Source organism: Oncorhynchus tshawytscha, linkage group LG24, assembly GCF_018296145.1.
Source record: "Oncorhynchus tshawytscha isolate Ot180627B linkage group LG24, Otsh_v2.0, whole genome shotgun sequence".
NCBI lineage: Eukaryota > Metazoa > Chordata > Actinopteri > Salmoniformes > Salmonidae > Oncorhynchus > Oncorhynchus tshawytscha.
Genome location: NC_056452.1, coordinates 16506648 through 16578736, shown reverse-complemented (window position 1 = coordinate 16578736; position 72089 = coordinate 16506648). Strand labels below are relative to the sequence as shown.

Sequence of the window (72089 nt, the reverse complement as noted above, 5' to 3'; positions counted from 1 at the left end):
CATTGATAAGAAACATTATTGTGCAGCTGTATTCATTGATCTGGCCAAGGCTTTCGACGCTGTCAATCACCACATCCTCATCGGCAGACTCGACAGCCTTGGTTTCTCAAATGATTGCCTCGCCTGGTTCACCAACAACTTCTCTGATAGAGTTCAGTGTGTCAAATCGGAGGGTCTGTTGTCCGGACCTCTGGCAGTCTCTATGGGGGTGCCACAGGGTTCAATTCTTGGACTGACTCTCTTCTCTGTATACATCAATGATGTCTCTCTTGCTGCTGGTGAGTCTCTGATCCACCTCTACGCAGACGACACCATTCTGTATACTTCTGGTGTCACACCCTGACCATAGTTTGCTTTGTATGTTTCTATGCCCTGGGCACAGCCTGGAGAATATCGCCGCCCCAAAGAAGAGCTGGAGGCGGCGAAGGTGGAGAGGCGCTGGTATGAGGAAGCAACACCGCGGCGTGGATGGAAGCCCGAGAGTCAGCCCCAAAAATGTATTGGGGGAGGGCACACAGGAAGTGTGGTAGGAGACCTGCGTCAACTTCCTGTGCTTACCGGGGGGCTAGAGAGACCGGGCAGGCACCGTGTTATGCTGTGAAGCACACGGTGTCCCCAGTGCGGGTGCATAGCCCGGTGCGGTACATACCAGCTCCGCGTATCGGCCGGGCTAGAGTGGGCATCGAGCCAAGTGCCATGAAGCCGGCTCTAAGCATCTGGTCTCCAGTGCGTCTCCTTGGGCCGGCTTACATGGCACCAGCCTTACGCATGGTGTCCCCGGTTCGCCTGCATAGCCCAGTGCGGGCTATTCCACCTCGCCGCACTGGCAGGTCGACCGGGAGCATTCAACCAGGTAAGGTTGGACAGGCTCGGTGCTCAAGAGCTCCAGTGCGCCTGCACGGTCCGGTCTATCCGATACCACCTCCACACACCAGCCCTCTGGTGGCAGCCCCCCGCACCAGGCTGTCTCTCCGTCTCATCCCTACAGGTGCTCCCACCTGTCCAGTGCTGCCGGAGCCTTCCTCCTCGCCAGCGCTGCTGGAGTCTCCCGCCTGTTCAGCGCTGCCGGAGTCTCCCGCCTGTCCAGGGCTGCCAGAGCTGCCAGTCTGCAAGGAGCTGCCAGTCGGAGCAGCCAGAGCTGCCAGGAGATGCATGGAGCAGCCAGAGCCGCCAGTCTGCATGGAGCAGCCAGAGCCACCAGTCAGCATGGAGCAGCCAGTGCTGCCAGTCAGCCAGGATCTGCCAGAGCCGCCAGTCAGCCAGGATCTGCCAGAGTCGTCAGCCAGTACGGAGCTACCCCTCTGTCCCGAGCTGCCCCTCTGTCCCGAGCTGCCCCTCTGTCCCGAGCTGCCCCTCTGTCCCGAGCTGCCCCTCTGTCCAGTGGGGTCATTTAGAAGGGTCGCCGTGGTTAGGAGGCCACGGAAGAGGACAATGTGGCGGACTAAGACTATGGTGAAGTGGGGGCCACGTCCAGCACCAGAGCCGCCACCGCGGACAGATGCCCACCCAGACCCTCTCCCAATAGGTTCAGGTTTTGCGGCCGGAGTCCGCACCTTGGGGGTACTGTCACACCCTGACCATAGTTTGCTTTGTATGTTTCTATGTTTTGTTTGGTCAGGGTGTGATCTGAGTGGGCATTCTATGTTGTGTGTCTAGTTTGTCTGTTTCTGTGTTTGGCCTGATATGGTTCTCAATCAGAGGCAGGTGTTAGTCATTGTCTCTGATTGGGAACCATATTTAGGTAGCCTGTTTGGTGTTGGGTTTTATGGGTGATTGTCTCCTGTGTCAGTGTTTGTTCCACACGGGACTGTTTCGGGTTTACACGTTTGTTGTTCATTCATGTATAGTTTTCTTATTAAAAACAAACATGAATTTCAACCACGCTGAATTTTGGTCCTCCTCTCCTTCGACGGAAGAATCCCGTTACATCTGGCCCTTCTTTGGACACTGTGTTAACAACCCTCTGGGCAAGCTTTAATGCCATACACTCTCCTTCCATGGCCTCTAATTGCTCTTAAATGCAAGTAAAACTAAATGCATGCTCTTCAACCGATCGCTGCCTGCACCTGCCCGCCCGTCCAACATCACTACTCTGGACGGCTCTGACTTAGAATACGTGGACAACTACAAATACCTAGGTGTCTGGTTAGACTGTAAACTCTCCTTCCAGACCCACATCAAACATCTCCAATCCAAAGTTAAATCTAGAATTGGCTTCCTATTTCACAACAAAGCATCCTTCACTCATGCTGCCAAACATACCCTTGTAAAACTGACCATCCTACCAATCCTCGACTTCGGCGATGTCATTTACAAAATAGCCTCTAATACCCTACTCAACAAATTGGATGCAGTCTATCACAGTGCCATCCGTTTTGTCACCAAAGCCCCGTATACTACCCACCATTGCGACCTGTACGCTCTCGTTGGCTGGCCCTCGCTTCATACTCGTCGCCAAACCCACTGGCTCCATGTCCTCTACAAGACCCTGCTAGGTAAAGTCCCCCCTTATCTCAGCTCGCTGGTCACCATAGCATCATAGTCATCATAGCACGCGCTCCAGCAGGTATATCTCTCTGGTCACCCCCAAAACCAATTGTTTCTTTGGCCGCCTCTCCTTCCAGTTCTCTGCTGCCAATGACTGGAACGAACTACAAAAATCTCTGAAACTGGAAACACATCTCCCTCACTAGCTTTAAGCACCAGCTGTCAGAGCAGCTCACAGATTACTGCACCTGTACATAGCCCATCTATAATTTAGCCCAAACAACTACCTCTTTCCCTACTGTATTTATTTTATTTATTTATTTATTTATTTTGCACCCCATTATTTTTATTTCTACTTTGCACATTCTTCCACAGCAAATCTACCATTCCAGTGTTTTACTTGCTATATTGTATTTACTTTGCCACCATGGCCTTTTTTTGCCTTTACCTCCCGTAATCTCACCTCATTTGCTCACATCGTACATAGACTTGTTTCTACTGTATTATTGACTGTATGTTTGTTTTACTCCACGTGTAACTCTGTGTTGTTGTATGTGTCGAACTGCTTTGCTTTATCTTGGCCAGGTCGCAATTGTAAATGAGAACTTGTTCTCAACTTGCCTACCTGGTTAAATAAAGGTGAAATAAAAAATCCATTGCGATGGCTGACAATGGAGCTGTCAGCGGGGTATGACCCCTTTCTAGACAGAGCTGCAATGGAGCATTCAGGGTCCTGGATACAATCCCACAACACCCAGAAACAACACCACAGCACAGGCTCAAAGTAAACCCTGCCTCTCCGTCTTCCAGAGCTCCTACCCTTCCTTCCCTCCCTCCTGCTACAGAGCGGTACAGATGAGCCATCCAGCATGGAGCAACAAGGGAGCCTCCAAACCACCTGGCCCATTAGAAAGCTCTCATCCTGGACCAAGCCAGAGACAGAGCCTGGCCTTGACCGACACGGACTGGACTGGAGGAGGTGTGGGTATCACGCAATACAGTCCTGCCTCGTGCAACAATGATGTGCACAATACTCAAGGAGCGGTCCAATCTTATGACACACTATCTGTTAAAACTGTTTGGTTGGTTGAGATCCAAGAGGGTAATGTCCAATGGATGCCCAAGAGGAAATGAGGTCAGAGTTGTAGAGGATGTGCAGTAGTTATAGAGGATGGAGGCCTTGTTCATCCAATAGTCTACATTGTTCTTGGACTAGTCTTCCCATCCATCCATCCTTCAGAACATGATCTAGAATTTTAACAGTCGGATGACTCATCCAATCACCTCGACTTTGAACACCCACCTCCAACGTGCCCCGATCCCACCAGCCAAAGATCTCACGCTCGGAGGAGAAGGACCCGAGGACCTCCACATCTGTCCCGTTAAAGACTTTGCCGTGGTTCAGCTAGCCCAGAGCGCTCCGCTCCGACTCACTAGTCTGTCCAGCGTCCAGGGAACATGTTCAGAGAGGAGAGGGGAGGAATGATGAGGAAGTTAAAGACTTCATCCCAAATGGCCCCCTATTTCCAATCTAGTGTGGTACTTTTGACCAGGGCCCACAGGGAAACCCATAGGGCTCTGGTCAAAAGTAGTGCACTATAGTATATAGGGAATAGAGTGCCATTTGGAATGCAACCAGAGAGGGGCTGAGGTGGATGAAAGGAGAATGCGTGGTTCCTCTCCAAACTATGACGTATTTTTTTCCTTCTCTTCCCCCAGCCTCCACCAACTAAACCCTGGGCCCAGGCAAGGCAACACATGGCCTGGGGGGGAGGAAGACAATGGAAGTAGATTATGTTTGTTTCATCATAACCACAGAGATGGGAACTGGCTCCAAATGACATGGGGATGGGTGCCGTTATCAGATCGAAACAGTGATATAAAAAAAAAAACACATGCGCATTTCCTGTTGTTGTAATTTATGAGTGCTGCTTTTCCAAATCACGTCAACAGATATTATACGTTTGGGTACGTCTAACTATTTTGGCGACAGTACAGTAGTGATTGTAAAATGAGTAAGATTGAATTATGATAATTGCTGTGAAATCGTATTTAATCTTTTAGCATCTTTTAGCCAGACAATACACTGTACTACACAGTTAAGTTTATGGGTGAGCGTCTATAACGTGGAGTGAAATTAAAGTACTTCTTGGATGCAGATTCTTCGCTGAAATGGGATAGGATCAGATTCCTCTTATGGCCAAAGTTAAACATGACAATGAAGTACTGTAGACCTCAGCCATAACATAATAACAATCTCTGGTGGCATTTAAATGGTGAAGCATTTAGTCTTAAATGAAGGGGGAAAAGGGTAACCTAACGCATTTTAATAATGCACAATAGTACAATTCAGAGACAGAATTGTACAGATCCCATATCTTATCTTGATCATCCTGTTGTTGCAGGAATATTCCTGCACGACAGGAAATGCAAACTTGTAGTGTATTCAAGGTTTAAAAAGGCTTCTAAAGTTTGTCATTTCCACTTTAACATTTTAGACTTGATTTTCCCTAACAAAAGATGTATCAACCACTACACAAAATGTCCTTTAATTATAATCCACATAATAATTCAACTTTCCTGTTGCTGCAGGATTATTTTCCTGCTGTAGCAAACTGGCTCAAATTGAGTTCCTACATCTGTATGATATTGAATTCCACATTGGCAAAAGAGCCACAGGTTCAACCAATAAGATGATGCAGTGGTGAAGATGGTGCCCTTTGTCACAAATGTTGTGCAGATTGTGCCTCATTGACCCTAGGAAAACAACCCAGCAAAACGAGTATTGACAGAGTATAGGGTCCACACTTGGAGTGTGTGCTCAACGCTGACCGTATCAAACAAATATGTCTGCTCATAGTTTCTGGGCGGTATGGCAACAATATCCTTTAGTTAAGAAGAGAGTGCAACTGCTAAAGATCAAATGTATAAGTCTTGTCAACTTGATGACTCAAGTAAACCACAGAAAGACTATATGCAGCATAATGTCTACCTGGTTGACCTTAAGTTGAAATTCAGATCTTCTGTGTTGCTAGAGCAGCTTTGGGGAAAATATAACTCTACGACCTCAGCACGGCCAGTTCAAATGAACCTCAGGTACATATAATTTCCTTTGACAGTGTTCACACTGTGCGTGTAGGAATTGTATGAAAGGGCATACATGAACTTCTTTATTTAAGTGTACAAGCGCAAAGCAAACACTTTATAAATATATAGTGTATGTCATTGAGCGGTAGGCCCCACCCAAACCTTACCTGAATCCCCATTCAAAGAGCGACTGCAAAACAGGATATCATTACCATTAAAAAGGAAACAAGGCCTAACAAATCCTAACAACCATCTATTAAAAATATGAATACTTTATTGTGTTGGTGGCCTGAGTAGAGATCTTTAAATGACAAGTTACACATGCCACCAATTCCCCAAAACAAGCGCTATAGCTGCACTTGACTTTGAAAGATTTTCACTTTCAGCACGCATCGACGCCCTCTCTCGCACTCAAAAGAGAAATGTTAAAAATACTTTTGAAAAAAGATGCCCTCTTACCCCTCAATTAGCATTCTATGAGTCAGACAAACGCAGGATGAATCGTTTTGGACACTTTCGACTTCCTTTCCAAAAACCTATTTGATTGTATGGAGAGGTTCACGGGGGTGATGATTAAAAAGTACAAAACTTAAAGGCATACTGACGGTGCAGCTCCCCAGAGCGCGTTCTTCATTAGTATCACTGTCTAGTCTAGTGAGATACCATATGTCATAATCTAGCGTTTCTGCTCCCGTTGGGAGTAGTGCACATTACTGCCCAAATTACAAGGTATTTATCACCTCTAACTGTAACTCAAGACGATGAGTTGCAAGAAAAAATCAGAGTAGACGGCCAAAACAAATCAATGAGATTATGTATCACGGTGAGTTTCTCTCCAAGCCGTCTGATTGTATGATTACGGTATAAACCTGGTGGCCTGTGATTTCAGTGAGATATTACAATTTGGCAACGTAGAATTGGGAGTTGATCAGAAGGAACTACGGCAAAGACTCACTAAACAGATGACTCATTTCACCCTTAAATAATAACATGATACAGATGTATCAGAAAACATTGCATTGCCTCACTGTCGTAAAGGCCATTGGTCCTTGCATAATCCAACATCTGTACTACTCATTTGCACTACTACATTTCCAAATTCCCTTTTGCTTAAATTAAGTTCATGAAAATGGGTTGAATAAAGTTTGGTTGAACTTCATCTGTGTTTGCAATAGAGATGCTGTACTGTGGGCCAATGTTGAAGGCAATACCACAGCTGGATGCAGTGAGTCTGTGCATTGGCTGGCTTGCCACCCTGCCTGCCTTCCCTCCATGTTTCTGTTCAGCTGTCAAATCAGACAGTCCCAAACCTCAAGAATACAAACTCCACATCCAGGTTTGGGATCTCCTCTCCCCTCACCTCTCATTCCCTCTTCTTGCCTCTCTTGTCCTCCACTACCTGCCAATTCCTTCTTCTCCCCTCTCCTCTCTTCCCCCTACTCTCCTTCTCTCCTGTCCCCTCTCCTCCCCCCTCCCATCCTCTCCTCTCCTCACAGTACTTACAGGCGGTGGAGTGGTTTGTCACATCCTCCTTCCTCTGCTAGTCAACCGTATGTAAACACTGCTTTCTCTCAGCCGGTCAACGAGCCCTGAGACAAACCGGGCCACACATAAACAGGAAAGCCAATGAATGGGGACAACCTCCATCTCCCTACATGCCAACCGCCCTGTAGCTTGTCAATTGAGATGCATCTAGCTGAAGCTCCCGCAGCAGCCTGTGACTTAAACAAGCCTGTCACTAAAACTAGCCTGCCACTACAGCCAATTCTATCACCATCTACTGGCTGTGGTTAATCCCTACCACATAGTACCAGTCAAAAGTTTGGATACACCTACTCATTCAAGGGTTTTTCTCTATTTTTACTATTTTCTACATTGTAGAATAATAGTGAAGAAATCAACACTATTAAATAACACATATGGAAACATGTAGTAACCCAAAAAAGTGTTAAATATATCAAAATATATTTATAATTTAGATTCTTCAAAGTAGCCAACCTTTGCCTTGATGACAGCTTTGCACACTCTTGGCATTCTCTCAACCAGCTTCACCTGGAATGTTTTTCCAATAATCTTGAAGTAGTTCCCACATATGCTGAGCACTTGTTGGCTGCTTTTCTTTCACTCTGTGGTCCAACTCATCCCAAACCATCTCAATTGGGTTGAGGTGATTGTGGAGGCCAGGTCATCTGATGCAGCACTCCATCACTCGCTTTCTTGGTCAAATAGCCCTTACACAGCCTGAAGGTGTGTTGGGTCATTGTCCTGTTGAAAAACAAATGATAGTCCCACTAAGCGCAAACCAGATAGGATGGCGTATAGCTGCAGAATGCTGTTGTCACGTCGTGACCTTAGTTCCCTTTTTATGTCTCTGTTTTAGTTTGGTCAGGGCGTGAGTTGGGGTGGGCATTTTATGTTGCGATTTCTATGTTTGTCTTTCTGTGTTTGGCCTGGTATGGTTCCCAATCAGAGGCAGCTGTCGATCGTTGTCTCTGATTGAGAACCATACTTAGGTAGCCTGTTTTTCCAATTTTGAGTTGTGGGAGATTTTTTTCTGTTGTGTGTCTGCACCAGCCAGAACTGTTTCGGTCGTTCTCTTTGTTATTTTTGTTATTCCCGTGTTCATTTAATAAATATGGACACATACCACGCTGCACCTTGGTCCTCTCCTTCCAACAGCCGTTACAGCTGTGGTAGCCATGCTGGTTAAGTGTGCCTTGAATTCTAATTCAATCACAGACAGTGTCACCAGTAAAGCACCCCCACACCTCCTCCTACATGCTTCACGGTGGGAACCACACACACAATCAACTACTCTGCGTCTCACAACGACACAGCGGTTGGAACCCAAAAAATTGCAAATCTGGACTCTTCAGATCAAAGGACTGATTTCCACGGGTCTAATGTCCATTGTTCGTGTTTCTTGGCCCAAGCAAGCCTCTTCTTATTATTGGTGTCCTTTAGTAGTGGTTTCTTTGCAGCAATTCGAACATCAAGGCCTGATTAATGTAGTCTCCTCTGAACAGTTGATGTTGAGATGTGTCTGTTACATGAACTCTGTGAAGTATTTATTTGGGCTGCAATTTCTGAGGGTTCCTTTTCTTCCTCTTTTCTTATTTGAGCTGTTCTTGCCATAATATGGACTTGGTATTTTACCAAACAGGGCTATCTTATGTACACCACCCCTACCTTGTCACAACACAACTGATTTGTTTAACACATTTTTGGTTACTACTATACATGGTTCCGTATGTTATTTCACAGTTTTGATGTCTTCACTATTATTCTACATTGTAGAAAATAGTAAAACAAAGAAAAACCCTTGAATGAGTAGGTGTGTCCAAACTTTCACTGGTACTACAATGCGTACGGTCACTGTGGGGACGATGTCGTAGATGCATTAATTAACGAAGCCGGTGACTAATGTGGTAAACTCCTCAATGCCATCGGATGAATCCCGGATCATTTCCCAGTCTGTGCTAGCAAAACAGTCCTGTAGCTTAGCATCCTCTTCATCGTACCACTTCCGTACAGAGCGTTTCACTGGTACTTCCTGTTTGAGTTTCTGCATGTAAGCAGGATTCAGGAGGATCGAGTTATGCATATGTATGCCCAGATGGATTTTTAATAACAAATCAGCCTAGATTCTTTCTTCGTAAGGTATGTTAGAGATTAGAGAACACGGCTGCCTCTGTCCTACCCAAAGACCTATGGAGACACATATGATACACAAACTTGAGCTTGGAAATAAAAAGGGTTTGCAGACGGATCTTTATCAAGTCCACCGCATAAAGTCATTTGACGGCTTGTTTGCTATTTTTGTTCATGATTAGTCATTTTTGGTGGAGGGAAATGGATTATTATTATTTGGGCCAAATATTTAATATTCCCATTATTTGAGTGAGCGCATAAACAAATGCGTCATGAGTATTGCACGTACAATAACACAGAGACATTTTCCCACACTGAGGTCTGGCAGCGAGGACTGAACCTCGGAGCTCCAGACATCAAGGGAATTCAGACCACCACAGTACAGAACACCATAGTGCATACAGCACATGCTAGCATGGATCAGCAGACTACAGTAGATCACAAAGCAGATACTGCTTGTAGTAGGGCCTATGCAATATACAGTTGAAGTCGGAAGTTTACATACACCTGAGCCAAATACATTTAAACTCAGTTTTTCACAATTCTTGACATTTAATCCTAGTTAAAAGTACCTGCCTTAGGTCAGTTTGGATGACCACTTTATTTTAAGAATGTGAAATGTCAGAATAATAGTAGAGAGTGATTTATTTTAGCTTAAATTTCTTTCCTCACATTCCCAGTGGGTCAGAAGTTTACATACACTCAATTAGTATTTGGTAGCATTGCCTTTAAATTGTTTAACCTGGGTCAAACATTTCAGGTAGCCTTCCACAAGCTTCCCACGATAAATTGGGTGAATTTTGGCCCATTCCTCCTGACAGAACTGGTGTAACTGAGTCAAGTTTAGTGGCTTCCTTGCTCGCACACACTTTTACAGTTCTGCCCACAAGATTTCTATAGGATTGAGGTCAGTGCTTTGTTATGGCCACTCCAATACCTTGACTTTGTTGTCCTTAAGATATTTTGCCACAACTTATTTTGTGAAGTGCACCAGTCTCTCCTGCAGCAAAGCACCCCCAGAACATGATGCTGCCACCCCTTTGCTTCACAGTTGGGATGGTGTTCTTCAGCTTGCAAGCCTCCCCCTTTTTCCTCATAACATAACGATAGTCATTATGGCCAAACAGTTCTATTTTTGATTCATCAGACAAGAGGACATTTATCCAAGAAGTTGGCGCAAGTCTCCTATCTGGCTTCACCACACTCCCCATGTGCCCCCCCCAAGAAATGTTTGGGGCTGCCTCTCGGGCTTCCAGCCGCGCTGCCGTGCTGCCGTGCTGCCTCCTCATTCCTCTCCAGCAACTGAGTTAGGAAGGACGCCTGTATCTTTGTAGTGACTGGATTGATACACCATCCAGTGTAATTAATAACTTCATCATGCTCAAAGGGCTATTCAGCATATGCTTTTTTTTTTTTTTTTTTTTTTTTTTTTACACATCTACCAATCAGTGCCCTTCTTTGCGAGGCATTGAAAAACCTCCCTGATATGTTTGAAATGTACAGATAATTGTATGTCTGGGGTACAGATATGAGGTAGTCATTCAAAATCCTACTAACCACTATTATTGAACACTGAATGAGTCCATTCAACTTACTAAGCAATTTGTTAAGCAAATTTTAACTTATTTAGACTTGCCATAACAAAGGGGTTGAATACTTCTTGACTCAAGACACTACTAAGGTATATGGAATTGTTTTAAGAAAGTCATACCAAGGATCACTTGGTATTTGAATTGGAAGACTCCTTGAAGTATAAAAGAAGTATCAAAAAAATGATTTGATGAAAATGTATTTTTGGCCTTTATTATTATTATTCAAATGATTATTGGCCAATGCAAACACATTGAATAACAGATTCACTACATGAAACAACAGATAGTCACTCCAAAAAAATACAAAGGAAGTTTGTTCTGAAGTATCTGCCCTACTGTGTAGCTGAGAGATATAAGAAAGATCAGGAAACATTTGTTATTTCTTTGTTATTTAACCCCTTATTTTGTCACTAAACAGTCTCCATATATACACTACATGATAAAAAGTATGCTCGTCGAACATCTGATAATTGTCTGGGGCTGTTTTTCATGGTTCGGTCTAGACCCCTCAGTTCCAGTGCAGGTAAATCTTAACGCTACAGCATACAATGACATTCTAGACAATTCTGTGCTTCCAACTTTGCGGCAACAGTTTGGGGAAGGCCCTTTCCTGTTTCGTCTTGACAATGCCCCAGTGCACAAATCGAGGTCCATACAGAAATTGTTTTATTCGAGATCGGTGTGGAAGAACTTGACTGGCCTGCACAGAGCCTTGACCTCAACCCAATCGAACATCTTTGGGATGAATTGGAACGCCGACTGCAACCAGGCCTAATCGCCCAACAACTTACTAATGCTCTTGTGGCTGAATGGAAGCATGTCCACACAGCAATGTTCCAACATCTAGTGGAACGCCTTCCCAAAAGAGTGGAGGCTGTTATAGCAGCAAAGGGGGGGGATCAACTCAATATTAATGTCCGTGATACTGGAATGAGATGTTCGACGATCTGGCTGTAACACAAAATGTGGAAAAAGTAAAGGGTCGTGAACACTTTCTGAAGGCACTGTAGATCACAATGACCACAGTGTAGATTTCCTTGAAAATGTATTTTACAACTGGAAAAAAATATATAACAGGTAATCACAAATCACATTAACAGATATATTTAATTACTTCAAGATTCTGAATAGTGAGGACAAAACTTTGCATCGGTATCTGACCACAATCACATTGTGACTCCACACATAGCTACTAAAGCAAAAAAATCTAACAAAACAGATGACACACCACTACAATGCAGGAGTCACAGAGAGGTCATTATGCCAAATAGTTGCTGTGTCACTTTTGGGATTAGGGGAAGTAACATTGATCTGGAGAATCGCAATGTTATAGCCAAGTCCTGGGGGTCTTACAAAGTACAGAGGGCACACTGAATCCAACCCCTCTGATAGAATCTTAATTCTTACCCCCTTACATTCACTCCAATAGAGCAGGAAACTGTAACATAGTCAGAACACCAAACCCACTCGGGATTGGCTGAGCCACAGCCATGAACCTAGGGTCACCAGTTAGACGTGAATCATTGGTGTAAAGAGAATTTGTCAACAGAACCACTGCAATTCCACTTAATAGGAATTGAAGCACATGGAAATGGTGTTTGATGCGAAAACATGACATTAGTACCTTGTTATGATAGAACCGCATATGTTCTGGTGCTTCCTCATATCTGAGGGCCTTGGATCGCGAGCGGAAAAAGCAATGGGATCATGAAAAACATGATCTGTGTGGTGTTTTAGGAAGCCATTAGTGAAACTACTGATGTAGATGATTGGAGAAGGGCTGTTTCCTTTTACTGGCGCAGCGTGGGTTGCTATTTACAGAGCTCTGATAATGTCTGTGAGGGCAAACGTACACCAGTCTAGAGTACCAACACTCACACACACATATGCAACAGACAATCAAAATCTTGTACAAAGATACACACAATCGCGCACTGCATAGACATACACTCTCTCTTTCTCTCTCTCTCTCTCTCTCTCACACACAAACTTCAAAGACAGACACAATCTCTCTCTCTCTCTCTCTCTCGTTCATACACACACACTCACATGTTCACACTAATGCTCATCAATCACCCTTTCTCCATGGGGGTACCCAGGACAAAGCCTAACGTCCATTATGCAACCGCCCCTGTGTTGTGGTCCAATATTGGTTTACAGTCCCAGGCCTGCCTGGTTTGGTACTCTGCCCAAGCACTCCTCAAAATCAAAGCCATTTATAATGAAGTGGTGCACAGACGTTTGCTTTCCCTTCATGAGGAGAATGAGGAGTCTCTGTGCAGATGGGACTACTTTTTCACATGAGTGGCCCCCCTCTGCTAGCCTCGGGCCCCGGGGACCAAGACTCCAATCCATCAGCCTCAGAGACAGAAATGTGTGGCAGGGAAGTGGAGAGCAGAGGCAAGAAAGGGGGCTCCGTTGGGGGCTGGGGTGGGAGGGGTTCAAGTCCAAGAGTCTGACAGCAGACATTTCCATCAGATTTACATGAAGATGGAGGTCTGTGTCGTTAGCATAATATATGTTGTCCAGCAGCTGTCTCTCTAAATACACAAAGCCAAGAGTAAGGAATGATGTGATAAGCTTGCAGGAGACATTATCCCATGTGGTCACAGAGATCCCTGGGCATGTCTTATGTTTCTATGATTGGTGGGTTTTCAAGTGTGCGTGTGTGTGTCTATACATCTGTATCCATGTGTATGAGCTGCGTGTACTTTCACCCCACACAGATAGTATCACTCTAGCTGAACTCCTGTGGGCCCTTACTCTTCCTCTGGGCATCTTTAAAACGCTCCATCCCTGACTCTATAGAGGATAGGTTCGGCTTTAAGAGCACAAGGATTGACTCGGATCAAATGCTACGCAGTGTGACATCTGCAAACCATAACACCCCCTTGAAAAAAATAATACAAAACAAAGAACGAGTACGGTATAAAACAAAGAACGTGGCTTCAGCTTTTTCTTCTTTGTGAAATAACGAGGCCACAGGGTAAGCATCTTCAGAGAAACTGGTGGGGCGAGAGAGCGAGAGGTGCCTTGAAGTTCATTGCGATTTTGTCGGTTTTGACTGTGCTAGACTTCTAAAGACACTGCACTCTTACATCGTTGTTAAATATTCACTTGACTCTATGTTTGTAGTTATATTTATGACATAACATATGCCACTCCACACATCTTTATGACTTGCAGTATGTTTAGAAGTCCTGGAAGTTTCACTTCAGGGCTTTTGAACACTTTAGCATCCTTATTGTTAAACTAATGTTGTATATAAATAGTTGCGAGGTCAGATCCATTCATGGTGTTGTGTTAATTGTGCTTGTATCATATGTTTTAATTGTATAATTGTGTACTTGCGGCTGCATTACTGTCCAGGTATCCCTTTGGCAAAATAGGCCTAGTGGTAAAAGCTGTTTCACCTACAGTAGTACAACATGTAACAGTGACTAACAGGAAGTACAGCTCAGTTCCTGGATGGTATTGGATAGTATGACCCCCTGTAATTTCTGTGCTCCTTCCCCCAGTAATTATTTCAAATGGGCCTGTGCTTCTAATGGAGGCAGTTGGGACTCGGCTGCAGTAGTCTGGCTCCTTCAAGGATGAACTGCTGCAGTCCGTAGCCTAACAGGGATGGACTGGGAGCAGAAATCGGCCTGGGTATTTCTAACACACCGGACCATTTTTTCCATGAGGCCCCCACACCAGACCCTCATTTTTAAGCCTGGTCTCATAGACTAGATGTAACATAGTAAATGTAAATCCAGCACACTCAAATTAGTGTGATATGTTAATTCTATCAACCCAAAGGTTGCGAAATCTAATCTCATCACAGAGAACTTTAAAAATATATATATTAGCAACTATGTTTTTGCTACTTTTCAGCTACATAGCATGTTAGCTAACCCTTCCCTCACCTTAACCCTTTTAGCTAACCCGTCACCTAACCTTTATAGTAATTAATACACATTTTGATCCGATTGCACAGTTTGCACAAACAGATCCTCAAGGAAGATGGATTCTTTTAAATATGCTTTTGGACCAAAAACAGAGCTAATTCATCTATATCGGCCAAATGATGATTCACACTTTGAAAATATATATAATAATCTTGTTACGATAAACTAGGAGAGGTGGGTGGAATCAGGCGCAGAGAGCAGGGTTCAGTCGTTTATCAAATTTATTCACCAGCGCAACAAAAACGGTCACGCCAACACACAGGGCGTATACAAGTTGCCAGTCCAAACAACAGGACAAAAATAGTCCGGAGAATAGAGACAAGAACAAATCACACCATCAAACACAGAGTAACAAGAAACAAGCCCGCACAAATACCCAGCGGGCCTAGTGCCCTTAAATACCCTACAAACAAACCCTAATACAAAACAGGTGTACCCAATAACCAAAACAAACGGAATCGATGGCAGCTAATAGGCCGGCGACGACGACCGCCGAGCACCGCCCGAACAGGAAGAGGCACCATCTTCGGCGAGGTTCGTGACAAATCTATTGAGCTCACAAGCAATAAATTAATCTTTTATTATGGTAGGAGATTATAATATGGTTTTAAGTATCTCAATAGATCGTAAAGGTAATCACACTACAAATTATCACCCTCAAGCACTCAAGAAGATTACAAATATCATGGATACATTAGAACTAGTGGATATACAGAGGCTGAAAAACCCTGACCTCGTGAGATATACATGGAGGAGGCTTAATCAAGCTAGCCGTCTTGATTACTTCCTCGTCTCGTTTTTGCTGCCATCAAAAGTACAAAAAGTATTAATAGGAGACAGAATGTGATCGGACCACCATCTAATTGGCCTCCATATAACTCTTACAGAATTGCCACGTGGACGAGGAATCATTGGTTCAAATAACTCATCATGAAATACCATAGGAACGTTTATTTAGTTCACCCACACACAAGATACCAATAGTTTCACGGTGTAGTTTTTCATACAGTCATTAAATATTGTAATACAAAATATGTACATGTTTCATTATGTTACTACACATAAATACATCACCATAAAAGGACTAGTAGAGAGAATACTACAGACATTGGAATCATTGAACAAAATCTGAAATCCATTGATTAAATACAATAAAATCACAATATAGTTTTTTTTTTAATCAAAGCTAAAGTAATTAGCTACAAAATAGAAAAAAACTACAGTAAAACGTCAACTGTAGTGTTCCTCACCTGGCTTACTGTTGAAAGCAAAACAAAAGATGGATTACTGTACTTCTATATTTCCATCAACCCTGTCTTGTGGATTTGGCCCCAGGTTCTCATCCACATCACAATGGATGTTTTCATTAGCCAAACATCTTGGGAAGAATCTTCGGGCATGGCGAATCCAGGCCTGACCCTGGCCTGCTGTGATGTCATTGCATGCGTCATCCATGGCCTGGAGAAGGGTGGCTTGTTTGTGAGGGCACCTATCATATACCTTCCACCTTTATGTGGAGAAAAATCCTCAATCGGGTTCAGGAAAGGAGAGTATGGGGGTAAGTACAGGGTGATAAATTGTGGATGGGCCTGAAACCATGCTTGCACCATTTGTGCATGGTGGAACCTGACATTATCCCACACAATGACATAGGTCACACCATCAGCTCTACAGACCTGATTTAACTCATCAAGGAAGGTTACAAGGAAAGCTGCATTATATGATCCAATATGAGGTCTGCGTCCCACCTCACCATCTTCCGATATAGCCACACACATGGTGACGTTGGCAGCGTTGTCCAGGTACTTGGATGGTTGCCCGCTGGCCAATGAAATTCCGACCTCTCCTCCTCGTCTTGGCCAGGTTAAAGACTGACTCATCCAAAAAGAGGAATTTGTGATGGTTTCTGTCAGCATCCAGCTCCATCACCCTCTAAAAATACATTTTGGAAAGAGAATTACTGATTATAATGATTTATAATCATTTTTCACATCAGGCATCTTAAAACTGAACATAGCTGAACATGCTCCGTCCTCAGTTGCTTCACTCTGTCTGCATTTCTTTCCAAATTATGTTAAGTCCCTCTTCTGGTCAGTGATTCTGTCTGTCTTTCTTTGTATGGATGGGGATGTAAAACGAACATGGGAGAGACAGCAGTCAAAGTTCCTTTCCATATTGAGGGAGATTTTTCAGTATAGCTGTTTTAGAGACACCTGATGCCTTTTCAGCATCCGTGCAATAGTCAGCAAACTTATGGCCTCCACATTGTAGAACATGTCATCATTGTCCAAGATGTGCTGCCGAATTTCTGTAAGCCAAAAATCATTTCTTGCCCGAACCAAATTGACCACAGCCCACTCTTGTTGGTCAATCAGAACTTTGCCTCTGCATCCCCTATTTGGCCTAGTCTCAATTCTGCAGGGAAAATTACAGTAAGAACACATTTAGTCACATCACCTACTCTGTGGTACACATTGTCATGCAGTATACAGTCATTTGACAATTGAGAGTAGCCTAATGTTTAGTGCATGCTGAAGACTTACCGGTTCTCATTGCGGAAAGTTCTGATGATTGAGGCCACAGTTGACCTTCTGAGGTTTGGTTGAATCATTGTAGCGGCCTCAGACATTGTCATGCCATGATTTACGACATGGTCTACAAGTATTGCTCGGATTTCATTGGACACTTTGCTGTTGCTGCCGCTGTCTTGGTCCGTGGCCTTGTCCTCTATCACGTTCCCCCACAACTCTCAAACGAGGCTCACGACCACCTCTCAGAAGGGGTGCTCGTCTCCTACCATTACTTTGACCACCACGTCTTCCTCCTCCCACTGCTTGACTTCTATTGTGACCTGGATCACCTGCTGGCTCCATGTTATCGCTATGTTGTTGTAGGTGGTTACCGCTCATTTCACTATATACTCATACCACAATGTGAAATCAAATCATTAGTAACGAGTTGGCAGTTACTGTGGGCAAAAATATCTTAATGAGAGGTCAGAGAAGAATGTCCAGACTCATTCAAGCTGACAGAAAGGCCACAAATGCTCAAATAACAGTCGTTTAAAACAGTGGTGTGCCGAAGGGCATCTCTTAACATACAACACTGTGAATAATTCAGACTGTTGTGGAGGCAAAAGGGGGCCCTACCCAGTACTAGATAGGTCTACCTAATAAAGTGGCCAGTGAGTGTACAGTAATGTCAAATCTGAAAACATGGTCTGGAATAGTGGTACATGGGACCATAGAAACAGTGTTTGATAAAGAATGATGAAATTTTGCATACATACATAATGTAGTCCAATTGGTTCATGTTCCACGGTAATTGGTGTCAATGGGTCTTGTTATCCTGAAACTTTCAGGATCTAAACATGGAATATTGTTAGTCAGTTTCCATAAAACTAAAAGAGTAATGCAACAGTTATTATTTTGAGCAGTTGTATCAATTGATAGTTAGATCATTGTAATGAAATTAATACACATTTTGCATTCTGAAATAGCAATACTTTGATGTTAAGTTGTGTCATTTTGAACAGGTGATTTTAGTTCTATGAACAAATGATCTTACCTTTAAGTGTATTGTATCAAAGCAATTGGAAAAGTGTTAGTTTTGAAAAATTTGCAATTTGATCGTCGGTTGTGAGTTATGTCTAGAGTTTTGAAAAATGACATCCAAGGTTCTGAAATTAGTGCCAAAGTGACTGTAAAAAACTGTAACTAAGATAAAATAATTCAGAATGGACTTTTTTTTCTGCACAACATAGGTACAACAGATCCCCTTATTGTATGGGACACTTTTAAATGTACTTTTACAGGCCATTCAATACAATACTCATCAAAACAAAAGCGGTTTAGGTCAAGAGATTAGACTAATAAAAGAAATAGAGGAAGTAACGGTGCAGGTAGATGGTAATGGAAACTGTACTAGAGAGGCACAAAATAGGTTAGAGGAAGAACAAAAATAATTGGAGGTACTTATTCAAGAATGATCAAGTGCAATGTATTACATAAATAAAGCGAATTGGATGGAAAATGTTGAAGAATGCACAAAATGTTTCTTGAATCTTCAACATAGAAATGCTACCAAAAATAGTTTACAGAAACTCATTACAAATAAGGCAATCATGATTCACCAAATTATATTTTGCTAAATATTTTAAGCATGTTTTCTTTTCAGTCTCTTCTATTTCCACTGAATGATGTTAACTATAATGTTTATTTCTTAATAGTAATAATGTAAAATTAACAAATTTGTGTGAAGGCCCACTTACAGGAGAATAACTTTGAGGCAATAACATCTTTTCAGTCTGGAAAAACACCAGGGCTTGATGGTATACCAGTAGAGGGTTATCAGACATGTTTTGATGTACTCAAAGATCCATTATTAGCAGTGGTGGAAAAAGTACCCAATTGTCATACTTGAGTAAAAGTATAGATACCTTAATAGAAAGTTACTCAAGTAAAAGTGAAAGTCAGCCAATAATACTACTTGAGTAAAAGTCTAAAAGCATTTGGTTTTTAGATATACTTAAGTATATTTGAGCAATTACATTCACTTTTGATACTCAACTATCAAAAATAAAAGTAAAAGTATAAATCACTTAAAAATCCTTATATTAAGCAAAGCAGAAGTCACCATTTTCTTGTTTTAAAAATGTATGGAGAGCCAGGTTCACACTCCAGCACAGAGATGATTAACAAAATATGTATTTTATGTTTAGTGAGTCAGCCAGGCCAGAGGCAGTAGGGATGGCCACATGTTCTCTTGATAAGTGTAAGGAACGACGCTGCAGAAGAGACGCAGGTACGGGGAGTTAACATTCCATCGGCGGCAGGTTCCATTGACGGCAGCCCCCAGACCCGACAACACCACCAACCGAACCACCAGCACCCCCCACCCCCTTAAAGACACTCAGAGCCTGCAATGGCATTACCATAATCTCTGGGCTGTGCCGAGTTCAACGAGATGTCCCGCTAGACCGTAGCTTGCTCGGTCTGAGCTCAGCGACCATGAAAAAAGTAGGCCCATAATGATGCCTGGCCCTAAATTGCAGGTGCTTTTGGGTGACAGCGGGGGAACAGTTAGGGTTAAAAGCACAATTCGACCTCAGGAACATTCCTGTATACATCCAACAATTAGCATTGACTATTACAGAACTGTCAGACCTAGAGCTCTGAAACTTTAGAAACCTGTTCTAGAGGTGAAGTCGGTAGTCCATGGTGAGTTATGTGGCTCTAGAAGGTTCTCGGACCGAGAACCATCCTCGTACATTTGCAATAACTTAAATTCATCTTGACGTCACAAAAATGACAACATTTATAAATGTCACAGAGTCGCAAGACTAGGTGCATTGAAACCGCCTCAGCCCAGAGAGACGGACCCCAACGTTTCTGTCTGATAGCTTATTCAAGGATCCTGTAGCAACACCCGGAAAATGTGGATTTTCAGCACCAATTAAGGTCGCTGCTCGGGCTCCAAATGACCTATCGAGCCGAAACTTGGGATTTGGGGTCGCCTCAGCTAGGCCTACACATAATGTCAGAGCTGGACCCGCAGCTAGAACGTAACTACGTGTTTTATGTTTTTATTATGGTTTTAATCAGAAGGCACTGTGCATTTTGGGCCTGCTCTGAAATATGTGATAGTTGGCTTCTAAACGAGTTGGAAAAAGTGGATTTGGTGTCAGATGGTATCAGTTTGGTGTCAGACTGATATCTAATTGACTGATGGACGGTGACTTGCTTGGTGACTTTTGTACATTTGCAATATGTTTAAACAGTGAGGTACCATCACCAAAATGACATTCTGAAATCAACACCAACGAGCATTGGAGAGGAACCAGAATCACTGCCCGGCCATCCCGAGTTCGTCGGGCCTGTCAATTTTGCATTTTTGCAGTTTTTTTGAGCATGTCAAATTCATGATGGTAAATGCCCATTGAAACTTATTGCAAATGCACAGCCGTGCACCAGGTGATTGGAACGGGTTACCAGGAGCATATTTTTAAAATGGTTTTTAATGCCATTACGGAGTAGCACGGGGTCCACGGTTGGTTAGGAAGCACCCCCCACCCGTGCCTGTCCAATAGGGGTGCCCCTTGTCATTTTGGACATTTAAAAAAAAAAAAAAATGTAAAAAATGTAAAATGTAAAATGTAAAATGTAAAAAAATACATTTTCAAAATTTTACTCTTGGGTCTTGACTTGTGTTACATTTGCAATATGAAAAATTATGGTGGAGCGCACTCGCCATCTATTGGATTTTTGCAGTGTTACACTTGACATTTGCCATATGGCATTTGCAATCAACTTTGAATGAAACAAAGTCCAATTGAGTGGTATTGTCCATCGTGTATAAAAGTTTCGTACGGTGCCAATATGATCCCATTCATTTTTGTCCATTTCAGGGGGGTGTTCCCTTAAGTACTTTACACCACTGATTATTAGCATGTTTGAATTACTCCTATAAAAATGGTAGAATTTCAGGTACTGAACAAGAAGGTCTGATTTCATTATTACTGAAACAGGACCCAGGTGGTAAGTAGAAAGATTCAGCCCATTAAAAAAAATTAGAGGCCTCTTGCACTTCAATGTTGTGATGCGAAAATCCTGGCAAAATGCATAGCACATAGAATAACAAAGATTTTACCAGACAGGTTTTTTTACATGGATGATATATTAGAGATAATATACGACAATTACTTGAAACAATTAAACATTATGAAACATCAAAGATGCTAGGCCTGGTCTTCATAGCAGATTTTGAAAAGGCGTTTAATAAAGTACGACTAGAATTGATATATATATATATAAATAAATAAATAAATGCCTTACTTTAATTTAGGTGAATCTCTTATACAATGGGTTAAAGTTATGTACAGCAACCCCAGATGTAAAATAGTAAATAATGGTTACTTCTCAGAAAGTTGAGCTTTTAAGAGGAGTAATTAACAATTTATTATGTCCATTAAAATGCTAGCTATTAAAATTAGATCCAACAAGAACATCAAAGGGTTAGATATCCAGGGGATGAAACAAAAGTGTCAAAGTATGCCGATGACTCAAGTTTTCTTAAGTCCGCAATATGGATCCCTGCACTGTCTCATTGAAGATCTTGATCACTTTTATAGCCTCTCTGGAAAAAACCTAATTATGACAAGTGTACCATATAATGTATTGGATCATTAAAAGACAGAGTATTTACACTATCTTATAGTTTACCAATAAAATGGGCGGATGGGGAAGTAGACATACTTGGTATTCACATCTCAAAAAATATAAATGAACTTACCACAATCAATTTCAATAGAAAGTTTGCAACAAAAAAAATGATTCTGCAACCACGGAGAGGTAAATACTTGTCTATTTATGGAAAAATCACATTGATTACCTCTTTGGTCCTATCACAGTTACTTACTAATGGCACTGCCTACTCCAAACGACTCGTTTTTTAAAATCATATGAGCAAAAATACTAAGCCAGACAAAATTAAAAGTGCCTATTTATATAATGAATATGAGTTTGGGGGGCTAAAATAATTCAATATTAAAAGTTTAACTTCTCACTAAAAGCTTCACTCATACAGTGGGGCAAAAAAGTATTTAGTCAGCCACCAATTGTGCAAGTTCTCCCACTTAAAAAGATGAGAGGCCTGTAATTTTCATCATAGGTACACTTCAACTATGACAGACAAAATTAGAAGAAAAAAAATCCCGAAAATCCCATTGTAGGATTTTTAATGAATTTTTTTGCAAATTATGGTGGAAAATAAGTATTTGGTCAATAACAAAAGTTTCTCAATACTTTGTTGTGAACCCTTTGTTGGCAATGACAGAGGTCAAACGTTTTCTGTAAGTCTTCACAAGGTTTTCACACACGGTTGCTGGTATTTTGGCCCATTCCAACTATTTTGTCTGTCATATTTTTTGTCCATTAAAATAACATTAAATTGATCAGATATACAGTGTAAAGATTGTTAACGTTGTAAATGACTATTGTATCTGGAAACGGCAGATTTCTTTATGGAGTATCTACAAAGGCATACAGAGGCCCATTATCAGCAACCATCACTCCTGTGTTCCAATGGCACGTTGTATTGGATAATCCAAGTTTATCCTTTTAAAAAGGCTAACTGATCATTAGAAACCCATTTTGCAATGTTAGCACAGCCGAAAATTGTTGTCCTGATTAAAGTAGCAACAAAACTGGCCTTCTTTAGACTAGATGAGTATCTGGAGCATCAGCATTTGTGGATTTGATTACAGGCCCAAAATGGCCAGAAACAAAGAACTTTCTTATGAAATTTGTCAGTCTATTCTTGTTCTGAGAAATGGAGGCTATTCCATACGAGAAATTACCAAGAAACTGAAGATCTCGTGCAATGTGTTTACTACGTACTCCCTTCACAGAACAGCACAAACTGGTTTAACCAGAATAGAAAGAGTGGGAGGCCCCGATGTACAACTGAGCAAGAGGAAAAGTACATTAGGTTGTCTAGTTTGAGAAACAAATGCCTCACAAGTCCTCAGCTGGCAGCTTCATTAAATAGTACCCGCAAAACACCAGTCTCAATGTCAACCATGAAGAGGCAACTCCGGGATGTTGGCCTTCTAATGCCTTACAATTTCCAATGCTATGCTAGAGTAGAACCATAGAAAATGCATTATTGTATGAGTTGAGCCTTTAAAACATAACCAAAGCTTGGAGCATCACACAACATCAAGAGAAACCTGCGTCTCTATTTCATAAATGAGCATCTCTAGACTTGGAAGATCTGATGCTAAACCAAGTCAAAGTCACAGGACAAACAGCCTGAGGACTTGAGTCTTTATCTAACCCATACAGTACATAATTAAAGCCCAGCCAGCCAACAGAGGCAGACACTGTGACATCCTATCACGGTAAACCTGGACATAGTTCACAAACCTGACCCGGTGAGGGCCCAGATGTCTCATCTCTGTTAAGCTAGTGGGATCACTGTCAGAAGTGGCAGTACCCAACACAACACCAGTGCCCCTTGGAATCTGAGAGCAACTCTACCTCGCTGGCCGACTTAGAAGGAAAGAATGTGTTCAGATGAGGGGGAATTCTGTCTCCTGGGCATTTTTTTAAAACAAACGTTCTGTAATTTTAGTATACTTTCCCCCCCTTTTCCAACTGTGGCAAACAACTGAAATAAGGAAAGCCCAGTGGATTTATAGGCATTGAACCCTAATTGGACTAATGATGGTGGTAGACCTTAATTACCTCAGTCTCAGTCCATCAATGAGGACCAATGTTTATGTCTGCAGCCATGGCTGAGGAAATCTCCTCCATCATTTATGGGGGCGCTTGTTTGTTGTAGAATGCAGCTCTGGAAGAGATCTTATCTCTATGTTGTAGCCACTAGACCAGATCAGACCAGATCAGTCATTATACTAATACCAGTACATAGTACAGCAGCAGTCTAGTGCTGATACATACCACGTACCATACAGACTCTAAGCCTATCGGTAACTGGTTACACAACAGTGTTTCCTCATCCTTAACTGTAATCGACCCAACCCACTTGATTCCATAATAGATATTGAATTCCATTGCACATGGCTGATTCACGAAGGAATAGTCAAATGCACTCACATTAGTCGGAAGGAGCACTAATGCCCAGCACTTTTTCCCACAAAACAGAAGTTTTGTTTATTAATGTTGACTAAATGATAGCCCAAATAACACTCCTGACCTGTGTGAGAATGAAAATAAAGATGTGAAAGCTAGCCAGCATGCCGTAGCATAGGTTATTGTACCCACTTCCCACAGCAGTAGCACCATCTGTTGCATTCTATACAGTAGTTTGTCTGTCAGTGCCTATAGGCAGAGCTCTACTGACAGACGGGTTCTATGGGCCCGTATCAGCACCAGACATGGTTAGACTGCACCACCACCAGCACATCCTCCTGCAGAGTTTGTCGTTGACCTGGAGCGACCCCGTCCCTCTCCTCTCCACAGGATCCATGTGAACACACAGCACCTCCACGGAGCCCACCGCTGACACCAACGGACGCCAAGAACAGCCCCGTTCCACCAAATTGGGAGAAGGAGAAAAGCTCTTTATTAAAAGGTATGTGCTGCTGGACATATTCCATCACCCCGTTCTCACCAATACCATCCCACTTCATTTCATCCTTATTTTCCCACTGCTTTGGATGCAAAACAAACAAGGCCAATTTCCTTTTTCCTGCCAATGGTTTGAATGCTGAGGATTTCAATCCAAATGAAAAGCTGCATTTGTCAAATGTCATGGATAGAAATGCACTTGTTGTGTGTAAAACAGAGGAAAGGGGACACTTCCCCTAATGATTCAGCATGTCATTTTTCAAGATTTAATAAAAACATGTGGAAGGAGGAAGGAGGGTGATGGACCTGACGAGTACAGTGGTGTCATTTACAGTGCTGCACCACCCTCCCTTCCCCTACTCTCTTCTGCTTCTCCCCAGTACCTAGACCTGCCCTAGGCCACAGAGTCCCAGGGAGAGGGTCCGCTGTAGAGCCACAGGTCTCCAGGACACTGCGATTGAAACCATGTGAGATGAAGCAACCTCTGGAATCAGCTTTCCATATGAGCTAACCCCCCTGAAACCTTAGATGACAAAAATCTGGAGTGAATGGAGAGTCCCAGTGCCCTGCCCAGAGCACAACTAAAGATATAAACTAAAATGATTTTCATTCACATATACATGGCTAGCGTGTACAGTACAAGTCCAAATGTACTGAGTCAAATTCACTTTGGTGAGATTGGTAGATGAGGTGAACACAAACACATGCCAACTATTGTAAAAGTTGGTAGCAGAAAAACGCAGCTGAAGGGTGTTGTTGTTCAGGAAAAGTAGCAAAATTTAAACATGTTCCGCATCACAACACACCCAGTCCTGACAGTGACCTTATTACCCGAGTTTCCAAGACACCCTAATGTCATTGACTGTACTATGGAACATTGGAACCTGATTTTATTTTATTTTTTTAGGTATTTGGAGAGCAGGTCAGTCTGGTGAATGAGGTCACCAGAGGATTCATCTAAGCCCTGTCTCAGTTCCAGAAACCATGGTGCTGGTTCACACATCACTTCAGTTTGGATTTTGAATGGCAGTCAGATCTCTCTCTCTCTCCCTCCCTCCCCCCCTCTCTCTCTCCCTCCCTCCCCCTCTCTCTCTCCCTCCCTCTCTCCCTCCCTCCCCCTCTCTCTCCCTCTCTCTCTCCCTCCCTCCCCCTCTCTCTCCCTCCCTCCCTCCCCCCCCCTCTCTCTCTCCCTCCCTCCCCCCTCTCTCACCACACCACAACCAGCTGTGAACGCTAAAACACATTTCAACCCTACACTATCACAAATATGTTCAGCTTTTGGGCGTTGGGACATTTTTTTAAAGGGGTCGAGTTGCATTCAAGATAAGTTAGATTTAGTGCCCTGTTCAGATGTCAGATGTTTGGGTTGAAGCTGAAGCTCTGGTCGCTGTGGTCTACCGTCAAAGTCAAGGCCAGGTTATGGAGACCAGATCCACGAGAACGTAATCAATCCATTGGGTTATGGCATTCCCCTTCCCCATCCACTACCCTTGTCAAGCCGACAATTAGTTCAAGATGGTTTGCGTTGATTTAGTCTGCTTTGAGGTGGCGGCGTGTTGGTTCACCACAACACCACATTTGGCAGATTTCTTACCATGGACCGCCAAGGTCTGCTGGCTTGGGACTGGGTGGTGTGTTGAAGGGGAAAGCCAGAAAAATAAATGTTACTGACAGTCTTTCATGGCTGATATTTCATGGAGTAGATGGACACTGTCTTCATCAAGAAAATTATTATTATTTCTGTTATTATAAATGAGGGGACTCAATTGAAAGCACCAAACTGTCTGTTCAAACAGCTACCACGCAACTCACAGCCGCATACAAGACATGCCACCAGGGGTATCTTCAAAGTCCCCAAATCCAGAACAGACTCTGTGAAATGCACAGTACTACATAGACCCATGACTACATGGAACTCTTTCACATCAAGTAACTAAAGCGAGGAGTAAAATCAGATAAAAACAACAACTCACGGCACAACACAGACACACACTCTACTGACGCATGTTGTAATATTGTTGTATTGTACATTTCATTTTGTATATTTGTGCTATTAGAGTAATAATGTAATAAAGTATTATATTATCTATTGACATAGGTAGTTCCTTTTGTTGAACCCATCCATTCCAATGAAGTCAACAACAATAGTGGGTGGAGGTTAGGAAGGGGAGTCTGAGTGAACAAACTGGAGGTGGAAGAGGGTACACAGCGTGATTGGAAGTCGGCAATTAGGAGGTTGTGGAGATAAAGAGCTTGAAGAGATATTGTGCCACGATTTGGCTCAATCTCAAATCCCCCAAAGGCCTGCTGTGAATGCACCTCCACACGCAGAGCACAGAATATATAAACACACATGGGCCAAGCCAGCCACATTCCTCATGCAGCCCTGTGTCTCACCCAGTAGGCCCAGGGAGACATACAGTGCATTCAGAAAGTATTCAGTCACCTTGATTCTTTACAAATGTTGTTACGTTACAGCCTTATTCTAAAATTGATTCAATAGTTTTTTCCCCCCCCTCAATCTATACTCAATATCCCATAATGACAAAACAAAAGGTTTAGAATCTTTTGCTAATTTATTAAACATTAAAAACTGAAATATCACAAACATTAATATTCAGACGCTTTACTCCAGTACTTTGTTGAAGCATCGATTATGTCGCTACAAGCTTGGCACACCTGTATTTGGAGAGTTTCTCCCATTCTTCTCTGCAGATCCCCTTAAGCTCTGTCAGGTTGGATGGGGAGCATCGCTGCACAGCTATTTTCAAGTCTCTCCAGAGATGTTAGATCGGGTTCAAGTCCAGGCTCTGGCTGGGCCACTCAAAGACTTGTCCCAAAGCCACTCCTGCATTGGCTTGGCTGTGTGCTTAGAGTCATTGTCCTGTTGGAAGGTGAACCTTCACCCTAGTCAGGCCAAATAATTCAATCTTGGTTTCATCAGACCAGAGAATCTTGTTTCTCATGGTCTGAGTGTCCTTTAGGTGCCTTTTGGCAAACTCCAAGCGGACTGTCATGTGCCTTTTACTGAGGAGTGGCTTCCACCTGGCCACTCTACCATAAAGACCTGATTGGTGGAGTGCTGCAGAGATGGCAGGAAGGTTCTCCCATTTCCACTTTGTCAGAGTGAACATCAGGTTTTTGGTCACCTCTTCTCCCCCGATTGCTCAGTTTGGACGAGCGGCCAGCTCTAGGAAAAGTCTTGGTGGTTCCAAACTTCTTCAATTTAAGAATGATGGAGGCCACTGTGTTCTTGGGGACCTTCAATGCTGCAGAAAGTTTTTGCTAGCCTTCCCCAGATCTGTGCCTTGCAACAAATCTGTCTCGGAGCTCTACGGACAATTCCTTCAACCTCATGGCTTAGCTTTTTCTCTGACATGCACTGTCAACTGTGGGATGTTATATAGACAGGTGTGTGACTTTCCAAATCATGTCCAATCAATTGAATTTACCACAGCTGGACTCCAATCAAGTTGTAGAAACATCAAGGATGATCAATGGAATCAGGATGCACCTGAGCTCCATTTAGAGTCTCATAGCAAAGTGTCTGAATACTTATGCAAATAAGGTATTTCTGTTTTGTATTTTTTAATTTATTTAATTTAATCTAATCAATTTTAGACTAAGGCTGTAATGTAACAGAATGTGGAAAACGTCAAGGGGTCTGAATACTTTCCGAATGCACTGTAAATAGGATAAAACGGGGTTCCGCACAGTGCAATGCTGCTATGTTCTGTGATCTTAACACTGTTTTGTAGATACTGTATGTAGACATATTGTCATTCCAGAGACGCTTTCAGTGACTCCTTTTCCAGGAAACTATTTTTTCACGGTGTCAATGTGTGTCTGTACACCCTGTGACCACCACAGTTGTGTGTTCTGGAGAAACACAGAAAATCATTATGTCTCACACATGATGATGTTTTATCAACACAGGCATAATCATTCTGGAGTATTTACACAGGTTTCAATGGTAAGGTTATACCACAATAGATTCTGATGCTATCATAAAGTGTGCTTTCTGTCTCCACGTTTGGACGAATGTTGAAATGGTGAAACATCAACAGTGTTTTTTTTGTACCATTAATTGCTATTAGGTCCATGCTATTAGGTCCATTGTTGAATGCTGTTAGGTTTGAAGGGGTGCCACTATGATTTAACAATCATTATTTATGCTCGTCTATGAGGTGAATAATTCTGTGTTTATTTAAAAAAAATCATTTCCGTGGACAAATCCATGCACAAACAATCTCAGGCGCGGGGAAAGTATGTGTGTGTGTACGTACGTGTTTGTGTGTTACAAAGAGAGAGAGAGAGGGAGAGTTTCTGTTGGCATAGTGCCTCATGCTGCTCAGACCTGCCAGAATAACCACACATCTCTCACTCTCCTTCTGGTCTCGCTCTTCTCTCGGTCCCTCATTTCTCTGTGAGAGTGACCCATTTCATCAAAGACAAAAGAAGCTATCAAGGCCTATGGAAAAGTAGACACTCTTCACACGTTTACAAACTTACAGGAGTTGTTCCTGAGACCTCAGGGTGTTAGAGAATGCATAGAAGGGGCTTTTTTCTCATTTTTTGAACTAATTCAAAACAAATATTACCAAATTCTATTTGAGTGCCACTGTATTGCACATCATCCTTTTCACAGAGGGCTGAATGAAAACCCATTTAATCTGTCTGGTTTTCTAGTATCTGGACAAATTAGGTCTGTTGTTCCCAATAGAAAGTCCAAGGCTAGGAACGTCACGTTTCAAGTGATGTTACATAGTGGTATTACGACCAGCCATAATTAACAACAGAGAAAAAAAGTTTTACACATACTGTAAATAGTCATCAGGTTTATGGGTATAACTTCTTCACAAAATCGTGACGCATGTATCTGAACCAAGATAGAGCAGTAAAGAAATTACAGCCTGCGTTGCTGTTTCTGTGTATCAACACCTCACTGCTTGCCCTGGATGGAACAACCACATTCGCCTTGTGGGTTATGATCTAAAGACAGGAAGGAATGACCTGCTATGTCCCAAAGCTTCAACTGTTGTAAAAAAAAAAAAAAAGAGAAGAGGAAGGAAGAAGATTCTTGTGAGAACAAATGACCCGGGAAGCAGACCAAGCCGAGACGAGAACACTCAATCACTGAGAACCTGCCCTCCACCCCACCCCTCTACCACAAACACGTCGCCCTCCACCCCCACAAACCTCTTCCCTTTTGCTCACTACCCTACCCTTGTCGCCAGAACTACAGGGCATCTGTCTGCCAGTTAATCATCCCTAATTATGTGCTAATAAAGAAAGCAATGGAAGGAGGAGAGGAGCAAGGGAAGAAAATAAACAAGAGCAATAGGAAGGGGAAAAGGGCAATTTCAGCTGAAAAATATTAATGTAATCAAGGAAAATTAGTAGGTTTGGGATAACATTCCTATGGCTCGCTGTGTTTACTTTGCAGGCAAGCAATTGAAAGTGTGTAGGGTCGAGGATCGGAAGGAAGGCAGGTTGGTTAGTCAGAACGCATACACTTTAATTACCATTACTCCCTGTTCTAAACTGTAGAGCCGATCTGTTTATGCAATCTATGCGCCGCATTATGTATAGGTGGAGACTGTGTGTATTATGCGCAGGGTGAGTGGAGTTTAGATTATACACATGTTTTTTATATTTCAAATCAATACAGTGGGTCATATCTGTAACACTGAGAAATAGATCAAATTCACCACCAGCTGGCTTACAAGTCACAATCCCTTCAAATGTGGTTCCAATTAGAATGGGTATGTTCTACTCATTCCAATTCTATGATTCAGATAGTGGTTAGGGTGCGAAAGCTGTGGGTGTACAGACAGGAGCAATAATGGTTCGCCTAAATGGGCCATGATTCAGGAGACTGTTCTGTGCACCCCTCTCAGATAGATAGGAATGAAAGCTGTTAAAGTACTGGTACACACACACAAATATATACCGTACACACACACACACATGGGTCGTGCATGGATCGGTTCAGCCTGTGCTGTGAGCTGATTTATTGACTGGTGTTTACTGTGGATAATGTTTGACTATACTGCTGTGTCGGCCAGGGAGTCTCCCAAGTGTTGAAACAGACTGAGTGCTGTATAAAATATGTCCAAATATGCATTAAACTACACTCCAGAGAGAACCACATAAGAGCTTGACCTGGCCACTGTACCAGACATGTACTTTCTCTCTATCCATAACACACAGTCAACCAGTGGCAAAATGAATAGAGAAATACACACTATGAACATACCTGTTTAATTATGACTGGTTAGAGTAAGAACCTGAAATGTAGATCTGTCCTCACAATATTGAAGTAATTGAACATCCTTCATACTGTACATGGCAATTACTCAATGAAATGGCGCAGAAAATATTGGAATATAACTATACACATCTGTGAAAACACTCGATTCTACCTGAGAGAATTATCTAGTAGCTCATGTCTAGTGAGGGAAAAGTACATTGACATATCCACGTAAATCCATTCCAGCCCATTTTCCCACTCTACAATTAGAAAAACTGTAGTCATATAGCGCCCACTTGTGGTTGACACTGAAACAGCATCACCAGCTTGTCCAAAGGCTAAATTTGTAATATTTAAGCTTTCCATTGACCATCACTACGACACTCTCAGAATAATGACTGTGATCATGATTGTGTTACTCAGGCCTATCTTTTCTGTCCAAATCAGCCAAGTCACCAAATCTTAAGGGAAGACGGTTAGGAAATCGACCTCAATAAATGTTTTATAATGTGTCCTCTTGAGGGAGGGCTGATTTTCATACCACATAAACAGATATGATGCAATAGGTTGGTGTAAAGCAGAAAGCTACTCTCTAGCTCTGTTTATAGCTGGTGCTAATATGGGTCCTTTGTCCTGATTTGGTTTAAATTGCGATTGTGTCCACATTGTCTGTTAGCCATTCACTGTGTCTGCATTGTGACCAGATTTCCTGGTCCCTTCTTTTATGAATTTTATTTTACAGCTATTCTTTCAAAATAATATGCATTTATTGTAAGACATATTGATGTAATCAATCAATGGTGCCACCTATCAATGATTTTAGAGGGTGAAATAATGATTTAAATGGTTTCTCTGTCCAGATCTGTCTACACTTGTAAGATATCCAGACACAATGAGTGTCTGACTACCTCTGGAAGTGGGCGGCAAGATCTGATCACAATCAGAATGTGGACAAGATCAGTATCAAGGACGCAAGTTTGAACCAGCTGTAAACAGGTCTTCTGTCTGTGAATATTGAGAAGGGCTGGTGGTTGTGGACGGTTGGCTGTGGATTGGAGACAGATGTGCTTGTGGAAACCGCTCTTGGGTGGTGCAAAATAGATCAACTGCCTCACATGGGGTTGGAAAAGCAAAACAATGGTTCACTCCAAGCCTCCCGCGACCGTGTTGCTCTAACGGTCATTCAGAGTCAACTGTGACCGCTCTCAATGGCAAACACTGTTGGTAAGTGACAAAAGAGAGGGTCAATGTTACTCATTTTCAAAGACCACCACCGTTGTGATGTTAATAATAGCCACGTTGAAAAGCAACTGTGTGCCACATAAGGTGTGGCATATTACTGTAAACTGTGTGACCGAGGTATAGCAACAGTTTAAACACTGTACTGTAATATTGATACCAGGTGATGGCTATTATCAGTAATATTAACACACTTGGTAACTTCAGTTCTCTTCATTACTGTGCTTGCTTACTTTGCTATATGAAGTCTAGTAATCTGGTAGTTTACTTACAAACAAAATGGTAGACAGCACATAGGAAAAGTAACGAAATTTGGGGATAGCTCCTCCACTGACAATTGACCAATTCCACTGACAATTTACTAAGGTAGCCCTTTCCTGCAGTCAAATGACCAAATAGCCCTTTACTGGCCTCATGGGTGGAATATTATTAATAATTTGAATAATTTCATAAATCTGGTGTTTTCGTGTCAAACGGTTTTGTTATATTTCAGTCTTCTGTGATGTGTATATAAGTGTAATATTGAGATGCAAACTCGATATGTATTACATATCAACTCTATATCTGACATGATACAGGTGTCTTCTTTTTTTAAAGCTCATAGCCATGTGTGTGAGGTGTATACTTTTGTTTCAAAGTGGATTTGTTTTAAGACTACCCAGAAACACTCTGTATGACCCTGATTTAGTCCACTGCAGTAAAAGGATAAACAATGGCTTTATAGTCCTACTGTTTTATGAGTTCTAGTCCATAAATCTAACAGTGGTGAAAAAAGTAGACTAGCCTACTTCCAAAATCCACTAGAGGGAACTATTTCAGACTGCCTCCAACAAGCCTGTGCTGCTGTAGCAATTTCCAAGCAATTGTATTGCCTCCATTGCTCTCTCTCACACACACACACACACACACACACACACACACACACACACACACACACACACACACACACACTGCCTGGCTTGCACTGAGGGGGATTCAGGTTTACAATGCACTGCTGTTGATGTACGACCAGTTCCTCTCTCCTTGTGAGGTACATAGAAGGGTCACAAAGCGACCTTCTGGCATGGCTTCATAACATGCTGCTCCGGCCTCCACAAGAACACCTCTCTGGTGTACGCAACGTTGTCTCTCTACAGCTATGTAGCCAATATCGGTTCTCTGTGGTCTTCTCCTTCACAATAGGACTGTTACATTTCCTGGCAAGAAGAGCTGAAGCAGCTCACCAGATAAATGGCCCCAGTTCGCCACAGACATTCATTTGATATTGTTCTACTTTGAGGGACATATAATGGATGAAAATCTCCCTTGTGGCACTTGAGTCCAATACACAGATTTGGAGCCAAAGGCAAAAAAACTGGTCAAATATCATTGGCAACATTCTCCTGAAATACTGTATGTGAATTTCAATATTTGGAAATTACTACAACACAACTATCTGCTCTAAATAAAATGAGTTTGTCATTGACACATTTGTTCTACATAGTATATGTGTTGTGGATTTCAAAAAGATGGAGTTCTCAGTGGGGAAAAGGGGGAAATGCACCGATCACCTTTTTCCCAGGGGGTAATCCTCACACTTGGGTTCTCAGCCAATCCGGTCCGATACACAAGGGGGTTAGTCCAACAGTCCAGGTCACAACAGGCAATCCAACGGCTCTGGCTTTCACTCCTCATACCTTGCTTGGTTCGCTCCTCCTCTGCCCCTATGTACAGGCTTCTTCCACCTGTATTCCAAGCACTCCCTAGCTTAACGACACACAGCCTTTCCTCGTTGGGGCAGGAAGTCCATATAAGGTTTGGGGGTGGAGCCAGCCATCTGCAAGCTATCTCTCCTCAATTGGGGTGGCAGGTAACCTTGTGGTTAGAGCGTTGGACTAATAACCGAAAGGCTGCAAGATCGAATCCCCGAGGTAAAAATCTGTTCCTGAACAAGGCAGTTAACCCACTGTTCCTAGGCCGTCATTGTAAATAAGAGTTTGTTCTTAACTGACTTGCCAAGTTAAATAAAGGTATAAAAAAACTCTCCTCAATTACCACTCCCCTGCTGTCTTCCACAATATATGTACAATACCAGTCAAATGTTTAGACACACCTACTCATTCAAGGGTTTTTCTTTATTTTCTACATTGCAGAAGAATAGTGAAGACATCAAACCTCTGAAATAACACATATGGAATCATGTAGTCCACAATAAAATGTTAAACAAAACAAAACAAAACAATATATATATATATATAATATTTTATATTATATATGACAAATTATTATATTATTCAAAGTAGCCACCCTTTGTCTTTGCACACTCTTGGCATTCTCTCAACCAGCTTCACCTGGAATGCTTGTCCAACAGTCTTGAAGAAGTTCCCACATATGCTGAGCACTTGTTGGCTGCTTTTCCTTCACTCTGTGGTCCAACTCATCCCAATCCATCTCAATTGGGTTGTGGTTGGATGATTGTGGAGGCCAGGTCATCTGACGCAGCACTCTATCACTCTCCTTCTTGGTCAAATAACCCTTACACAGCCTGGAGGTGTGTTGGGTCATTGTCCTGTTGAAAAACAAATGATAGTCCCACTAAGCGCATGGGATGGCGTATCGCTGCAGAATGCTGTGGTAGCCATGCTGGTTAAGTGTGCCTTGAATTCTAAATAAATCACAGACAGTGTCACCAGCAAAGTCCCCCCACACCATCACACCTCCTCCATGCTTCAAGGTGGGAAATACACATGCAGAGATCATCTGTTCACCTACTCTGTGTCTCACAAATTTCAAATTTGGACTCATCAGACCAAAGGACAGATTTCCACCGGTTTAATGTCCATTGCTCGTGTTTCTTGGCCCAAGCAAGTCTGTTCTTCTTATTGGTGTCCTTTAGTAGTGGTTTCTTCACAGTAATTTGACCATGAAGGCCTGATTCACACAGTCTCCTCTGAACAGTTGATGTTGAGATGTATCTGTTACTTGAACTCTGAAGCATTTATTTGGGCTTCAATTTCTGAGGCTGGTAACTCTAATGAACTTCTCATCTGTAGCAGAGGTAACTCTGGGTCTTCCTTTCCTGTGGCGGTCCTCATGAGAACCAGTTTCATCATAGCGCTTGAAGTTTTTGCAACTGCACTTGAAGAAACGTTCAAAGTTCTTGAAATGTTCCGCATTAACTGACCTTCATGTCTTAATGTAATGATGGACTGTCGATTCACATTGCTTATTTGAGCTGTTTTTGCCATAATATGCACTTGGTCTTTTACCAAATAGGGCTATATTCTGTATACCACACCTAACTTGTCACAACACAACTGATTGGCTCAAGCACTGTTTCAAAGCATCTTTATGTCCACTCATTCATTTTTGCTTTCAGTCTGTGGATTCGAACCTGGCAATCTCTGACAAATTTGTCCCTAACCCTGTCAACGTGTTGGACCTCTTTTACTGCCAGACATCACAAAGCCCTTGACCACTACCCATGACAAGGTGGTGGACAACACCACAACAACCCTGGTTGCTATCCTAGTGAATGTTGACAACATCCCAACACCCCTGACCACTAACACAGTCAACCGCGGAGTTAAGGAGGAGGTGACCTCCAGTCAGGTGAGTTAGATTAAATCACGTTGACAGGTTAGCATTTAACTTCTTATGGCTGCAGGGGGAGTATTGAGTAGCTTGGATGAAAGGTGCCCATATCAAACGGCCTGCTCCTCAGTCATAGTTGCTAATATTTGCATATTATTAGTAGTATTGGATAGAAAACACTCTGATGTTTCTAAAACTGTGTGAATGATGTCTGTGAGTATAACAGAACTCATATTGGCAGGCCAAATCCTGAGTTGAAATCAAAACAGGAAGTCAGAAATATGAGCTTGTATGTATTCACCAGAGTCCCCAATGAAATCCCCTTGAGAAATGAATGATGTTGCACTGCCTAGGGGTTCCACTAGATGTCATCCATCAATAGAAATTATAATGAGGCTTCTATGTTGTTGTGGGAGTGAATGAGAGCAGAATATATCAGATGTCCATCAAGCAGCCATTTTGTGATCCCACTTTTTCCTCATGGTAGTCACTTGCGATCCATTGCTCATGCAGACAAGAAAGAATACTCTGGTTGGAACTTTATTGAAGCTATATGTTAAAAACATCCCAATGATTGATTCTGTACTTAGTTTGAAATGTTTCTTCCACCGGTAATATCACTCTTTGAAGTTTTTGTCCGATATAACGCTGACCAGAATTAGCGTTTGGATATGTATACCAAACGCACTAACAAAAGAAGGTATTTGGGACATAAATAACGGATATTTTCGAACAAAACAAACATTTATTGTGGACCTGGGATTCCTGGAGTGCTTTCTGATGTAGATGTAATTTCTTATTTATGTTGACGCCATCTTTGCGGCTGTGTTGTTTTTACTTTTGAGCGCCGTCTCAGATTATTGCATGCGTTTCTTTTTCCGTAAAGTTTTTAAAAAATCTGACACAGCCAGCAGTTGCATTAAGGAGAGGTATATCTATAATTCCATATGTACTTGTATTATCATCTACATTTATGATGTGTATTTCTGTTGAATGATGTGGCTATGCAAAATCACTTGATGTTTTTGGAACTAGTGAATCTAACGCGCCAATGTAAACTCAGATTTTTTTTATATAAATATGAACTTTATCAAACAAAACATGCATGTATTGTGTAACATGAAGTCCTATGAGTGTCATCTGATGAAGATAATTCAAGGTTAGTGATTCATTTTCTTTATTTCAGTTTTTGTGAATGCTATATTTTGCTGGAAAATGGCTGTGCTTATTGTGGTTTGGTGGAGACCTAACATAATAATTTGTAGTGCTTTCATTGAAAAGCCTATTTGAAATCGGACACTTTGGTGGGATTAATGATGAGAAAAGTAAAATGATATAAGACACATGTATGTTTTAGGAATTGTAATTATGAGATTTCTGTGGTTTGAAATTGGCGCCCTCTATTTTCACTGGTAGTTGTCATATCGATCCCGGTATTGGGATTGCAGCCATAACAGGTTTACTGTCATATAACATATTAGCTAATGTTTTATAACTAGACAGTTTTGTCACTAATTTAAGCTATTGTTTGAGATTGATATTCTCCTTATAATTTCTAGAGGATTCTGTGATCATCAAACCAAAGAACAGCAGTCATGCGATTATTCCGTAGACTTTTCTGACCCACATCGTCTGTTGCAGATGGGGCATGTGAAGTCTTGGGGGTGTCTTGGGGATTGGGGGTGTAGGTGCATTCCTGGCTTCATGTCTCTTGAGATGCTTCCTTTTCCTATCTCACTCCTGTCTCCTCGTGCTTCTGAACTCCTTGCCGGCAGAGCTGGCGCCAGATGGGGCATTTGGCAGCAGTGTCCATCAAGTGAGTAGGCTTAAGACTCCCCTTTTCATGACAGTCTTTAATTAGTCCTTGTAGTGTCTTTTCTGACCCCCTGCAGAACGGCGGCCCATGTGCAGCTGGCCATTGAGGACCTTACGCGGCAGGCACTCCTTTGGCATCCTGGTTTTGCAGAGTATATCAGTATGTGTCACTCGGGCATGCCAAGTTTGATGTGGCGACTGTACATGGTCTCGATATTTTTGGATGAATGTTGAGGTCTTTGTTCTGGAAGACCCAGAACAAAGCCTGCGAAATGAGGATGATGTGTGCGTCATCCGGTTTGTAGTTCTCTTTCGATACCGCAGTCGTCAGAAAAGAAGCCACCCATGTATTTGAAGGATTTCACTAATGTAGTAAGTGTCTTGTCTGACAAGTGTCATGCTCCCAGACTTGAGCAATGAACAGATGTAGTGCTCAGGTGCACAGGTAGCCTCCCTTTTTGAAGATCTCAGCAGGGATTTGACAGAAGAATGGATCTCTGAAAAGGTTAGTGGGAGATCCAGGGTCTTGGATGGTGGGATGGTCAGGTAGTTCTTCCAGGACTGAGGGGTCAGATGGGGAGGGCTAGTACAGAAGGGCTTAGAAGTGTTCGGCTAATCTTTGTGTGATGTGCTTCTGGTCCTTTATGAGGGTCAGCCATCAGCAGATTTCAGGGGGGAGACAGAGCAGTTTCTTTGGCCATAGATGGTTTTCACTGCATCATAAAAGTTGTGCATATCGTTCATATCGGTATACGAGTGTATTTCATTTGCCTTTGATACCCACCACTCGTTCTGCAGGGTATGCAATGTGGATTATACCCCTCTGTGATGCTCACCATCGGATCTTCTAATCCAAGATGGCGTTGCAGTTGGACATGTGTTTGTCCAGTCTTGTCTCATGTAAATAGTCGGTTTTCATGTTTTTTTTGTATATATTTTAACCTCACTTTCCATCTACAATTTAAATATACTTTCCTGCAACCCGCCTCACCCAATGTGGCATGGATCTGCTATTTTGTGACCTGGCCAAGATAAAGCATAGCAATTCAACACATATAACAACACAGAGTTACACATGGAATAAACAAAACATACAGTCAATAATACAGTAGAAAAAAAGAAAATGAAAAGTCTATATACAGTGAGTGCAAATGAGGTAAGATAAGGGAGTTAAGGCATTGAATAGGCCATGGTGGCGAAGGAATTACAATATAGCAATTAAACACAGGAATGGTAGATGTGCAAGTAGAGATACTGGGGTGCAAAGGAGCAAGATATATAAATAAATACGTACAGTATGGGGATGAGGTAGATAGATGAGCTGTTTACAGATGGGCTATGTACCGTTGCAGTGATCTGTGATCTGCTCTGACAGCTGGTGCTTAAAGCTAGTGCGAGAGATATGAGTCTCCAGCGTCAGTGATTTTTGCAGTCATTCCAGTCATTGGCAGCAGAGAACTGGAAGGAAAGTTGACCAAAGGTGGAATTGGCTTTGGGGGTGACCAGTGAGATATACCTGCTGGAGCGCGTGCTACGAGTAGGTGCTGCTATGGTGACCAGTGAGCTGAGATATAGTGAGGCTTTACTAGCAGAGACTTGTAGATAACCTGTAGCCAGTGGGTTTAGCGAGGGCCAACCAACGAGAGCATACAGGTCGCAGTGGTGGGTAGTGTATGGGGCTTTGGTGACAAAACGGATGGCACTGTGATAGATTGCATTCAATTTGTTGAGTAGAGTGTTGGAGGCTATTTTATAGATGACATCGCCGAAGTCGAGGATCGGTAGGATGTTCAGTTTTATGAGGGTATGTTTGGCAGCTTGAGTGAAGGATGCTTTGTTGTGACATAGGAAGCGGATTCTAGATTTAATTTTGGATTGGAGATGCTTAGTGTGAGTCTGGAAGGAGAGTTTACAGTCTAACCAGACACCTAGGTATTTGTAGCTGTCAACATATTTAATTTTCAGAGCCGTTCAGAGATGTGATGCTGGAGCAATTTCTCCTACACAAAGAATCTTTTGAAAAATAACATTTGCTATTTAGTTTCATTGAAAACATTTAAGTTCTTGAAAGGTAAATGATTTTATTTGAATGCTTTTCATTTTGTGAAAATGTTGCCCGCTCAATGCTAAGAAATAGCTAGCTATCAATACTGTTCCACAAATGCTTGTTTTCTATGGTTGAAAAGCATATTTTGAAAATCTGAGATGACAGTGTTGTTAACACAGTGTCCAAAGAGGGGCCAGAAATATACAGAATGGTGCAGCAAGAGCGACATCATTGATGTATACAGAGAAGAGAGTTGGCCCGAGAATTGAACCATGTGGCACCCCCATTGAGACTGCCAGAGGTCCGGACAACAGGCCCTCCGATTTGACACACTGAACTCTATCTGAGAAGTAATTGGTAAACCAGGCGAGACAATAATTTGAGAAACCAAGGCTGTCGAGTCTGCCAATAAGAATGTGGTGATTGACAGAGTCAAAAGCCTTGGCCAGGTCGATGAATACGGCTGCACAGTAATGTCTCTTATCGATGGCGGTTATGATATCGTTTAGGACCTTGAGCGTGGCTGAGGTGCACCCATGACCAGCTCTGAAACCCGATTGCATAGCGGAGAAGGTACGGTGGGATTCGAAATGGTCGGTGATCTGTTTGTTAACTTGGCTTTCAAAGACCTTAGTATGGCAGGGTAGGATAGATATATAGGTCTGTAGCAGTTTGGGTCTAGAGTGTCACCCCCTTTGAAGAGGGCGATGACCGCGGCAGCTTTCCAATCTTTGGGAATCTCAGATGATACGAAAGAGAGGTTGAACAGGCTAGTAATAGGGGTTGCAACAATTTCGGCAGATCATTTTAGAAAGAGAGGGTCCAGATTGTCTAGCCCTGCTGATTTGTTGTGGTCCAGATTTTGCAGCTCTTTCAGAACCTCAGCTATCTGGATTTGGGTGAAGGAGAAATGGTGGGGACTTGGGCGGGTTGCTGTGGAGGTTGCCGGGCAGTTGACTGGGGTAGGGGGAGCCAGGTGGAAAGCATGGCCAGCCGTAGAGAAATTCTCAATTATAGTGGATTTATCGGTGGCAACAGTGTTTCCTAGCCTCAGAGCAGTGGGCAGCTGGGAGGAGGTGCTCTTATTCTCCATGGACTTTACAGTGTCCCAGAACTTTTTTGAGTTTGTACTACAGGATTAAAATTTCTGTTTGAAAAGCTAGCCTTAGCTTTCCTAACTGCCTGTGTATATTTGTTCTTAACTTCCCTGAAAAGTTGCATTTCACGGGGGCTGTTCGATGCTAATGCAGAACGCCACAGGGTGTTTTTGTGCTGGTCAAGGGCAGACAGGTCTGGAGTGAACCAAGGACTATATCTATTCCTAGTTCTACAGTTTTTGAATGGGGCATGCTTATTTAAGATGGTGAGGAAGGCACATTTAAAGAATAACCAGGCATCCTCTACTAACGGGATGAGGTCAATGTCATTCCAGGATACCCCGGCCAGGTCGATTAGAAAGGCCTGCTCACAAAAGTGTTTTAGGGAGCGTTTGACAGTGATGAGGGGTGGTCATTTGGTCGCAGACCCATTACGGATGCAGGCAATGAGGCAGTGATTGCTGAGATCTTGATTGAAAACAGCAGAGGTGTATTTGGAGGGCGAGTTATTTAGGATGATATCTATGAGGGTGCCCATGTTTATGGATTTGGGGTTGTACCTGTTTGGTTCATTGATAATTTGTGTGAGATTGAAGGCATCAAGCTTAGATTGTAGGATGGCAGAGGTGTTAAGCATATCCCAGTTTAAGTCACCTAGCAGCACGAGCTGTGCTGCTCTTCAACCGATCGCTGCCCGCACCTGCCCGCCCGTCCAGCATCATTACTCTGGACAGGTTCTGATTTAAAATATGTGGACAGCTACAAATACCTAGGTGTCTAGTTAGACTGTAAACTCTCCTTCCAGATTCACATTAAACATCTCCAATCCAAAATGAAATCTAGAATCGGCTTCCTATATCGAAACAAAGCCTCCTTCACTCATGCTGCCAAACATACCCTCGTACAACTGACTATCCTACCGATCCTTGACTTCGACTATGTAATTTACAAAATAGCCTCCAACACTCTACTCAACAAATTGGATGCAGTCTATCACAGTGCCGTCCATTTTGTCACCAAAGCCCCATACACTACCCACCACTGCGACCTGTATGCTCTCGTTGGCTGGCCCTCGCTTCATATCATTCACCAAACTCACTGGCTCTAGGTCATCTATAAGTTGTTGCTAGGTAAAGCCCCGCCTTATCTCAGCTCACTGGTCACCATAGCAGCACCCACCCGTAGCGCTCTCCAGTAGGTATATTTCACTGGTCATCCCCAAAGCCAACACCTGCTTTGGCCGCCTGTCCTTCCAGTTCTCTGCTACCAATGACTGGAACGAAAAATCACTGAAGCTGAAGACTTGTATCTCCCTCACTAACTTTAAGCATCAGCTGTCAAAGCAGCTTACTGATCACTGCACCTGTACACAGTCCATCTGTAAATAGCACACCCACCTACATCATCCCCATATTGATATTTATTTTTTTGCTCTTTTGCATCCCGGTATCTCTACTTGCACATCTATCACTCCAGTGTTAATGCTAAATTGTAATTATTTTGCCACCATGGCCTATTTATTGCCTTACCTCCCTAACCTTACTACATTTCCACACACTGTACATAGATTTTTCTATTGTGTTATTGACTGTACGTTTTGTTAATCCCATGTGTAACTCTGTGTTGTTGTTTTTGTCTCACTGCTTTGCTTTATCTTGGCCAGGTCGCAGTTGTAAAATAAGAACTTGTTCTCAACTGGCCTACCTGGTTAAATAAAGGTGAAATTAAAAAATGTTATAAAAATAATTTTGCGGAAGTATGTCTGATTTGGGGTTGTTGAATGTAGTACTGTGTGCTTTGTGAATGTCTTTGGGTAAATATGATATTGCTATCACACATGCGCGCGCACACACACACACACACACACACATACACATACACACACATACACACACACACACACACACACACACACACACACACACACACACACACACACACATACACATACACAACGCACTACAGTTAAAAAATGTTTCCCAAAAGTTGCCCATGTTCAAAATGTATCATGATTTTTTTCCTCATCAAATATTTTAATCAGTTATTTTTTCTTACTATTTACTGTACAGTATCAGTCAATTGGTATGGGTATTTTGAACTATTTACAGTATCAATTTACATTTAATCACAAACTTAAATGACAGATTGTTCAACAACAGTGGTGGATTGAATGTGTTTTTAGATTTAGTTGGCCCATTTCCTAAAATTTGATACGTTTTAGTTATTTAGTTCTCCAGGAGAGGGCAGTCATGTCTAATATCTGAAGTCATGTAATACCACGTTACAGTCATTCTGACGGCCTGGTTTTGGTACGTCTGTTTTTAGTCATTATCGTGCACTGTAAATAATACTTAAATATCAATTGACAACCATTACCACAGTACAAGGAAGAAAGGTATGTGTGTACTTGTATAGGCTAGTAAACTATTAGTCTGAAAGAAAGGGACATAATTCAATCATGTCTTTGGCAGGCAGAATGAGTCATGAACATGTCTTTTTATATTTCTTGCCTCTTTTTGTGGTTGTCGCTCTTTCTATGATAGCAACATGTTTGTTTGGGCAATTCACAGGGGCCCCTGTTGGACGAGATAGATTAGAGAAACCATAGAAGGCATTACGGTCTACTCCATAGCACTGGTTCATTTCAGTTTAAAGTGACTATGATGACCATGTCTCCAACTTGACAGGTGGGTTCTGTGGTGAGACTTGGGAGCAAGGCCATTGGAAGAACTAGAAGGAAAACTTTGAGACTCATCAACAACAGTAAACATGCAGTCCTTTGACAGAGGTGCCTTTAAAAAAAGAACTGATTGAAGATGTTGTGCTGTGTTAAAACTTCAGTCAGATTCCCAACAACAACAACACGCCCGAGACCCATGCAGGCACAGATCTAGAGTTCCCGCCAATTCCCAGGTTTCCCACCTCTACTCTGCACACGCTTTCTCTCTCTCTCTCACTCTCTCTCCCTCAAACACATCCCTGTCAAATTAGCAGTGGTTCACATGGCTGGGGGAGAGAAGGGAAGAAGGGAGAAGAAGCCTGGTGCGGAGCTCCAGTGAGAGACAGAGGAGGGACTGATGGAAAGGCTTCCCAGAATTCTCTGGTTTTGTTGTGTGCTTCCCTCTGCAGGGTACAGGAGACGGGTAATGGCTTTAGCAGGGCCAGGTACACAAAGCTCCTGTGGCCACAGACCGGAGCTGGACAAACTTTACTGTTGACATCTGGAATTTCTTTCCTCCCTTCACTTTTTTTTGTCTGCTCCTCTCACCTCCTTATTTTGATTGAGGGGTGAATCACTGGTGTTCCAGCTCGTACTGTATCCATCATCGTAAAGGCGTCAGTGTGCAAAATGTTTTTTTGTTGCCTGTCCCATGGTCGTGTACTGTACTGTATGGCTTTATTATGTCCCATTGTATGTTTGACTGTGGAGAACATATCACAGCTGACTGTGTGAAACTCCTCCATGTCAAGCCACCATAACAGGTTCCTCTGTATACATGTTACTGTTATGGATGCTCTCATCATATCGAGAACTACTTTGACCATTTCTATGGCTCTCATCCAATTTTCAGATTCAAATGTCTTTACCAAATCAAATCAAATCAAATGTTGTGCGAACAGTGCTGCTGTACTTGTTCCAGCTTCTGTAATAACTAGAGGGAAAACATTGAGACTCATCAACAACAGTAAACATGCAGTGCATCTTTCAAGAGAGGTGCCTTTAAAAAAAAAGAACTGATCGAAGATGCTGTACTGTGTTACAACCTCAGTCAGATTCCCACGCCTTTGAACAACAACAACACAACATGGCTACTATATCAATGTACAGGATTATTGGCCTATCGGACACTCTAAAAAGAAAAGGTTCCTGGAGGATCCTTAAGGTAAAAAAAAAAATAGTTCATTTAAGAACCTGTACTCCGCCATCAGTTTTTTTGAACCTTTGTAGACTTAAGGGGTGCTTTGAAGAACCCTTTTCAAAAGATGGATTTGTTTTGGAACCAGCATTGTGCAAGTGGGTAAAGGGTGCTCCTTTGAATAATTCAAATTGAGAATATTGGAATCGGGAAGCGCGCAGATGGTTAGAGAGAGGCTAGCTAGATTCAATATTAAGACATTTTTGACCTCATTTAAACCACACTCTCTCATCATCTCCTCCCATCCTCCTCCCTTTAGTCCCTCCCTTTAGTACCTGACTTATCCTGCCCCTGTCCAGTTAAGTGGTGGAAAGTTTGGGAGATGTGAACTCTGATAGAGAAATAGATCAACCTCCACGAACAGGTAAGACACACACACACACACACACGACCCAATTTAGGTTATGTTAAATTTGACAAAAAGAAGAATACATGAAATTGATCAGATTAGTTAGATGCATTTGACATTGAATGCTCATGTTGTTTATTTTGTGTTTGTGTCTAATTGATGTCTTTCAGGTTGGTGTATTGGGGCGGCCTGTTCTGTCCTCAGACTAAAGCAAGATGATGTTTAAAGCTCACTATGGATCTACAAACAGGTTAGCCTCTATAAAGTCTTTGGATGTATTTGCAGTGTGATTATTGTGTGCTCTGTGTAGTTACTCTGTATTTTCCAATACTAACTGAATGTATTTACAGTCAATCAATTACAGTCAATAAGCTCAGCATTTAACACCATAGTACCCTCCAAACTCGTCATTAAGCTCGAGACCATGGGTCTCGACCCCGTCCTGTGCAACTGGGTCCTGGACTTTCTGACGGGACGCCCCCAGGTGGTGAGAGTAGGAAACAACATCTCTACCCCACTGATCCTCAACACTGGGGCCCCACAAGGGTGCGTTTTCAGACCTCTCCTGTACTCCCTGTTCACCCATGACTGCGTGGCCATGCACGCCTCCAACTCAATCATCAAGTTTGCAGACGACACATGTATTTACAGTCAATCAATTCATTAATACAGCGTGATTGTTGTGTGTTCTGTGTAATTCCTTTGTCTTTTCCAATACTAACGGAATGGTGAATGTCTGTCATTTTGTCTTCTTTTGTATGTGAGAATATACATTTTTTTTCTTAGGGGAAGGAAAACGTTTATTTTACATCCTGTATATTTGAACAAAATTCAACTCCAGTTTTAAATTGCGAGGATTAACCTAGCTATATTACAGGAAAATACTTGTAATTATATCAAGATGCAGACTGCCCAAATAAGCTCTCTTTATTGAGAACTCTAATAGGCTAATTTGGGTTGACATGGAAGAATAACATAATTCTCCATTTGGAGCATCATATTATCTGAGCCACAATGTGGGACTGCAGAATCCCATAATGTCCCATACAAAGAAATATGGGGTCAGATAAAAGAGGGACATCTTCACCTTTCCTGACAAGATCTGCTTCGTTATGGAACAACCATAAACGCAAATTAGATGGAAAGTGTCACATGTTGACGCTGGAGAGACGAAGCAGGTACGGGGAGTAAAACATTTAATAAAGACGGACAAGGAACGAGACAGGAACAGCGTCAGCAAACTAATAATACAGACAGAAGACAATCACTGCAGCAGTGGGAACTGAGCAGGGAACTGACAAATATAGGGGAGGAAATGAACGCATCAGCGTTATTGGTCTCACCTGGACTCACTTATCACCTATAAGTGAGTCCAGGTGAGACCAATAACGCTGAGGCGCGTGACGAGGGAAGGCAGGTGTGCGTGATGGATGGCAGGAGTGCGTGACGCAGGGCAACCTGGCGCCCTCAAGCGCCAGGGGGAGGGAAGAGTGGGAGCCGATGTGACAGAAAGGTCTGGAAAGAGTGGGATAGGTTTTGTTTTAGTCTCGATACTAATACATTTCACTTTTGCTTTTAGTGTCAACTTGAATTTGAGTGTGGCTGTGGAAGATGGATCCCTTCATGATGTATGCAAGTGGCTGAGTACCAATGATCTCCGTGATTCCATCCCATCAAGGTTCACAATCTGTCTGAAGAATGCCAACTCTATTCAATTGTCCACATAGCAACAAACATACTTTCTCTGTGTCCAGACTACTCACATATCTTGGCCTCTATCACCAGCATGAAACACATTTTCTAATTAAATGTGGACTTAATGGGTGTGGGAAAACAAAGAGATGTTTCAGCGCCTATCGGTCACACATCTACCGAAACCACAGAGAGCTTTTAAGCGCCAACTTAGATGAGAATTGCCCTCATGATGAATTTGAGACTGGAACTGATCCCATTGAAGATGGCTTGAATGATGTAGAGAGTCTGCCATGTTCAAGACACAGACATCAACACTGAGCAGCAAATTGAAGTCCTCAAAAATAATATCTGTTTATTATTTTTGAAAATCAGGGAAGAACACTGCATCCCAGCTACGGTACAGATTAGCATTGTACAGTGATGCCCTCAGGTTCCACCTTACAAATAAGCAAATAAATGTGGATGAAAATGACAATCTCAGGGACTTGCTTAAAAACTTTGCAGTATTTGAGGAATGCATTAGATAGTGGATGCTGGAGCATTACTGTGTGGGTGAATCGGGCACGGTCAGGCCCAATGAAGTACCCCTGAGCAACAAAAAAGGTAATAAAACAAGGTCATTTCAATACATCCCATTGGTCCGCATACTGCAAAAAATAACAAGTAATGTTAAGGTCTGTGCCACCTTGAATCAAGACCAAAAGCCACACAATGATGAAATTCTGATAGACTTTACTGACAGTGAATTGTTCAAATCAAATCCCACCCTAACAAAGCAGAGCCTCCGTCTGCAGTTCTATCACAGGAGGTTGGTGGCACCTTCATTGGGGAGAATGGGTTTGTGATAATGACTGGAGCGGAACCAGTGGAATGGTATCAAATACATCAAACACATGGTTTCCATGGTTTCCAGGTGTTTGATGTCATTCCATTGGCTCCGTTCCGGGCCATTATTATGAGCCATCCTCCCTTCACCAGCCTCCACTGAGTTCTATGTAGATGAATTTGAAGTTGAAAAAACAAAAGCTTCCGAGGCACAATCAAAACAATCTCAGCAAATATTCTCTCCTCGCATGAGCAAAACTTTTCCTCTGGTCGCATTTGTTTCCTCTGCTTGACTACCAAGGGGGGACATTTACTAAAAAATCACTGAAGAGGAATTCACCATGCGTTACAAAGACAACTACAAGTACCATATGCAGGCTGCGGAAGAAAATCCAGACAATGCATCGATGTGTGGCATCAAAAAAAGCCTGTTGCTTCTCCTCGCTGAATCATGTGCCTTCTCCAATTACCTATCAGTTTCCACCAGACGTATTGCATGACCTTCATGAGGGCATCATACCAACAGTGCTCAGACTAGTGCTGCAACGACTGGTTCAAGAGAAGCAAATGACACTTGCCCAGATTGACTATTTTATGGCAAACAAGATGTGTCTTCTAAACCTGTGCCACTATCCGAGTGAGTCCTATCTGGAAGTGCATCAGAAAGATTTACACTTCCATTTATTCCCTGAAATGATTAGTAGCCAAATACGAAATGGCAGTGCTTGGGATCTCTACCTCCTGCTTCGAGAGATATCCGACATCATCTTGGCTCCAATTTTAGAAAGGTCCTGGATCCCATATCTGCCAGAAAAAAAAATCACTGAATTTAAAGCTCTCTTCCAGAAGTTGTTTCCAGGGAAGACAATCCCAAAGATACACTACCTTGTCCACTACCCTAGCCTGCTACTTGCCTATGGACCTTTGATCCACCAGTCCACCATGTGTTGTGGAAGCAAAACACCAATATTTCATGAGACTCTCAGCAGTTGTGTGAAACTTCTAAAATATAAGAAGACCCTGACAAAAAGACATCAGCTTAGACAATGCTTGGAGGAAACCAACAACGGCTGCCTTGGCAACACAACAAGACACCGTGCGGACACGAGACGTCCCACTGCATGCACTTCCAAACTCTGACCATGAAGTATTAAGTGCCAGATTCGGAGAAGCCATCAGAGCAAAAACTGTCACCAAGACAAAGTCAATTACAGTGAGCAACGCGTAGTACAACGTAGGACACTATCTGGTCATCAACACTCATTCAGAAGACATACCTGTGTTCATGGAAGTGTGTGGAATATACCGTTTCCTTGGTGCTTGTGGGTTAAAGTACAACTTCTAGCCTGTTTAAACAGCCATCACCACGCATACATGGTTCAACACAGTCAACAATGGATTGCTATAAGGCCTGGTGAGGAGATGGATTTCCATTCCACTAGATGGATACAGGGACCCAGACGGAAGAGTGTCCATTCTACTCCGCCACTGGATTACAGTTAGTGAAAATGACTTATTGAGCACAACACACTTTTGTTTCTATTCTGATATGCACTGACCAGAACACTGACACCAAATTGATGGAGAGGCATTGATGTCATTGGACCGAAGAATGGTGGAGCAACTCATTCCAATAACCCAAAGATCGACTCAACTTCACAAAATGAATGCTCTTTTTGTTTCTTTCTGAGCCTGAAAGCACAAAAGTAACTGTATCATTGTTAGTTCACAGCTGCAGCAAACAGCCCAGCAAAATGGCACACCAATTGGCCTTCAGCATGACATATCAACTGGCCAGCAACAGGACACATCAATCAGCCAAAGAGTCTGGCCACCTGTGTTTAGACTTCCAGGATTTCCAGCCGTATTCAAATTCAAACGGGGAGGAGAAAATTGCGATGATCTCCATCGCCCTACTGTGCACTCGAAGTGGAGGTCTCGGATTGTGCAGGTGTTCGAACGTCATGTGTACCTACACTTGGTGAGTATAGTTATGAAGTCGATCTTAGCTTAATGTTAATGATGTAAGTTCCTCCATCATAAATCCTAGTGCTTTTTGTGTGAGTACTGTTCTCCAGTTGTCATAATCACTGCAGCTGATTGCATAGCACATACTCAACCTTTACTTGATGATAATCAACGGCATCAATCAATGTCATTTGTATTACAAATAGATTTGCTCGTCTAAATGTAACGTTGTATGTTTCTCGTTTGCTTTATTAGGTAACCCGCTACCCGGCAATACATGGATGTGTGCACAGCGCTCATTCAAAAGTACCCCTCGTTGAGAGACCAGACAGGGAAGTGATATGTAAGAATTCTTCAGTTTTTCTACTCATATTAATTCACACTAATAAACTATTTACACCATTGTGCCTACCCAGAACATAATGTGCTGGCTTGCATATTTTCGTCTCACATTGTTAAACCATCACATTTCCAGGAGCACAACAAGACCGTCTTCGGTCTGCTTCTCTGATCTCAGTCCCGATAATCCATCATGGCATTTCTCCTCTCCACATTTTTATTATGGCACGACATTATAAAGAAAAATGCAAAAAAAGAACGTCAGCCGCTTGCTCACGTTGCACAAGTACAAGAAATGCAGAAGAGGTTTGGGAGGCAAGGGGAAAAAAAATAAGCCCAAATTACACCAAATATTAAGACCCGATTTTTAAATAGCCAAGGTGAGCGCATACAAATAATTACCCACATTCAGTGTGTCAAAGTCAAACCGCTGATCCCGGATCAGTTTTTAAGATCATAAATGCCATTGTATGGACAGGTGGGGACCTGGCCCTAGATCAGCACTCTGAGATGCTTTGTGAATACTGCACTTTTTGCATTTTTTAATCGAATTTGATCGTGTTTGACGCTGTATGTAAAGAATATTTGATCCATATTTATATTTGATTTTCAGACTCAGACTGAGGATCCCTTCAGTCAGAAGTTACATGTTGAAAAGATGCAGGAGGAGTGCCAAAACAAGAGACGGAACATAAGTTCCCTACAAGACCACATGAAAAAGACTGAGAGAGAACTTTTTTATAAAACAACAAGGCATCAAGGCCATCTTAAAACAGTACCCAGCACTCTGTGTCGTCGGCCATTGTAAGCAGACAAAAAGTCTGATAGAAAGAAATGGTAAAAAGCATAACTAATGTAACATAACCAGGTACTTCCATCTGAATCAAAGATATATTGATGATGCATTAGAAACAAATTGACTTTCAGATTTTATGCGAGATGAGAAGCAAATTCGGTGTGGACTGAAACATTCTGTCCGGATATGGCACAATGGCCGACCAAATCAGTGCAGAAACGGAGAGGAGGGGTGTGGCCGTGGAGTTGATGAATCTCTACACGACGGCACTTCTCTCACAAACGGAGGAGGCTCCCTAAGGTTATTTTCTTAACGTTACTGCATGTACCCTTAACAGAATGGAGCCATTCTAAATGTATTTATTCTTACCCAGCCTTTGTATTGCACTCCCATTTAAGGTCGGAAGGTCACTGCAGCCACTTTGCTCCTCCCCTACCTTTTCAAAGAAGATCCGAGTGGGCTGTACGTCACAGACAGGGTATTATTTCCCAGCAGACAAATATATGAATGCAAATATAGTAGTACTGAGTAAGGTGTGCTGTGCTCAGTTGTTAATTTACTGTTTGAAATATGACATGAGTAACCTTCATTTAAAAAATGCGTACTTCTTCAGTGTGTTAAGTTCCCATTTACCTACCATAAGAATAGAGATCCATTTGCGGATGAGAGCCACATCCAACTCTTCCTGGATGGAGAGGAGCGACTCACTGAAGAGCAGGAGGACATCTCCATGGGTTTGGGAGTGGCAATGGGGGTCCGTTTCCTTTTTAATACTGAGTATGCAGCATCAGGGAAAAGCACTATGCTGTTCATTCAGAAATGGTGTTCTGGGAATTGATGTGGGGGGGTAAATTAACAACAAATGTTGTACTAATGGCAAACTTTTTGCTGTAGAGCGGGATAAGGGAGACTAGAGTTTTCTGTGATGTCTGCAAATTAGATTTCTGGGACTTTTAAAGTCAATAAAATGAATTTGTGACTTTACAAGATCACCACTCGATGTTATTTGAATTATTATTGTTGATAGTATTATTATTATTCATAACAGAATACATGGGACATAAAATGTTCCTGTAGGAACCTTGACACCCTAAAAGGTTATTTGAGGAAACTTTTTTAAAGGTTCCTCAAGGAAAAGGTTCCTGGAAGCACCTTTACGGGTTCCGCCGGTGTTGCACTCTGAGGAACCCCTAAAGGTACCATTTATTTTTAGAGTGTAGGCTATCATGTCTCTGTGTAAGGGAGGATGTACGGCCAGAGTTGGTCATGACAGATAGAAGAACAAGAGGCACAGAGCCAGTCTTAGAATCAAGATAGAGAGAAAGAATTGAGTGAGAGAGAGAGCTTTTAGAGAGAGACAATTGACAGAATTGAGAGAGAGGGGGAGAGAGGGAATTGAGAGAGAGTGTGAGTGAGTGAGTGAGTGAGTGAGTGAGTGAGTGAGTGAGTGAGTGAGTGAGTGAGTGAGTGAGTGAGTGAGTGAGTGAGTGAGTGAGTGATGACAGGAGTGAGTGATGACAGGAGTGAGTGATGACAGGAGTGAGTGATGACAGAAATGAGTGATGACAGAAATGAGAGAGAGAGCAAATTTAGAAAATTGAAAGACAATTGAGAGATGAAACAATCCAATGCATACAGTATATGGCGCCGGAGGAGCTGGCTGCCGTTTTACGGACTCCTAACCAATTGTGTTATTGTGTGTGTTTTTTCATGTTATTTGTAACTTATTTTGTACATAATGTTTCTGCCGCCTTCTCTTATTACCAAAAAGAGCTTCTGGATATCATCTATATTTTTAGAATCTGTCTATTTACCGCCACAAACCAATGCTGGCACTAAGACCACATTCAGTGGGCTGTATAAAGCCATAAGAAAACAGGAAAACTCTCACCCAGAGGCGGTGCTCCTAGTGGGCAGGGATTTTAATCCAGGGAAATTTAAATTCCTTTTACCTCATTTCTACCAGCATGTTAAATGTGCAACCAGAGGAAAACAAACTCTAGACCACCTTTACTCCACACACAGAGACAGGTACAAAGCTCTCCCTCCCCCTCAATTTGGCAAATCTTACCATAAATCTATCCTCCTGATTCCTGCTTACAAGCAAAAACTAAAGCAGGAAGCACCAGTGACTCTCTCAATACAGAAAGGGTCAGATGACGCAGATGCTAAGCTACAGAACTCTTTTGCTAGCACAGACTGTAATATGTTCCGGGATTCTTCCGATGGCATTGAGGAGTACACCACATCAGTCACTGGCTTCATCAATAAGTGCATCAATGATGTCGTCCCCACAGTGAACGTACGTACATACCCCAACCAGAAGCCATGAATTACAGGCAACATCCGCACTGAGCTAAAGGGTAGAGCTGCCGCTTCAAGGAGCGGGACTCTAACCCGGACGCTTATAAGAAATCCTGCTATGCCCTCTGACGAACCATCAAACAGACAACGCATCAATACAGGACTAAGATTGAATCGAACTACGCCAGCTCCAACGTTCATAGGATGTGGCAGGGCTTGCAAACTATTACAGACTACAAAGGGAAGCACAGCCATGAGCTGCCCAGTGACACGAGCCTACCAGACGAGCAAAATTACTTCTCTGCGCGCTTCGAGGTAAGCAACACTGAAGCATGCATGAGAGCATCAGCTGTTCCGAACGACTTTGTGATCAAGCTCTTTGATGTGAGTAAGACCTTTAAACAGGTCAACATTCACAAGGCCGCAGGGCCAGACGGATTACCAGGACGTGTACTCCAATCACACGCTGACTAACTGACAAGTGTCTTCACTTACATTTTCAACCTGTCCCTGACTGAGTCTGTAATACCAACATGTTTCAAGCAGACCACCATAGTCCCTGTGCCCAAGAACACTAACGTAACCTGCCTAAATGACAACTGACCCGTAGCACTCACGTCTGTAGCCATTAATTGTTTTCGAAAGGCTCGTCATGGCTTACATCAAAACCATATTCCCAGAAACCCTAGACCCACTCCAATTTGCAAACCGCCCCAACAGATCCACAGATGATGCAATCTCTATTGCACTCCACACCCACCTAGACAAAACGAACACCTACAAGAGAATGCTATTCATTGATTACAGCTCAGCATTCAACACCATAATGCCCTCAAAGCTCATCACTAGGCTAAGGACACTGGGACATAACACCTCCGTCTGCAACTGGATCCTAGGCTTTCTGACTGGCCCCCCCCAAGTGGTAAGGTTAGGTAACAACACATCTGCCACACTGATCCTCAATGTGGGGGGCCCTCGGGGGTGCGTGCTCAGTCCCCTCCTGTACTCCATGTTCACCCATGACTGCATGGTAAGGAACGACTTCAACACCATCATTAAGTTTGCCGACGACACAACAGTGGTAGGCCTGATCACCGACAACGATGAGACAGCCTATAGCGAGGAGGTCAGAGACCTGGTCGTGTGGTGTCAGGACAACAACCTCTCCCTCAACGTGATCAAGACAAAGGAGATGATTGTGGAATAACGGAAAAGGAGGACCAAGCACGCCCCCATTCTCATCGACGGGGATGTAGTGGAGCAGGTTGAGAGCTTCAAGTTCCTTGGTGTCCTCATCACCAACAAACTAACATGGTCCAAAAACACCAAGCCAGTCATGAAGAGGGCACGACAAAGCCTATTCCCCCACAGGAAACTGAAAAGATTTGGCATGGGTCCTCAGATCCTCGAAAAGTTCTACAGCTGCACCATCGAAAGCATCCTGACTCTATACCAGACGGTGTCAGAGGAAGGCAATAAAAATAGTCAAATACTCCAGCCTCCCTAGTCATAGACTGTTCTCTCTGATACCGCACGGCAAACGGTACGGTACCGGAGCGCCAAGACTAGGTCCAAGGGGCTTCTTAACAGCTTCTACTCCCAAGCCATAAGACTCCTGAACAGCTAATCAAATGGCTACCTGGACTATTTACATTGTCCCACCCCCTCTTTTACACAGCTGCTACTCTGTTTATAATCTATGCATAGTCACTTTACCTCTACCTACATGTACATATTACTTTGAATAACCAGTGCCCCCCGCACATTGATTCTGTACCGGTACCCCCTGTATATAGCCTTGCTACTGTTATTTTATTGCTGCTCTTTAATTATTTGTTATATTTCTATTTTTCTTATTTTTTTCATTTTTTCCCTTGTCTTTTTTTTTAACGTTACACTTGTTTTTCTTAAAACTACATTGCTGGTTAAAGGGCTTGTAATTAAGCATTTCACTGTATTCGGTGCATGTGACAAATAACATTTGATTTGTATCAAAGTTTTGTATTTGACACATGCAGTATTTTCAAACAGAAAATCACCTAGAGGCACGCAACAACCTAACATCCAATCAGGTAGAAGAAATGCATATAACGTACAGTAATCACCTTCCCTTCAGCGTCAAACACCTTCTGGACGTAAAGGACCTAAAGAAGGACACTATCTCCACCTGAACTAGAGATGAGAAAGCTTTTTTTCCCCCTGTCTCAGTAGATTGAAAAACTAGACCACTAAAGTGAATCACTGACTGTCTGTACAGAGCAGGAGACACACAGACCCAAGTCCACAGAGACACCAACAGGATGCCGCAGCTCTGACACAGCGGCCCCTTTACACAGCACTCAGATGTGGAGATATAAAATAAAAATATGGCATGTTCTGCTGCTACAGTAAAGCATGAAGGAAGGGATTATTGGGAGTGGGAGTGGGAGTGGGAGTGGGTGTGTGTGTGTGTGTGTGTGTGTGTGTGTGTGTGTGTGTGTGTGTGTGTGTGTGTGTGTGTGTGTGTGTGTGTGTGTGTGTGTGTGTGTGTGTGTGTAATTCCATCTGTGCACAGAATTACAGCATAGCACTGAGGGCATTGGCACGGGAGATTGGCCAGCTCTGCCCCTGCATGGTCTCGTGGGTTAGAAACCCAACCCTGGGTGTTTGTTAGTGTTTAAATGAAAGAAGTGTTTGACCCAGTGAGGGTGTTCCCTGTTGGGCTATTTGTTGGCCCAGGCTGATCCTGAGAACCCTCTGGGGAACAATCTCAGTCCGCCTCTTCAAAGTGTCCAGCCCCCAAGCAGGAAGTCCAGGCCGGTGCTGTTTTGAACATGACGAGAACAGACAGACACAGAGACAGACAGGAAGGAAGGTATTCCATGAACACGCAATGCTACTGTCCACAACACCCACCCACTCCCACCAGCCAGCCAGGCCAATGGGGGGATTCCAAAGAGCCCACAACTATTTATTGTGATTTATTTAGCATTTCAAGCTGTCCTACAGCCAATCTGATCAGAACCAGCTGAGGTGAGATGGCTCTTGTTTCCTGCGAATGCATCCAAAATGGCATCCTATTCCCTACAGTATAGTGCACTCTCTCTTCCTCTCTCTATCCTCATACTGATCTATGGGCCCTGGTCAAAAGTAGTCCATTAAATAAGGAATAGGGTGCCATTTGGTACACAGCCTGTGTGTTGGAGGCTGGATGAAAGAGGTAGCGGAAACCACTGAACAGATCTGAGATCAGACTGACACTGACGCCTACCCACACCATGACATGAAATAGAGCCAGAAATGTAAATATTTTTTGGTGTAGGTTGTAAAAGTTTGATAAATGTTAGTGTATGGTTTTTTGTAGTTTGGGCTATCTGCTTTAGATACAGAAGGATAGACAGGATACTGTATGTCTATGTGTTTGCATGAACTCTAAGTACAGGGCACCAGTTTCACAGCCTTACTTTACATCATCCACTTTCATGTCAAATATTTGCATTCTGAAAAATATGCTGTAAAAGAAACGGCATCAACACTCCGCACTGGACAACCAACCAAGTATAATTCCTCCTGCCCTTTATATCAAAGCATCCTTCAACAAACATTCAATATTACTGAGCTAATCGAGTTCATTGGTGAATTAATTCCCTGTGAAATATAGGAGAAAATCCCCATTTTTAACAGGAGCTGAACTGTCAGTCTGTCCGCTGTACTGGATGTGCCCACTAGAGGGCACTGTTCATTTACTTTGCTCTGTGACGCTCTAACTTCCAAAGACGAAAGCCCTGTCCAGTAACAGCTCCTATCCCACTACCCACTTGGCACATGTATATTTCTGGGCCAGGTGGAACTATCATAACCTCTCAGCTACAGGTTGTCACAGTTTTATGTTGTTTGGATATCATATTTGTTTGACATTCCCTAGGGTGGTTTGTTCCACAAGTATGTTTCCTCGCTTTTGATTTGTCTGTCCTGAAGTAGCCAACTGTAGCAATGTGCTCAGACTCTCAAAGATGTTGTGTTGAATTGTAGAGCAACTTCTTAACCATACCGAACTCTCATGTTATTCATTGTGTATGGTTTAGGTGACCTGTAGCATACTTGCTGTTTTGGAACTCTTGGCATGCAACCTCTGTGCCCTCTGGTAAGTGATACTCTGGGACGTCAGTCAGTGTTGTAGACAGGCTAATCTACTGAGTGTAACTGTGGCTACCGTGTGAGCTGGCTTCACAGTGACTGTTTGGGTCAATATTGTAAAAAGTTACAGGGTCTGACATTATTACGATATGATTTGATCTGATGCCTTACTCCACCCACTACCCACTTCATGTAGATCTCAGGTATAAGCCACATATTACCTGTGTACTATCTGATTGGTGTGACCACAACTCTACTACTGTATTACAGTAGTGGCCTCGATAAGGCCTCTCTCAGAGGACCAGCAGCAGAGATAAGGCCTTGGCTCCCACAGTATGGAGCCCAGAGAACCTAGTGTAGTATGGGTCAGTATGGGTCATCCTGTCAGCCAGCAGGGACTGATGGAGGGACTAATCCCACTGTTGCCCGGACGATGGGTCAGATGAAACAGGAAAACTCAAGCTCTGCCCCCGACTGGTTTAATTTTACATTGACATTATTGAGCAGATGCTCTTATCCAGAGTGACTTACAGGAGCAATTAGGGTTAAGAGCCTTGCTCAAGGGCACATTTTTCACCTAGATTTTTAACCTAGTTTTCTCGGGGGTTCGAACCAACAACCTGGCCCAACAGTCTTAACCGCTAGGCTACCTGCTTGAGTGACTTGAGTGACTTACACATGAGCGCACACACACACATACAATAAATATGCATCCTGGGAATAGGAATTATGGGAATTAGGGTTGAACCATAGTAGTTGGTTGATTTGATTAGCCCAAATGGTACAGATTTAAATGGCTGCTAGATTTTTACACTGTAGCTAAAACCAATAGCTAAACGTACTTATTACACACACACACACAAAGATGGCCCCTGGTCTGACCACAAATGCCGTCTAACCTTTGCACCCTGCGGTTCGTTATGGCCCAGATTGCCAGTAAAAAGGGGATGCTTCATGGCTCAACTATTCGCTGGGTAAATGGAAAGAGGTTGTATGTGACCTGAAACACTTCATGGTCCCACTGAGGCAGGCTGTGTGTGTGTGTGTGTGTGTGTGTGTGTGTGTGTGTGTGTGTGTGTGTGTGTGTGTGTGTGTGTGTGTGTGTGTGTGTGTGTGTGCGTGTGCGTGCGCGCGTGTGTGTGTGTGGTGCGTATCAGACAGTGGTGAGGTCCGCTGAGAAAGGTCGGGTCAGTAGGAGGACAGAGAGAAGTCTCACCTCAGGTTTACTCAGAAACATTCTGTTCTCTTCTGTGGACATGTGGTTGTGTAACGTTAGTGGAGCTGAAATGAAATTGAAAGTGCAATACGGTACTTTGAGGATGAATTTATATATATTTTTTCGATTCAATTTTGAAATACAATAACAACTCAGGAGATACAATACCATGATCAAGGGCTTTTAGTAGTTTATGAATCTGTTTTTTCTGATTTACATCGACTTTATTATAAACAAACATATATCTTTTTTGTTATTCCTTTTTATCTTTCACTACTCAGAAAATATTGAGCAAACACAAGCTGTTGACAGAAGTGTCACAGTACAGTTTTTTATGTGTGAAACATAGCACAGTGTAGCCACAATCAATCAGATACCGTGAAAAAAAGCTAACTGTAAAAAGTAAACCTACATTATGACATTATTTTCCAAGATAATACACAGTAAGAAAATATAAACTGGACAATTTAAAATGTAAAATACTGCTCTGAAATCCCGTATTCCATCTGACTACACTAAAGTGTACTCAACACGTGTGAGAGTCATTAGCTACCAAAACAATTTATCACCCAAACACTAAATGGAATCCTGCCAGGCCAATTAGGCTGTATAGTACACACACCTCAAGGCTAAAGACATATACAGAAGCATGAAGCTATTTCTGAGAGAAACCGTTTTTAGATTGTAGAAGACAGACTGGGAACCAGGGGTGTAGAGAGAACGCGTGGAGGTCAACGTTCCTCTAAAGATTGTAGGGCTAAAATTATGTGTCAAAAAACACTGAGTAGAATCATTCGCCCGCTGGACCTTGACTCTCATGTGTGTTTTACAGACAATGTCTCTTAAAAGAGCGATGCATCTGGGAAGGCCATTAGATGTGCATATAACATTTCTACTGTGATTAATAGTTGATGAGGCAGGGTTGGTGGGGTTGGTCGCAGGGTACCCACATGTGGCCGCCAGGGCTCCTCCTCTTCAAGCTCAGGTTACACACTCCTATGTATGTTACCCACCTATGTGTTTAAAAGGGAGGAGGGACCACTTGTCAGGAATGTCTTAGAACTGTGAAAACAGCCAGCCCAGTCGGCAGGGAGTGTGTCAGTGTGTGTGCAGACGCAGGGGCTAACCTAACACTCCTCTAGCAGCACAGCTAGTCAGATCATTTGTCCACTCGCCAGTGTGTCTGAGAGTGTGTGTGGAGCCTTGAGGAGCTGCTCTCTACGACGTCACACACACGAGAGGGAGACCCACTAAGCAGAGGAAGGTCTCCATCCTTACACATTGGACTGAGGACAGTCAACAAGCCACGGTCAGTGACAGACAGACAGACAGACAGACAGAGTAACTTCTTCCAGAGTTGGATGTGCTGGGGAGATGATGTGCTTTTGAAACCAACAAGCTGAAGTGGATATTAACCCCGTATTGACAGAACCGGAGAACTCTCTGAAGGGACTTTCAGCTCTCAGCAAGGACCTCACTCCAGAAGAGAGAGAGAGAGAGTGTGTGTGTGTGTGTGTGTGTGTGTGTGTGTGTGTGTGTGTGTGTGTGTGTGTGTGTGTGTGTGTGTGTGTGTGTGTGTGTGTGTGAGCATTTATCGGTGTGTATCATCATGGATCAGTCAGCCAGCAGCTGCATGCGGAGCGCCCACCCCGGCACCCCCATTTGGGGGTGCGTGAGGAACCCTCACCCCGGAGCAGGGCTCCAGTCCCCCTACCAGCAGGCCCCCTTCTCCCTGCACCAGAAGCCTGAGTTCCTGGCCTACACAGACTTCTCCACCTCCTGCCTGGTTCCCGCGCCCCACGCCAGCTTCCCCCGCGACGACAGACTCTACCCAGAGCCCCATGCGGGCTTTCAGAGGGCCGACTGGCAGTTCCCCCAGTGTGAGACGCGGGGCCGGGGGCAGGAGGCCTGTCCGGTGGAGCCTGTGGCGGTGGGTGGTGAAGGAGTGGTGGGGGGCGTAGCGGGGGAGATAGACAGCACAGGTGGGGACAGGCTGCCAGGGGCAGTGGCCGGGTGTCTTGAGGGGGAGTACTCGCCACAGAGCATGGCATCGGCAGACACAGAGAAGAAGAGCTCCAAGAGGAAGAGAGACATAGCAGGTGAGTCAGTGATACGCCAAGATGGGATCAGTTGGGCTGCTGGTAAATACCATGACTGGAAAGATGTGGAAAAAAGACACCACTTCAGTAGGCCTACATAGAATGCAAATACGAGTCAAATGCCATGCAGAGACAGATAATTCAATCGCGCTTCTCAGATTCGACACATCCATTTGCACAAATCTATTTGTACAAACCCCTTTTCGTCATGAATACACGAGAGAGATGTGATATTCTGCAGGGAAACTCTCACCAGACTACTCTATCAGTGGACAATGGTATCACATTCACTGCTGCCCATGTCATTGCTGGCAATGGGACAGAGTCTCTGTATCGGTTTCCTCACCAAAAGACAGTCTCGCCCTGGCGCCTGGACACGTAGGTATGCAAAAGGTCACGGCACGTTGTGTTCAAGAACATCCCGACTGGACCAGTTGCGTCCTCTCATTGTTTTTAAGCCTCTTCAAAAAATGTCAAATTTACTAACGCAACATCTACCGTAAATCTTTGCTGCGCGCGTGTGTCCTTTGTTTCATGGAGACATGACAACTTTCAGGAAGCTGCTGGTATAAATCAACTGAGATGTTTGTCTGCAAAAAACTCGTCATAGCTCATATTCTTGTGGTGTTACACAATATGGGTCCATGAAAGCAAATATATCATTAGATTTCTTTACAAGCAATACCATTGCAAGCATTATAAGCAATATCGACATCAACAGGCAACTGTTTATTACTTGCAAGTGCCCATTGATAATTGATTGAAATATCTCATCGTTATCGATGATGTCACCTCATCAGACCAACCGGATACCACGTTTCTAGTACAGTAACTGATGTGCATGAAGTGCTAATTCCTGAAAGTCATACCATTTTCAATGACTTGCTGTTGAGTTAATAGCCATAGGAACGGTTTTCATTTGTCTTCTAGCTGTAGATGTGTTCTTCAAATACACTCCCAATGTCGTGCTAGCTGAATGAGAGGAAAAGCGAACCTGACTGTTTTCAGCACATCTGGTAAAAGCATTCCCCTCAGCTTTCAGCCACGCTATGGAAACCAAACCTGCCCTCTCTAGAATGGGGGAAATCTTTTGCAGATAAATGTATTACCTCCTCCATCAGAATTCCAGTGGCTATATTAGGATGGCCAAAACTGCGATGCAATACCCACGTTAGGAAAATCACGTAGGGCTTGGAGACATTCAATAAACGTGTCTAATTTAAGATCTCCTTCTTAGGGAACCAGACACTGGCCTTAGGCACTTAATTGGGGGAAATATAGATTTTTTCCCTTTTCTTGGGTTACCGTATTGCAGCCCTCCCTCAAACATGCCAGACCACGTCTGGTAAAATCTGTTGCCTGCAACCCCACTTTTACATTCTTATCCATTGACATTTTCCTGTCGTTAAGCCGTAACAGAATATCCCACTGAACACACGCAACACGGTTGACCACTGTATAGACCCAGTATTTCATAGACGACCATTGAAACGTGCATTGAATACTTTGACCTAGAATTAGGAATATACCCTTAAGGCATTGATACAGGCTGCATTTCCACGAAGGACTTACCACACACCAGGGTGTCACCAGTGTTTAACGTTAGTGTGAGTTCTCGTGTTATTGTGTTTCCTTCAGGAGAGTGACACTAAAGACTTGTGTTCGAGCAGAATCCACAACCTCTGCCTCATCAAACAGACACAGGTGCCGGGCCCACGTAGATGGAAATAAAAAAGTCTGAGCGTTTTGGGTAAAACGCCGTGGCAACTCTCTAGAGGAAATTCGACAACAGTGCAACCATATTTAGGCATATAGCTCTATAATGATATGATTCACTTTTATTCATAATTTCAACCATTTAAAAAGGTTCAACCTCTATTGGTGTGCAGGTTTCTACATGTTTTGACTGAAGGAATGACAGGCCTCTCCACAGGTTGAATACGTTTCTATAAACCATTTGTAAGAAGTAGTTCAGAGATGCCCCGTTTAGTCTGACTCAAGCAGGGTGAGATATATCCAACTTCATTACAATAGCGATGCATTTTGAATGGTGTCTAATTAAATGCTTTTTAAAATTATGCTTATCATAGCCCTGTTGTAATAATACTGACACAGATATGACCTTTTTTTTGTAACTAGATGTTTCTATCTTTGGAACAGTTTGATAGTGCTGCTAAACCTGTTAGCATTTCAGGGGGATTTTTTATGCATTTGCCTGACCACCATCTGGTTATCATTGTTCATTTAACAACTTTATAACAAATCGGCTGTAAACAATTTCAGTAAGAACTTTAATAAACATACTACCACTCCAATATAAAACAAATTATGACACCATTTAGTTTTACTGTTTAAAAAAAAACATATTAGAGGTTTACACATTTATTTTTGCACTTTTATTAACCTTGGCCCACACTTTAATACATTAAATATAATCATGTAATTAATTAAACAGTCATTTTAATTTCTGTTTAAGTCTGAGAAACACTCACGTATTCACAACATTCTTAATTGAGTGTTAATTAAGACAAATTACTTTTGCACTGTCACCCCCCCCAAATGGCAAATGCTGTTTGTGTTACGGAGTCCCGCTGGGTGCAGGAGTTTCTCCCCTTCAGTTTATGGGCTCTGGCTGTGCAGGATATTTATTGAGGCCGGTTTACTGAGGGCTGGTGTGTGTGCCTACTAAATCTGTTCTGCCAGGTGTTCAGCAAACTGAACCTGCTCTCACATCTACTCAGTTCCACCACACCAGACTAGACCAGGCCAGAGCAGCACACTTGGAACACGTAGTCCTTAATGGGGTTTTAATTATAATAATTTGGCATTCTCAACATGAGGCATTATAGGCTACAGGTTGGTCTCTCTGAATGGGAGTCTTTTGACTAAGTTGTATAGACACACACCTAGACATCCACACACACACACACACAAAGACGCATGCAAACAGACACACATGCACGTAGGCAAGCACACGCAGAAGGACGCGAGCAAAAATGCATATGCACACGCACACACATACACGCACACACACCCACACAGTGAATCTGGATCTGCCCAGTCACATCTGGACCAGGCACTGCAGTCCATTTCACAATCTGGCTCCATGCTCTGGCAAGCACAATGCAGAACTTCTCACTTTGACAAATTAGAACCATTTTCTCAAGATTACATCAGCAGCTAGTGTCGCTACCAATGCACAAGTATTGCCTAAAATCATTCCATATCATATAAAGTCGAGATTTTTAACAAGGAATGATTAAGTTGTTTTCATGTAGTTTATGCACATTTCATTTTCACCAAGGTTACCAAAAAGAAAATAACTCTCAAAATCTCTACCAACCAAAAGCCTTTTTATTCCCTGTCATACACATTTGTCATACACACTTTACTACCCTAAATAATCCAAGTGAACCAGTTAACACAATGCAGACGTAGAGCACATGATTTCATAATTCCTCTTTCCTCTGCTCTGCTATATCGGTAAGAGTGCTTCCTATTTCCCAGAGGCTGGTGAGGCACGGTGGCTGCCAGGTTGTGTGTGAGTTACTGTGCGATGGCCGTCAGCCTCCTCTCCTCTGGCCTAGAAGGGGAAGTCTTCCCGTCTTCCCAGAGACACATACGTTTGAGCTGGACACGCCCCTGCCTTTGTTCTTAGAGGCTTTAATGATGTTCCGCTGCATTCCTCCTTAACTCAAGCCCTCTGCCGCCTGGTTCGGTGGTCCCTGTTGCAGGGCAGAGGAGTGTTGACTTGACCGGGACATTGGTCGTTAGATAGTGTGACTCGGGGTGCATGGGAGTGGGACAGGTCAGGGTGGTCTCTCGTAGAGTGGTGGTCCGGTTGCTCTCTGAGTGTATACGACTAGAGCTCGGAGAGATTTGTTAGTTGAGAGGACCTCTGACCTCTTCTGTGTGAAATGGGCCTAATACCAGACAGACAAACCGCTCAACTGGTGTCCAAATTCAGTGCTAAACCAATATACGTGTACAGCATTTGACGGGATCATTTCTCAACACTACTGTACATCATAGCATAGTCATGAAATAACAACGACGTCCTCTTCTTGTGTTCTCCAGATATTCAGGACTTCAAGGTGGGCTCCAACTGCAAAGCGAGGAAAGAGCGCACAGCGTTCACCAAAGAGCAGCTCCGGGAACTGGAAACGGAGTTCACCCACCATAACTACCTGACCAGACTGCGTCGCTATGAGATCGCTGTCAACCTGGACCTCACGGAGAGACAGGTAACAACACCTACACCAGAATATTTCTACACAATGACAATATTTAGTGGTCTTATAAGCATTCATTTTGTTTTAAAGGTATAGAAAGAATAGGTCTATGAAAAAGAGTCTCCAGTCTCCAGCCAATTGCCTGACAAACAAGAGAAGAGAGTCTGTTGATTGGATGAGAATATGTGATTTGAAGGCCAATATTATTAACCACAAATGATTTTAAAAACGGACATAAAATTAACAATGCTCTTGATATAGGGAGCTGGATCATATTTGAAAACTTAGTTGAGTCTCTGCTGAAATTCTGTTACCTACAACTACAGACTCAGTTAGTTTCTCGTTGATACCACTCACCCTAATAGGTGTCCAACTGGTTTAATGTTGAAGCCTTCTCTTGTGATTGAGAAGCAGATCTTAGATCCAAGGCTAACATTTAGAAGGGTTTGGCAGTCTGTCCTGTTCCTCTCCCTAATTCCAGCCCCTGTGCCCACTCCCTCCTCTGCCCAATGAGCCCATAGTTTCTCAGTGGCCGCAAATAGCCTGCTCCAAGATGAATTTCCCAGGCCTCTGGTGCTCAAAGCTAGCTAGGTCCAAACCCTACACTCTGGGCTCTGAGTCCCATTGCAACTCTGGCTCAATAATTCTTTATGATTTTTTTTCCGACGCATCCTACATTGCTTGGCAGTTTCCGTTCCTTCAGTCACGAGAGGTAGACAGTAGGAGACGAGGGGACAGTCTTCATAAAAATAGTGTGGGAACAGACTAGTCTGTCCCAGTGTTGCCATGGGGAATGCTGAGAGGGATGCACGGAGGTCAGCCCTCCCTTGAGCTCGTATGTAGGTTGCCGGTCGGTACAGAATGGCGGCGGACTGGGTCCAAGGAAATTATGTCATGGGTCATATTCATTGTGGTTATATAGTAGACTATAGTAATCTGTGGGCATTTAGCTACTGCAACCCACTAGGAGTGTGGTCCAAAACCTGAACTTAAGCTTTACACTGAGACTGCACAGACTCTTCCACAAGCACCAAAAACAAACAAATGACTGACGAATTCTCCAGTATTAAACAAAAAATATATTATTTCTTAATATTTGTTCTTAATTGACATTTTTCAGGGAGTGCAGCAGCACCCTCAGCACCCCTACTTCCCGTGACTGTGACCACATACGTGACATGATGCAGACATTGTAGTGACACCTCCTGTCTATGTCCTGTAGGTGAAGGTGTGGTTCCAGAACAGGAGGATGAAGTGGAAGAGGGTGAAAGGAGGACAGCCTGCTTCCCCTAACGACCTGGAGACAGACGACATAGACTCTGCTGCCTCACCCAGCTCAGAGTGAGGGGAAACAGGCTGTCCTGATAGGAGTCCCCCCCAACACAAACATCCACAGAGAACACCAGCCATCTTATAATATCCCTGGAGAGTCGGTAGTCAGTCTGAACCCCAGTGTTTCCCCTTTTGTAAATACTGTAGTATTTGGTCTGACAAGGTCCAACGTCTTTTTTTACCCTTCTCTGTTGAATGAGGACAATATTAGATCTAACTTGAAAGGGGTTGTATTATTTTCTATACCCATACAATCTAACTCTTGGAGCATTACTGCGATGGGAGTATTGGAATAAATAAATGAAGGAATGGATTCATCTTAGTGTAGACTGACTACATGTTGCAGTTTATCACCCTGCCCGAGTGAGCACTTGTAACTCAGCGATGACAAGTCTGTGGTTTACATTTTTTTGTTGTTGAGAACATCTCCTCAGTTCTCGATCCGTAGTCATGGTTGACTGCAGCCACCTGCGGACACTCAAACCGTTTCAGCGTTGCCAAACCTTAAGTGCCTCAAAAATCTGATTTGATTCAAAGTTGTGTTGTTACGTTTTCCTAGAATACACTTTTTCTGTCAAACAAGTTTGTCTTGTTTTTTTGTACTTTTCAGCTTTTTTCTTGCTTTTTTAACATTTGAAAGATATTGATGAAATTCAGATGTTGCCTATTGAAATCTGCTAAAATGAATAAATCATTTAAAAAAAATACTTTGATCATTTCTTCCAACCAGCCACATGTGAGTTATGAAGTGACAGTGTATGAAGCGTCTTGGCTAGATTATAGGACAGAACCAATGCTTGGCATTTACATGCTATTTAGTCCAATTTCTATTACAACTGTCTGCAGATCGTCTGTCGCTAAGGCAACTATATATATTTTTTATTTCACTGTGTGTGTGTGTGTGTGTGTGTGTGTGTGTGTGTGTGTGTGTGTGTGTGTGTGTGTGTGTGTGTGTGTGTGTGTGTGTGTGTGTGTGTGTGTGTGTGTGTGTGTGTGTGTGTGTGTGTGTGTGTGTGTGTGTGTGTGTGTGTGAGAGAGAGAGGGAGAAAGACAGGGAGACAGACGGAGAAAGAGAGAGGGAGAAAGGGAGAGAGAGAAAGGGAGAGAGAGAAAAAGGGAGAGAGAGAGAAAGGGATATAGGGAGAGAAAAGGAGAAGGTGAGAGGGAGGGAGAGATAAAGGGAGAGAAAGGGAGAGAGAGAGGGAGAGGGAGAGGGAGAGCGAATGTAGAGCTAGCCTTATAATCTTCATTAATACCTCATGTGGTGTTGGGGGGACTTTCCTTTAGTAGGATCTGATTAAACTCATTTGCGCCCACACAAAACCTGGTGTATATTTTAAAAAGTCCTCTAGGATGTTTTTACACTGGGAAGTGGTTTGGTCTGGTGTTCTTCCTATTGCAATAAACCCTAAGAAGATCATTCTGCTAGAAAGAAATTGATCTGACGTGGTACTGACATGGGCATAAGTCGGCCTGCATTTGAATGACGGCATTCACTTTGCACACCATCATCATTGCCATTCCAATCAGCTCACAAAGTGCCATTAACCTGAGGTGGAATCTGGCTCCTAAAGCCAAAAAACTATTTTCAACGGAAGCATCAGGCTGAGGCCAATTTGATCTCAACCCAAGTGGAACCCTCAGACAAGCCCACGTGAGGGCCCCTAGGAACCAGAAGACTGTTGGCTGACCGCTTGCGTATGATGGAAAAGGAAAATAATAGGTAGGTATGGGTGAAAAGACGACTTCTCGAGTACAGGATGTTGTTGTAGCAGGTAGCCAGTCATCCAATTTCCTGCTTCCCAAAGAAAACAAGAGGTAAAGCATAGGAGTCCTGGGACTTACAATGGCAGGCCTATGCTCGTGCTGGTCGGCCCAAACAAAGACTTTAGAGGCTACTGCCCTCTCTGTTCCACCGGCGGGGGGGAGAGGTTCCAAACACCACCCACGGTAGGGGTCAAATGTGACTGTAACGCTGACCTGGTAAAGGCCGCGCAGCAGCTGCTAGGGGTGGAAAATCTCAGAGCCGATCCCCTCATCACTTCCTCTTCATTGGGCCTCTATTAGGGACTATTATTGTATTAGTGGTAATAGTAGTGAAAATAAACTATGTCCAATTGTAATGATAGTATTAATACCACTTGTGTAAACCAATGAACTTGGAATGTTGTTCTTGTACCACTAAGGTTTCTTTAAAAGGTCCAGGGTGGCCAAATTTATGGATTACATTTAATTCGATGGTATTGTGTTCTGGGGGAGCTGTATGTTTGCCAAAACATTGAAATACTAGGTTTTCCTTTCACTTTTCAGGGTGAATTATGGCAACAAAAAAACCCGTTCTTTAATCCTGGTTTATCTTGTATGTTGTATTCGTTTACCCGAAGCTCTCTAGAAACGTTTAAATAACTGCAGCGTAGAAGTCATGCAAAATTGAGTTTTAAGAATAACATAATTTCCCATCTTTGGCACGATTCTAGTTGACAGTGGCACAGACCTACATCTAAAAGTTGTTGCGGCAGATTCCAGACATCAGGATAGGGTCTGCTCAGTCAATATCCAACCAGCTTTGATTATGAAAGCAGACTTTAGTCAAAGGACATTCTTTAAATAACTCCTGACTTGCTGCTTTGTGAATATGACCTTTTTTTGTGGGTAGCTCAGTAACTGCTCTCATAAGAAAACGTTTGGATGAGCAGCTGGTGACTTCACCCTGCAACGCAACGGGAACATTCTCTAACGCAATGGGAACGTTCCCTAACGCAACGGGAACGTCCTCTAAATATGGCCTTTCAACACACAGAAGAGAAGACTTCTGAAAACACAGATTTACTGTGAAAGCTGCAAAACTGACCTGAGTTCTCTCTATTTAATGAATGAGATCTCAGCCAAACCACCACTGCATCTATACACAAAACAAAATGTACTTGTGGTCTAGTGGTTGCCGTGCCATACATGACCACTATGAAAACGTTTAGGATATAAGTCATTCATAACCTCATAACCGAAGAACGTAAAGAGTAATACATACTATTATATTAAAAATATACTATCCATATAAGGCACGTTATTAGTGCAACAGAGGAAGAAATCTACTCAAATGTAACTGAAAGTGTGAGGAAGGAAATGTGACCAATGTCAGTAGCAGACTTCAGGCTGGGTCAAAGAGCCAAATACTTTTATTTTAACGCCGGCTGGAAGTGGGTCGGAAGCAGGCAGAAGCTCTGGGGCGGGACGGAGAGATTGATGGATCGCCGGAGGTGTGGAGGTCAGCGCTAAAGAAGCGTTCGTTGAAATTAAAGCGTGTCCTTCAGGCCCTGCCCAGGCCTCAGGGGCCAGACCCATCTGCACAATGTTATTGTTGACAGACTGAGGCAACGTTTCACCGCTGACATCAGGGTACCTCTACTACACCCTGACACAGGGACACAGAAGGACACCACTGTGAGTAGTTTGCCTATGGGGAAAGAAAGTTTGGATAATATAATAATAGGACAACGAGGTTCTGTGTGTGTAATATTAATAAACTATATGTTAACATTGAAGGCCTACTCCTTAATTAATAATACATTTAAAAAAAACATAAATCAAGCTGAGGGAGGGTGGTAGAGTAATGTAACAACTCTCAGATTAATTTACCACAATCATGTAGAAACACACATGAGTTTCACAAAGGGTGGATCTTCTCCAAAGTATGTATTGCAACATCACCACTGATCCATTCTCTACCATCTAGATACCTCTGGTTGACACCACAATTAACTTATACACTGAAAAGAGTAACCCATCATCATTATCATTCAGTCTATGGTTGGTCTAGACTTTTTTTTCAACATATAAAGTGGGATCTATCCAAAACCCAGACATGCCTCACCTTGCTCTCCACTTCTTCCAAGGAGAGAGAGAACACTGGGTTTTGTCAAGCCAAATGGACCCAGGAGAAATGTAACGTAACAAGACAGCCTCCAACCCTCCTTCCTCCCCAGGTCCTTGCACAGGGGCTCATAAGACACATCCTCTCTTTCTTTTCATCCTCGTTGTTATTTTAGGCCACCTGTTAATCTATACCTCCATCCTTCTCCTGCGTCGGCTTTTCCCCCTCTGTCACATGCAATGCAGAGACAGGCATCTGAATGGGAGAAGAAGAAGAAGGAGGAAATGTGCGATGTCTTCCGCACTTCCTCCCAAGACAGCAGTTGTGTTGAAGGGGGATACAAGGAAAAGAGAGTGTGTGTGTGTGTGTGTGTGTGTGTGTGTGTGTGTGTGTGTGTGTGTGTGTGTGTGTGTGTGTGTGTGTGTGTGTGTGTGTGTGTGTGTGTGTGTGTGTGTGTGTGTGTGTGTGTGTGTGTGTGTGTGTGTGTGTGTGTGTGTGTCGTAGGGGTAGCAGAGCAAGTCTGGCAAAAGCAGCCTGTATGTACAGTGCCAGTCAAAAGTTTGGACACACCTACTCATTCAAGGGTTTCTCTGTTTTTCTTTATTTTTACTATTTTCTACATTGTAGAATAATAGTGAAGAGACCAAAACTATGAAATAACGAATTTGAGATTCCAACCGCCGTGAGACGCAAAGTAGGTGACCGGATGATCTCTGCATGTGTGGTTCCCACCGTGAAGCATGGAGGAGGAGGTGTGATGGGTGTGATTGACCAAGGAGAGTGATGGAGTGCTGCATAAGATGACCTGGCCTCCACAATCACCCTACCCCACCTAATTAAGATGGTTTGGGATGAGCTGAACCGCAGAGTGAAGGAAAAACAGCCAACAAGTGCTCAGCATATGTGTGAACACCTTCAAGACTGTTGGAAAAGTTATTTGTGAGAATGCCAAGAGTGTGCATAACTGTCATCAAGGCAAAGGGTGGCTACTTTGAAGGATCTCAAATGTAAAATATATTTTCATTTGTTTAACACTTTTTTGCTTACTACATGATTCTATATGTGTTATTTCATAGTTTTGATGTCTTCACTATTATTCTATAAAACAAAAATTGTAATGAGTAGGTGTGTCCAAACATTTGACTGGTACTGTATGTAGTAGCATGTGGTCAGTGAAAGTCACTGGAGCAACCTTCTCCTCGCTCATCCCTCCATCCCCCCCCCCTCTGCAGTGAATAGCGACCCCGGCAGGACAGATAAATCTTCCGTCTTCCATTGCGCAATCAGTCAAAGATGGAGCACAACATTAAATTATCCAGGACTTCCTGCAAAGTTCTTTTGGCGGTTCGTTAGCCAAGTGGAGAGCAGCGCCGCTGGCCTGGGACTCTCTATTGCTCCCTCTGGCTGGTAATACTGACCTGCTCTTCCCTCAGACCAACATGGAGGCAGGAAGGCCGCCAGCAGTTACACTCTCTAAATCACAGAGAAGAGCACTCAATTGTGTTGTTGCTCCCCAAGTTGGATATGGCTGGCGGGTCCTGTTCAGAACAGGCACGGAAGGAAGGAAGAACATCATTCATTGAATGTGTTTTAGACACAGGAGTCTGAACTACCATGGTGACTTAGACTACAGTATCTGAAATCCCACCTCATACCATCTAGGCCTATAAAACACTGATATTTACGATCTCTAACCAGATCTATATGAGATGTCTTTTTTTTGTCAAATTGACAGCAAGAACAGTAGTCTTTGTTTCCAGGTAAGACAATCCCTCATCTAGCACATTCTCGTGCCCCACCATCCTCCTCAATCCCCATCATGTACAAGAGCCATTGAGTCAGTCTACTCCCATCCAGGTACTAGAGGTCGCTTCACCCAATAGCCCAGCGTCTTAGGGTCTGAGGAGTGGTAGGAAGGGGTGTTGTCAGTAATAGAGCTGGGTAGTAGAGGAGCTCTAGGATCAGTGCCATGCTGTCATAAAGGTGTCATGGCCGCCAGACAGGAGCCATCTATAGAACAAAGAGCCTATTGTCTCAGGCTGGGGAACTGATCTGCTGTCTGTGGGTGGAGGGTTTTTTCTCAGTTTAGTATGTCGTCTTCCATATACAACGATGGTTCGTCTTTGGATGGTCATTTGGTGTATCGAA

At 43.0% G+C, this 72089-nt stretch overlaps 1 protein-coding gene and 1 long non-coding RNA gene across 9 annotated transcripts; both read left to right on the top strand.

Moving 5' to 3' along the window:
• Positions 1-32047: 32047 nt before the first annotated feature.
• LOC112223557 lies at positions 32048-51757 on the top strand. 8 transcript variants are annotated; one of them, XR_006079797.1, is made up of 9 exons: positions 32048-32335; positions 35709-35941; positions 45059-45163; positions 45319-45398; positions 46728-49649; positions 49892-49979; positions 50112-50355; positions 50589-51071; positions 51170-51757. It is a non-coding gene; the product is annotated as an uncharacterized LOC112223557 (long non-coding RNA). The 8 variants fall into 8 exon arrangements; XR_002949347.2 differs by lacking the exon at positions 35709-35941 and having other exon boundaries at positions 32049-32335; positions 50589-50812; positions 50903-51071; XR_006079798.1 differs by having other exon boundaries at positions 32049-32335; positions 35787-35941.
• Positions 51758-59461: 7704 nt separating this feature from the next.
• On the top strand, positions 59462-66763 carry LOC112223552 (homeobox protein MOX-1). Its single transcript, XM_024386630.2, has 3 exons — positions 59462-60506; positions 64584-64750; positions 65961-66763. The coding sequence occupies exons 1-3, from the start codon at positions 60017-60019 to the stop codon at positions 66081-66083; spliced, it is 780 nt and encodes a 259-aa protein (XP_024242398.1). The 5' UTR covers positions 59462-60016; the 3' UTR covers positions 66084-66763.
• The last annotated feature ends 5326 nt before the right edge of the window (positions 66764-72089 follow it).

Bases quoted from the DNA above. Each gene is read 5' to 3' on its own strand.
- LOC112223552 (XM_024386630.2), top strand. From the start codon at position 60,017: ATGGATCAGTCAGCCAGCAGCTGCATGCGGAGCGCCCACCCCGGCACC. The intron at 60,507-64,583 runs GTGAGTCAGTGA...TGTGTTCTCCAG, and splicing joins GAGGAAGAGAGACATAGCAG to ATATTCAGGACTTCAAGGTG. The intron at 64,751-65,960 runs GTAACAACACCT...TATGTCCTGTAG, and splicing joins TGGACCTCACGGAGAGACAG to GTGAAGGTGTGGTTCCAGAA.